Genomic DNA, 72,089 nt, shown 5'->3' with positions numbered 1-72,089 from the left:
TTTCTCCCCAGACCTCCGCTGAAAATGGGCTTCATCCCAGTCAGACTCTCCCAATGAACAAATGTTAAATAAAACAAAATAAAATAAAATGATAAGATCTTTATGAAAATAATACAAAAGAGATTTGAAACTACAATGGAAAATATTTTGAAAGCTATATAGCATATACGGTATACAGGGGAAGGGTTGTCAAGAATTATTAATCATATATAGAGAAACTGTGGATGATAATATGAACAGCAAAGAGGCACAAATCATAACAGGAGGCCTTAATATGGTGTTTGATGCAATTGGACATGAAATTTTATGGGTAATAATGAAAGAATATAATATAAGTAAGAAAGTTAGGAAATTATATGCACATAGTAATAACAGAGTAAAATACTTGTAAATGGCTGGTTAAGCCAATAGGTACAAACAAAGAGTGGTGTAAGACAGGGCTGTCCAATCAGCTGTACACTCTTCGCATTAGTAATGAACGTGATAGAATACGAAATAAATTACAAAATGAAGGAGGTGTGTATATAATACCTGAAGAGTTAAGAATTCCAGTTCTGTTGACATATGCAGATGACATAATATTTGCAAAAAAAGTTGGATAAAAGAAGTAATAATTTGCATAAATGAGTGTCTATATATGATAGGAATGGCTTTAAATAAAGAGAAAAGTAAAGGTTTAGGTGATATAGCACAGATTGGGGTTTATATTTTACAATGAATGACATTTCTGCATTAGGTATAACATTTGGGAATAAAGCTGTAAGTAGAATTCAATGGGAAAAACAATATCATTCAGAAAAAAAAGTTTATTTGATAAATGCACTACTGATGGGAAAAATAACATACTTAACAAAGTGTATTTATGTTACAAACTGTATTCGAAAAGGAATTATTGCAGCAAAATGTTTTCATTTATATGGGGTCCTAGATTAAACCAAGTAAAAAGAGAAGTTTTGTCTGTAAATAAAGAAGAAGAAGGTTTAGGGGTAATTAACCCAGTGCTTCATTAAATTTGTAGAAAGTGTTAAAGTGGATAAATGAAAAAGCTGAGAGATTTTTATTTATTTATTTATTTTAACATTTGTTGATTGGGAAAGTCCAACTAGGACAGAGCCTATTTTCAGTGGAGCCCCGAGGAGAAATGTTCCAGAAATGTGGGAGGAAACCAGAGTACCTGGAGGAAACTCATGCAAATGCAGGAAGGACACATGCCGAGAATCAAAGTGAATAACCTGTGAGGCGACAACGTTAACCGATGCACCATTGCACTGCCCAAGATTAGTAGTAAAACTGTGTAAATATAAGATCAATGTTGGGATATGGTAAAAAGAGAAAAAGAGTGTATAAATGAAGACCTGATATGTTACCAAGAAAATATTTTTATGGAAATTAAAAATTGTTGATATAGAAAAAGATAGAAAAGTATGTAATGTGAATGAAATGATTAAACATTATTATGCAAAACCATGAAAAAATCTAACAGATAAAAAAAATAATAATAAACAGCAAATCACACCAACTGGGTCTCGAGTCAGAGGAATAAGTGTATAATCCAACAGGAACAAAGTTAATAAAGTTTGTCCACATGAATCAGCAGATTAAAAATAACTGCTTTATGAGTAAAAGTAAGTACTTTTGCGTTCTGGTCTGAAAGCTTTCTCAGACGTTAATAACATCACTTTAAACAAGTACTACTAATACAGAGGGTAGTCATTAAAGACAACTTATAGAATGTCTAGCTTAATTACGACATCATCATCATTCTATGAACCCCCCCCCCATCAAGTTGTTAACAATGCTGCGAGTAGAAACTGAAGACTACTAAATGCCAAAGTCATCATGTTCAATGTCATAACATTCAAAACAGAAAAAAACTCAAATGACTTGCAAAAAATATATATCATTTACAGTCTATGCTAAAAATGCACTCATACATAACTATATCCACTTATAACAAAACATCAAATTCTAAAATGAATAGTAACTACTCCAAACCATACATACTGTGTAAAACATAAGCAAGATAATATCTCAAGTTCTTGGTCAAAGCCAAGTAAAAATAGTGCTTCTCTGGGAGCTGTATAACAAATTCAGTAATACCTCATATTATATAAGCAGTAAACAAAGACTGGTGACATAGAATGCTCTGTAAGTCCTGGCTTTCTAAACAGATATTGCTTAAGTAGCTTCAAATTTCTTCATGCTAGTGCACTTTAATGGCTCAGTTTTCAGCTGAACAACAAACCTTAATCATGTTTCATTTCATAAACAAAGAACACAACATTTTGAAATCAAAATATTCATTGAGACACTTCATAATTAAATCAACTTTAAAAACAGCTTCTTTAGCTATGTTAGAAATCTGGGTGGAAACTCCCAGATATGCTCAGAGTTAGTCCAAAATGACACAAAATACACTGAACCCACTGACATTGCCAACATTCTGGCAGACAGGTTCAGTGCAAATTTCTCCTCCCCTCCCCCCCAAAAGGAGAAATAACTATCCCAGCAGAGTGTAGCCTCCCTAACATCTCAGATACCCAGATGAGATCCGCCCTCTCTAAAGCTAAAAACACAGCATCAATGGGACCGGAAGGTGTCCCAGGCTGTGTGCTACATGAACTCCAAGAGGAATTAAACCCACACATAAGGCTGCTGTTTAATCTTAGCCTTACCACAGGATACGTACCCAAAGAGTGGCGTACGGCAACAGTGGTCCCACTTCACAAAGGCGGTGCTTCTACGGACCCTGGAAATTACTGCCCCATAAGCTTGACGAGCCTGGTCTGCAAAGCTATGGAGAGGATCATTATGGAACTCATAAACAAAGACATTGGGGACCTACAGACATTGGATCCTACCCAATTTGGCTTTGTCAAGGGCAGATCCTGCCTTTTGAACTTGGTCGACTTTTTTGAAACAGTCACTAAGGCCATTGATGAGGGTAAGGCAGTTCACACAGCCTACCTTGACCTTGCAAAGGCCTTTGACACAATACCCCACTCGGGCATCATAGACAAACTCACCAGCTTAGATGTAAACCCATATGTCACAAGATGGGTTGCAAACTGGCTCAAGGACAGAACCCACAGGGTCAGAGTTGCTGGAGCTATGTCAGACTCTAAGCCAGTCACAAGCGGTGTCCCACAGGGCTCAGTCCTGGGACCCTCTTGTTCGGCATTTATTTTTCCGAGGTACAGGCAAACATAGGAGGATTGTGGCTGACAAAGTTCGCAGATGACTGCAAACTGGGTGCCATAATTGATACTCCAGCGGACACAAACATCCTTCAGAGAGGCCTCATAGAAACGGATAATTGGTGCCAGAGCCATGGCCTTAAGCTGAACGCCAAAAAATGTATAGTCATACCCTTTGGGAAAAACAAGGTACCGACAAATTACCCCATAGGCGGTAATCCATTAAGTACGGAAGAGGTAATCAGGGACCTAGGGACCCAGGTTGACAGTAACCTCTCATTTGACACTCACATTGCCAAAGTGGTTAGGAAGACCTTCTATATTGCCCACCTTATCATGAAGGGTTTCACATCTAGATCAAGAGAGGTCATTGTGCCCCTGTACTCTTCTCTTATCAGGCCAATTATTGAGTACAATGCCCCATTTGGGATGTATCTCACCCGACACCTGCAGCAGTTGGAAAGACCCCAAAAGTTCCTCACCAAGAGGATAAAGGGTCTTAAACATATGTCATATGCTGCCCGACTGAAAAACTCCAGCTCTATTCAGTCGCATACCGCCTACTCAGAGGTGATCTGTGCCTGACGTACAAGGCCATGTCCAATCCTGAATTAATGGACATGCTCCACCTCAGAAAATCCAAATCCATCAGAGCCACGAGAACAAGTGACTTAAACCTTAACACAGAAATAAATAGAACGTGCTGGAGGGACAGATTCATAACCCAGAGGCTCCCTACACTCTGGAACAGAATCCCAGTCCATGTTAGGCAGAGCCCCTCACTGACTCTATTCAAGAGAAATCTCGACGAGTGGATGGGAGATCGTAGGTTTACCCCGGGGGTCATCTCTGTGTCACTACTAGACAGAGGCATAGTAAACTAAACCCTAAAAGGGTAGTATTCTCATCCTAAGGGGTGGTGTAAGCCACATACACTCTGGCTAGGCTTATAAATGCCCTAGGGCAGATAGCCTAGTATGAACCTATGAACCTATGAACCTATTAAATAAGCTCTAACTTCAAAGATGTTCAACAATGCAGTGTTAGCCACTTATTTCAATAAATGACTCATTCTACATATGACATAGAAATTCATAATAATAGCACATATTAACATCTACCTTAGTAGGCCCTGGTGTTGTCACTGATAAGAATCAAGCAGTAAAGAAGGAGCTCCACTGGTATTTGAACCTGCATTTGTAGTTTTCAAGCTCCCTCTAGTGGGAAATTACTACATTCAAGCTTAAAAATTGTATGTTTTCAATAAATCAAGGAATTGTCTAGTCTCTGCTTGGTATGCAATGTTGTTGTACAACATATCATTAAGTCTTTTTATATAAAAATGTATCATAGATGCAGTCAGTATCTGCTTAAAATCAAAATAAACAGATATTTTAGCCATAGCTCTCAACCTTTCATGTCCAAAATGAGGAACACTAGTCCTCATAATGTGGAACAAATGTGCAAAATGTGGAACACATACTAATGGGTTACTAACAACTTCAACTAGGAAGGTCATAGGATGGTTAAAATATGCTGGATTTACTTATAAAGAAGATCTTTTAATGAATTAATATGATTAATTTCTATTTACAATGGATTTCACTTAAAAAATTCCTAACATTGAATGTGTGACAGAGTCTTTCAAAGTGGAACTTTGAGGAACTTGAACTTTTTAAGACCCCAAATGAGGTACGTTCCTCATAATGAGGTACAGCTGAGTGGTGTGATTTTAACTATTTCACGTACAAGGTCTATAAATAAGTGGAGAATAAGAATACAGTCTGCAATATAATTCAGAACAACTAAAACTTAAGCTAAAATAAGTAATGTGGTCATGTATGCTATGCATCTCAAAAAATAAGATAAATGAAAAATGAGATAAATAAAAATAAAATGAAATAATAATGCAGCTATAGAGCATCCTAAGTCTCCATGTAACCATCTAGCATATAAAAGTGTGTCCTGCCATTGCTGTACTATAGATCTCTATTATATAAGAGGCCTGTTCTTCAAAAAAGGTTTCAAGGAAACTGTGTCATTGAGACCATAACCTTTGTCGGGTTGTAACCTAATTATTCATTTCTGTTCCTGTGCTTCTGTAGCATTTCTGATATCCCCCTTCCTCAAATCATTCGATATAGAAGCCTAACACTAAAAATTTAAACCAATGTGTAGGTCCTGCTTGTTGGACATGTTTCGCTGTAGCCAAAGTGACATCTCCCTTGTATATATAGGTTCATAGGTTCATAGATTAGTACTAGGCTAACTGTCCTTGCGAGCCATTTTAAGCCTAGTCAATTATCCCCTGTGAGATTCAAACCCTGTACCTTGTGTTTGTAAGGCAAACACCTTAACCATTAGGCCACCCTCCCTATGCTCTCTAACTTGTTCCCTTAAAGTCCTGTTTGTTTTCCCCACATAAAATCTTGTGCATGTGGCACAACTGGCTAAATATACCAAGTCTCTGGATAAACAATCTGCTATCATATTCATGGTAAACACCTGTGCTGTGGATGGATGTACAAATACGTTGGTATTGGCCATGTAATTACAGTAGTACCACAGCTATAAGTGCCACTCTTTGCACTTTCAGTTCTAGTAAATGTGGAGGGAGTTTTATGACACACTAGTTGTTTAATCGGCTTACTGTTTCTGTATATGATATGTGGATGTATTCCTGCTATCCGTGATAACTTCTCATCAGCTGAAAGTATATGCCGATGTTTTTGGATAATTTGTTCAATATCCTTTACATCTGATGTAAACGTCAATGTGAGTTTACAATGTTTTTCTCCGTGGAAGCCTTTCATGTTATTCAAAATGTGTTCTTTCTTACTAGAGAAATACGGCCTTTTGCGCTACTTATCTTTTCTTTCTTTAATTAGATCAATTTCTTTCTCATATTTAGATACCCTATAGCCTCTGTCAGACAAATCACGTAAAAACGTATCTGTATGTAAATTAAATAATTCTTCGTCTTTAGTCAGTCTAGATATGCCAAACAACTTCCCTTTTACTATGTTCTGAAATATGTTGGGAGGATGCATGCTAGTTCTATGCAAGATACTAGTTTCTTCCAGCAAGGTTTACAATACATTCGGGTATTCATACTCCCTTCTAATTTACTAATAGTCACATCTAAAATGTCTATTTTTTCTCCTGAGGACATCATAGTAAACTTAAAAAAAAAAAACAGTGGTTGTATTAATATATTCAAGAAACACATGTAGGCTGTTCAAATCTCCTGTCCGTAACATAAACACATCATCCACAAAACGTTTGTAAAATCCTATGCAATTCCTGAATCTAGCACATTCCAATACATATGTTGTTTCCCAGTGTGCCATGACTAAATTAGCATAGAAATTTGCAGAGGAAGTGCCTATGGTCACTCCTGTATTCTGTAAATAATAAGTGTTGTCATATAAAAATACACTGTTCTCCAAAATCAGTTCTATGAAGAAACATTAAATTAATCAAACCTGTAGAAAACCTAGAATGCTTATTAAGGTATTCCTTAATAAAATGAATCCCTAGCTGATCTGGAATGCAGGTGAACAGTGAATTGACATCTAAGGTTACTAAAATGTCATGTGTGGATATGTTATGGGACTCATAATATTCATGTAGCTGTTGTAAAACATCACGTGTATCTTTCAACATGCTGCTGGTGTTGTCAACAACTGGTCTCAACATGTTTTCTACGTATATATATATATATTCCTTCAGTCACCCAACCTAGACCTGACACTATTGGTCTCGGTGGATTTGTGAGGGACTTGTGTATCTTAGGTAACCCTACCCTCTATATTAGTAGTACTTGTTTAAACTGATGTTATTAAAGTCTGAGGAAGTGTTCGGCCAGAACAGGAAAGCACTTACTTTTATTAATAAAGCAATTATTTTTAAGCCGCTGAGTCGTGTGGAGGAATTTTATTAACTTTGTTCCTGTTAGATAAAAAATAAGGCTATAAAATAAGATGCAAATGGTGTAATCAGAAATTAGAATATCAAGATTTTTGTGGAGACTGATAATGGATAAATTGCCAGTAAAAGGAAATATACCATACAAGAAGAAAAGTGATAGAATATGTTTGCATTGTGAAGAAAAAGAAACTACAGAACATGTTTTTTGAAATGTAAAAAAGTAAAAAAAAAGTTATGGGGAAAACTATGTAAAGAAGATTTTTGAAGATACAACAGAAGTGGATAAAATAATCATGGATATGATTACATATGGAAATTATAAGACTAGAATTAAAAATGTGTTAAAAGAATAATAAGTTATTTTATGTTATACGGAATGAAAGAATAATGAAATTATGTTTAATGGTAAATTAATTTTAGCAAAAATTTAAGTAAAACTGGATGGTGGTTATGGAAAAAGGAGTGGGAGTCTAATAAGAATGAAAATTTAGCATGATTGTAAAGGAAATTATGAATATGTATACACAGATTTGTATATTTATATATTTGTACATATGTAAATATTTTGTAAATAAGAGTTATTTTAGTATATAAATAAAGGACCTCTACTCTTCCTGATAGGTGCTGTGAGATCTTTTACATCCACCTGAGCTACCACCAGCTCATGTAAATGGGCCTTGGTTTGACATCTCATCTGAAGGACAGCACACTCAGGAGTGCAGCACCTCAATTATGCTGCACTGAAATATCAGCATTCTATAAACCTGGTGGGAGAATAGAACCTACAACCTTCTGCATCCAAAGTGAATGTGCTCTCTTTTGTACCACTGGCATGGCCTAGAGTCTGTAACATGCAAGTAAGCATTAAGAAGACAACATCTGTCTCAAAATTGAAATAAATTATAAATAAAATAAAAATTAACAAGCTGATTTTTAATTTCTTGGAGAGATAAATATGTTTCTGAGGTTAAATTTCTTCAATAACCATAGAATTTGTGTACAGTAATTTGTAGCTGAGATAAGTACTTCAACTTGAAATAGTATTTCTGAACACTGCTGCTGTATTTTCAAATTATTTTACTGCATTTTTCTGCATTTCATCACTGTGAAGTGCATTTGCTTTTCCTTGGTCTAGGTACTTCTAGTGTGCTTTGAAATTGCCTTAAAATGTATGCCTTCATTGCTGGATTGCTTGCCTTAGAATCACCTTGTAATTACTTTTTGTTGCTAGTGGACTCATTTGTTTCTGGTACCTTTTCACTTTTGTCTAATTAAAGTGTGTTTTTACATTGAGAAGAATGGGACTGCAGCTCTACTGGCAGTAGAAAGGTAGCCTGTTCTGTTTGAGTTGGGATACATACAGGGAGGCTTAAAGTGAGATAATTTCATTGGCCAGAGGGCTTTTTAATTGGTTTTACTTTTGTTTGAGTCTACAAATTCCACTGCTTGTCACACAGTGGCATTTAGCAGTGCCTTGTATGGACGCAGGTACTTAGAAACAAAACTTTGCCTATAAAACTTCCCTTGAAACTTTAACCAGTACTGACATGTGCAAAGAACAACTTGTTTGCATGCTAATGAGCACTGCCACATGACTTCAGTCATAGTCATACATATCCAAGTTAATCTGCTGTTCCATTCCTTAGTAGTTCACCTAAAAAAGACTTGACACCATGGATGGGCACTATCCCAATTTCTCAATCAGCAGGTTGGTAGATGTGGGCATCCTAAGACAGCATAGGAATTACTTTATGTTCACTGACAACCAACTACTCTTTAACAAAACTGATACAGTATGTGAGAGATGTAATTAAACAATGTCACTAAAGGCAAGGCTCTCACACAAAAGCACTCAAAATAACAGTTAGGTTGTCTGTAATGTAAGTATTACACCCACCACATGTAGTACTGACCCATCACATAGACCAACATGTGCTGAAACCCAAAGACCTTCTAGACTTTTGTCCTACAAAATGAATCCTCTGCAACCCCAAAAATCACACCACCAAACTAATAGCAAGTACAACACGTACCACCACACCCCTTGGAGCCTCAGCTACAGAGCCCATAAGGCAAGCCATCACAGTATCCAATATTTTAATGATAGGGGACTCCATAATACATACAGATAGCCTGCTCACTAGCCTGAATAAGGAGAAAATCTTGGTCCATTGTCTGTCAGGGACCATGATCCATCAAATCACCCATGCACTCAAGTCATTAGACCACAAGTACCAGTATGACTCAGTCATACTCCATGTGGGTGTAAATGACCTATTCCTGGACATTCTGAACACAAACACCTTGGACCAGATAGGGTGTAAACCTACTCAATATGGTACACACAAACATGGGAGAAAGCTGTAATCCCCTTAGTGTAGTGTCCTCTCTGGTATGGTCAGATCACAAAGTTGTCTCTTTAATAGTAAAAATCAGTTCTGTGACCCTGGTAACCCTGTATCATTTAGAAGCTATTCTAAGACAAACTACCTAGTACCAAGTGATAACCTGTCAAACTTTCAAGCCCCCCTCAAAACTCTGAGAACACACCTACCTTTTCAGAATCAATCACAGAAACTCTGCACAATCGTGTTGATAAATGCATACAGACAGCTGTGCCTGCCAGAAATAAGCACAGAACTAACTCAAAAAAAGAAAAATATCATGGTGGAATCCAAACATAAACAGGTTGTACAACAAAAGAAAAAAAGTTGTAGCCAAGATTAGGAACTGCTATGCCCAGCATGATAAAAACACTCATTTTAAACAAACAATTAAGAGGGAATATTAAGTCTACTACAGCCAGATGTAAGGTAAAGATGGCTTTTCAGGTGAAGGACAACCACAAGGCTTTCTTTAGCTATGTCTAAAACTTCAAAGGCAGCACACAGCAGTGTGCAGAACTGATTGTAAATGGAGCTACCAACATGGAGCTGGAAGACATAGCAAATCTGCTGGCCAAAAAATTCAAGTCTATGTCAGTTGGTCAAAGGACCAAACTGTCAAAACCCATATGGTTGAGACCATATGGTCAGAAGTTTGGTTCATCAAACCATTCTGACTGAGATTGCTGTACAGTAGTGATTGGGGAAATCTGCCATTTTCCTCACTGTGGTGCGAGATCGGAGTGGATATAAATAAGCAGGGAGTGTGAGGTGCAGGGGGGCTTACCCCCCTGCAAAAACATTGCTTGTGTTGTTAGCAGGTGTGTGGATTTATTTCAGTTTTTTGATTAACTGCATTGTCTACCATATGAGTTTCAACAACATAGAGCAGATACATTTAGCTCCAATTTTACTCCCTCTCTACCCCCTAGCCAATCCCCCCAGGAAATACCATCAAACAAATCCCCCAACTATTATCAGGGAGAAGGTCCTAGATGTGCTATCTAAGGTCAAAATACTGTATCAATGGGCCCTGATAACATGCCAGGATGCCTCCTAAATAACCAGAAACATGACCTATCAAAACCACTGGAGTCACTATTTATAGGATCATAGGAGATTACTAGGCTATTGGCCCTGAGGCCCTTATAAGCCTAGCCAATGTTTAGACAAGTCATCACCCAAAGCCCCTGGCCAGCAGAGACACAGGTGGAATCCCAGGGGTGTATTTTCAGTTTCCCATACAGTTATCCAGGTTGCTCTTAAAAAGGGGTAAAGAGGTACTCTGCTTGATGTGGAGAGGGAGTCTATTCCACAGATGGGGGAGTCACTGGGACACAAATCTGTCCCGCCAACAAGTCCTATTGATATCACAGACCAGGTTGAGGTTGCATGTGTGGGTTACTCAAGAGGAGCTTGACTTGCAAATACGCAGCAGTCCTATCAAGGCTGGGTCTGAGATTGCTTTATATGCCAGAGGTCACCCCTGAGGAGTCTGTATGAAACTGAGTAGGGGGACAGGACTTTTAGCCTTTCTGTGTAGGGTAGATGTTTGAGGCCCTGGATTCTCCTGGTGAGGAACTTCTGTGGTCTTTCCAGCTGCTGCATGTGCTTTGTGAAGTACATGCCGAAAGGGGCGTTGTACTCAATAATTGGTCTTATAAGGGAAGAATACAGGGATGTTATGACCTCTTTGACCCTGAATGAGATACCCTTACTTATGAGGTGGGCCATGTAGAAAGTTTTCCTTACAATGGAAGAAACATGGTGATCAAAGGTCAGGTTGTTATCAACCTGGGTGCCCAAATCTCTCACTACTGATTGTGTACTTAGGACATTGTTATTAATGTGATAATATGTGGGGATGTCATCCTCCCCAAAGGGGATGATGATGCATTTTTTGGCATTCAGCTTGAGGCCATGTTTCTGGCACCAGTCATTTGTTGGGTGAGACCCTCTTGGTGGACGTCCACATCACTTGGGGAATTTATGACTGTGCCCACCTTGCAGTCATTTGCAAACTTGGTCAGCCATAGTTCACTGGTTTTGGCCTGCACCTGAGAGAAGTATATCCCGAATAACAGAGGCCCCAAGACCAATCCCTGGGGTACGCCGCTCGTTATGGGTTAACTGCTTGAGGTGGCTTCTCCTATTTTGATTAGGTGGGTTCTATCAGTGAGCCAGTTTGCTACCCATCTGGTAACATATGAATTGATGCCTAGTTGAGAGAGTTTATCAACTATGCCCGAGTGGGGAATACTGTCGAAGACTTTGACCAGGTCAAGGTAGGCAGTGTGCACCGTCTTCCTCTCATCCATTTCTTTGGTGACTGTCTCAAAGAAGTAGACCAGATTTAACAGACATGACCTCCCCTTGACAAAGCCAAACTGTGTGTGGTCGAGTGTTTGGAGGTTGCCAATGTCCCTGTTAATAAGGTCCATGATAATCTGTTCCATGGCCTTGCAGATCAGGCTGGTTAGGCTGATGGGTCTTTAATTTCCCAGATTGGTGGACGCTCTACCTTTGTGTAAAGGGGTGACAGTGGCTGTCCTCCACTTGGCTGGGACAAAGCCAGTACTCAGGCTTTGGTTGAATAGGGTGCCTAATGGTGCTGCAAGATCATGCCTGAGTTCATGCAGCCAGGGATGTTATTGGGTCCCATGGAGGCTGTATTTTATTTGCCTTTGAGAGGGCAGTGATGACTTATTCCCTAGAGATAAGGGGTGGGGGGGTGCAGGTACTGGGGATGTCCTGATTTACTGATGAGGGACAGAGGAAAGAAGTTTTTGCTGAATCTGTCAGCCAGTAGATTGGCTATATCTACAGCATTTGTGTATGTGGTGTCCTTAACCACCAATTCTGAACAGGTCTGGATGATTACTTTGAGATTTTGGACATATGTGAAGAAGGCCTTATGATTGTCTCTAGTAGATGTGGCCAATTTGGACTCAAAGTTGGCTTTAGAGGATTTCACTAGTGCTCTTATTTGCTTGTTCAGGGTAAGGAGAGATGGCTTACAATTGGGCACCTGCTCCTTCTTGGTCCTGGAGAGTAATTTTTTCCTTTTGTTATATAGTTTATTTGCAGATGTCCACCAGACAGGTTTACTCTTCCTTGCAGAGGATGATTTTGTCCTGTTGGGTATTCCTGATTCAATGCATCCATGTAAATGCTCATATAGTACTTTGGTGTAGATTTGGACATTAGTGCCAGTTCCTACAGTGGGGGTGGGGCTGTGAAGCTGTTTATACCATCCATCAGGAGGTTGTAATCAGCTTTGGAGAAGTTTGTTTGTTTTACCCCAGCTAGAGTGGGGGTCAGGGGAGATGGTGACTTCGAAAGTGACGGCTTTATAGTCGGATCTTACTAGGGAGGATGATACTGTACAGGTGCTGCAGTGGTTACTCATGTTAATACCAAGTCCAAGATATTATCACCTCTTGTGGAGGTATCAACTACCTGTTTCAAGGCATTTACATTGATAAAATTGAGGAATCTCTGGGCATTTTGTTCTGGCATGAGTAGTTTTTCCAATCTATGGTTGGGTAATTAAAGTCACCCAGGATTAGGGGGGAATTTTGATAGATATGAAGAGGTCCAGATAGGTGGAGTGGGCATCTTGAGTGAAATTTGGCGGCCTGTAGCTAGCTATAATTTCAATAAGGGTCTTGTCAATGGTTAACAGCACCTACTGTGTCTCCTGTGCGTCATACTGTTTGACCAGCCTGGAGGTGTGTGTGTCTTTAATATATATTTAAACTCCACCTCCTTTGGCTTTGCTGCCCACAGTTTGGGGTCTGAATGTGTGCTAGGATGAGTAACCAGGTAAGACTGGGGTGCTGTCCACAGCTTTGAACCATGTTTCTGTGACTGCACAAAGGACAATAATAGTCTTCAAGCACTGGATCCAACCAATTTTGGTTTCATCAAGGGCAGATCATGCCTATTCAACCTAGTGGACTTTTTAAAAAGTTATAAGCAAAAACAGCACACATGGAGCCGGGGAACAGCTGATGCAAGTAGAGATAGTTGAATAATGTCACTAGGTAGATTTAAAGCATAAAGATTTATTCCACACACAGGTCCATGCTATATGCACAAGCTTTCATCCCTGCTCAGTCAGAAACGTCTTCAAAGTGATTTAATTAATAAAATCCACTTCATTTAAATACTTAAATGGCATATAATCAATCCTAAAACACCCCCCTATTTACATAACGAATACAATATAACAAAATGAATGAATATACTATATCTCATATATAAATACATTATAATAACTAAATAATTTAAAACATCCTATTTAATATTAAATATAAAACATATACTTCTACATGACATTCATCTTTCCAGAGCTTTTAATTTTAAAAAACATGCAAGTGAGAAACTATCATTCAGTCCAGGCCATTGTAGGGAGTTTATCCTTAATTGCCATAGGGCTTCTTGTTTTTCTAATACTAATGCCCATGGTCCACCCCTTATATCTGGTGTAATTACCTCCAGTATTCCAAATGTAAAAGTATGGTCAGGATAATCCATATTATGCCTAGCTAAGGTATTTGTTTTCTTTTTATTCCTTATATCTCTTACATGTTCATAAATTCTGCTTTTTAGTTTCTGCTTTGTTTTACTTATATAAAAACAGGGACATTTTGTGCAAACTGCACAATACACTACTTTCTCCATCATACATGTACATCTACTGGTAATGTTCACTATAGTGTTATTAATATTAAGTGAACTACCCTCATGAATATAAAACAATATTTACATGCACCACCTTTTTTCATGTATCCATTTTGTGGATTTGCCTGTGTGTATTCTAAAAAGTTTTTGATAGTTCTACCCTTTTTATATACGATGGTAGGAGATTCACCCACTATATATCTGGTATCTCTGTTATTAGTCAATACCACCCAATTTTTAAACAAGATGTCAGCAACGTTCTTAATACTTTTATTAAAAATTGTAATAAATGCACTGTTAAATTTCCTGTCATCAGATATCTCAAAATTTTGATCTGTTTCTTGAACCTGGGGATGCCTGTCAGAACTATTAACAACCTCCCTATCATTCCAACTTATTTCTTCTTCTTGTTTTTGGTATAGTAAAGGCTTAAAGTGTCCCCTCTCCCTTTTATTTACCACTTCTAGCATCACCGTTTATTAATGAATTAGTAACCATACACTCGCAAACAACAAATGTAAACGCTCAGTAACCTGGGTCAATGAAGGCTGTCTTCCACATAAATCCACCACTACCAAAGAGCTTCCACCAACTGTTTTTTTATTATATAAAAAAAAAACACAGATTTAGCGCTTTCATCTCCAAACCTGGAGACCTCATCAGAATCAATTCCAAAAGCACATTTCCTGTTCTTATATACTCAAGACAATTGATTCACAAATTAAAAAATTGAAAAATTAACTAATTAATCAATAAAACAATAAAACAATAAAACAATGAACAATGAAGTGGCTGGCAGTTTAAAACAATCAGTGGATATCTTTAGACAGGGTAAAAGCATTTCAAACTCATACATAGTTGTTGCAACACATATTTGGGTGTTATGTATTTTATATACACATACATAAAATAGTTAAATATATCATGAGAAAAATATATATATATGTTATATATATATATATGTAAAAATAGTATTGAATAAATGTCATTTCAAATCAATATAGTGGTATATTGATTAAATAAATAAATAAATATATAAATAACATAATATATAATCCTAAAATAGTTTAGTATTAAAATAATTTGTTAAAATAGTCAGTGGGGTGGTTCAATTGGTTTAAGTATGTTTCTTGGGGTCGTTGGCTAATAATTTGAGGGCTGGTGTTATGGAGATGTGGTCATTAAAGCCCTTACCACTACAGGCATCTAGCCTGAGTTGCCATATCATCTCCCTATATAACAATTTTGTCTCCCAGTCACCCCCTCTATCCAAGTGATCAACAACCTCGACCACCCAAAATTTAAAATCAGCCTTCTCACATATAAGGGAGTGTCTATATAAGGCATTATTTTCGTTTTTACGATTGATGTCTCTCAAATGTTCGTATATCCTTTTTCTTAAATGTCGTTCTGTTTTACCGATATAGAACCCCCCACAAAATTTACAATAAACCAAATGTACCAAACCTTTAGTGTAACAGCTATAGTATTTATTAGCTTTCAATGTAATATTAACACTGGGTAGTTTTATGTTTTTCACCGGCTATAAATGGACACTGGGCACATCTCCCACATCTAAAAGTACCAACTCTCTTAGAGACTGGTTCATTTTGAATTGTTTTCTTCTTTCTTTCTAAAATATTTTTTATATTGTACCCTCTCCTATAACTATAGGTTAATTTATTTTCAAAAATGGTGGTCCTAATAGCCAGTGTTTTAAACAAATTCAATGTTTCATTAATACATTTGTGTAACCACCCTATATTCTGATAATATGTAAGGGTTAGATATGGAAACCCATTATTATCCAATGCTTTTTCAATTCTTTCCATATTTCTATCATTTGTCTGATTTAATAATGGTACATATTTATTACCCCATTCTTTTATTACATATTCCTTAATGGGTTGTGTAATTTCCACAGGGTAGTCTCTGTCATGAAACATTTTTTGTACTTTATCAATTTCATCAAGAAAAACTTCTCTATCTGAAGTTCTACGAGCCACTCTAATCATCTGTCCCTTTATTATATTTCTCTTAAGATGCTCAGGGTGATCACTGTTAAAGTGCAAATAAGTGTTTGAAAAATTCTCTTTCCTATAAATAGTAGATTTATAGATGTTGGTATAATCTTTGTATAACAAAATATCTAAATAATGAACTTTCTGTGAATTAATATGGTAAGTAAATTTTAGAAAATTTGTACTTCCATTAATATGGGAAATAAATTCTTGTATTACTTCATCTGGGCCTTCCCATAAAATAAATATGTCGTCCAGAAACCGGTAATAACCTTTGATATACCCAAAGAATTCAGTTCCAAATACATGTAGTTTTTCCCAATATAGCATTACTATATTTGCATACAGGGCATGCTGCCCCATAGCTACCTTCCATTTGATGGTAGTAATCTCCTGAAATAAATAAAGTTGTTCTTAAGTACCAATTCCATGAATTCTAGCACTAGCTTAAACTCACTTGATGTCAATGTATTCATTTCAATGAGCATATTTTCAAACCAATCCATCCCGTATCGTGGTATTACTGAAAATAAATCTTTAACATCAATTGTAATAAATTTTATATCCACACTGTATGGATCGTTGCTAATCTTTTGCAAAAATCCCAAGAATCTACCAAAATATGAGGGTATTTTTTGTGATACATTTTGAGTTTAGTGTCTATATAAATAGCTAGTGGTTGAGTTTTGGAACCTTGTGATGAGACTATAGGTCTCATGGGAGGATTTTGAATTTTTATGGGTTTTGGTATACCAAAAATAGCAGGAATAACCGGTTTCTTGACCTTCAAAACATTCCACAAGTCCATATCTAATAGCCCCTGAAGAAAATTGTCCTCTATAATGTAGTCTATTTTACAGTATGCAATATTGATTTCATTTTTAGACACCATATTATAACACTTGTCATTATTTAATATTTCCAACATTCTTTTTTCGTAGTCCCAATTATCCATAAAAACCACACCACCTCCCTTATCTGGTTTCATTACCCGGATATCTCGGTTGTTACCAAGCTCCTTCAATAACATATTTTCTTCATCTGTAAGATTACTACTATACTTGTAAGCATTTAGTAGGTATTCACTTCTAATCTTTTTGATGAGCATATTTTCAAAACTACAAATATCTTGGTGAAGTGGAGGGTTGTAAAGACTACGTCTACTTAATTCTTTAGACTCAAAATGTTTATCCTGACCAAACATCTGCCTAAAGTTAAGTTTCCTAGTAAAAGTTTTATATCCAATAATATACCATCTATACTAGGTTTTGCGGTACAAATGTAAACCCTTTTGTAAACAGTTTAAAATACCCTGCATTAATATTCAAATCAGTATAATTAAATATAAAAAAATCTCTAAGTGAATGCATAGTCAAAGGCTTATATATAGGAGTTGTATCTCCAACTTCCCCTATATTGGCTTGTTCTATCTGTATGTCATTCGTTGTTGGTAACTGTAATTGTTGGTCCTCGCAGCCTGAGCATATGATGGCTGTTGTACTCGTTTCTTTATTCTCTCGGACCTCCTTGGTCCATCCCCACCTAAAGGGGCCCTTTCCCCACTGTTGAATTCATCATCACATGCATCAAAATCCTGTTCAAATACATTCACTTCATGCTCATTATTAAAATCTATGTTGTTACCTCTCTGGTTGTTTATCAACTGGGAATTTTTAGAATTTGGTTTCCCATAATCACTAAAATTACCTTTCACAGCTGTTCTGCCAAAATTGTATGCAACACCAAATCTATATTCATTAATGTCCCTGTCTAACTTGGATAACTTCCTGTTGTAACTTCGTAAAATGATTTGATCAACATCCTGTAAGGATCTAAAATATATGTTCTTGTATTGTTGTACAGAAAATAACAAATCATCATTGATTTCTCTATACAATTTATCAATGTCTTTCTTATCTACTTCCATTCGTTTTTCATTATGTTTAATCAATACTTTAAGCATAGCCAAACCACATTCATTGAAAATGTTACAAATATCTTTAAAAAAATCAGCGTCAGTAACACCATTGATGTTATTCGGAAACTTATTAATCCTTAAGCCTTTAGGTACAATTTTATCCTCTAGGCATTTATGAAAATACCAGTTCTCCAAAGATAAAGTTTTGTACCTGGTTAGAAGATTTTTGAACACTTTACATTTGTCCTTGTATCCCAAACTGTCGTTGTTCTCCGCCTGACACCTTTTATTTGAAAACGAAGAATTCAACCACATACTGAAGTCCAAATTGTGGTATGAATGAAAGTTGTCATTGGCGTTATCCCGCCCAGGTAATTCTCTCTCTCTGAGGTTATACACCCCTGCAGTGGCTGCCCGTTGACTCGGTTGTATCTCCGACTCTTCCACCTCCATTCTCCTGCTAGAAGGACGTCTTTCAGTTTCGGTTCCCCTGGTTTCGGCTCCCCTGGTTAGTTCCGTTTCCGTTTCCGTTCTCAGCGACGGACTGCTCTGAGCACACGGAATACTTTCCCCAGAACCAGGTATTGGGGAAGTATCCGTTTGTGTGTGATTTTGGATCAATTTGATCAATTCTGCCAATAAATTACTACTGTCCATTGTAGTAAAGGTAGTACAAACCTTTGGTTGAAAGAAAAAATGTAGACAAACGAACTGGTAGCTGGTGTAATTCCACAAATAACCGGAGACTCCTCGAAACCAAGTTACTGACAATGAATGACCAGTAACCATACACTCGCAAACAACAAATGTAAACGCTCAGTAACCTGGGTCAATGAAGGCTGTCTTCCACATAAATCCACCACTACCAAAGAGCTTCCACCAACTGTTCTTTTATTATACACAAAAAAACACAGATTTAGCGCTTTCATCTCCAAACCTGGAGACCTCATCAGAATCAATTCCAAAAGCACATTTCCTGTTCTTATATACTCAAGACAATTGATTCACAAATTAAAAAAATGAAAAATTAACTAATTAATCAATAAAACAATAAAACAATAAAACAATGAACAATGAAGTGGCTGGCAGTTTAAAACAATCAGTGGATATCTTTAGACAGGGTAAAAACATTTCAAACTCATACATAGGTGTTGCAACACATATTTGGGTGTTATGTATTTTATATACACATACATAAAATAGTTAAATATATCATTAGAAAAAAATATATATATGTTATATATATATATATATGTAAAAATAGTATTGAATAAATGTCATTTCAAATCAATATAGTGGTATATTGATTAAATAAATAAATAAATATATAAATAACATAATATATAATCCTAAAATAGTTTAGTATTAAAATAATTTGTTAAAATAGTCAGTGGGGTGGTTCAATTGGTTTAAGTATGTTTCTTGGGGTCGTTGGCTAATAATATACCTAAAGGCTTAAGGATTAATAAGTTTCCGAATAACATCAATGGTGTTACTGACGCTGATTTTTTTAAAGATATTTGTAACATTTTCAATGAATGTGGTTTGGCTATGCTTAAAGTATTGATTAAACATAATGAAAAACAAATGGAAGTAGATAAGAAAGACATTGATAAATTGTATAGAGAAATCAATGATGATTTGTTATTTTCTGTACAACAATACAAGAACATATATTTTAGATCCTTACAGGATGTTGATCAAATCATTTTACGAAGTTACAACAGGAAGTTATCCAAGTTAGACAGGGACATTAATGAATATAGATTTGGTGTTGCATACAATTTTGGCAGAACAGCTGTGAAAGGTAATTTTAGTGATTATGGGAAACCAAATTCTAAAAATTCCCAGTTGATAAACAACAAGAGAGGTAACAACATAGATTTTAATAATGAGCATGAAGTGAATGTATTTGAACAGGATTTTGATGCATGTGATGATGAATTCAACAGTGGGGAAAGGGCCCCTTTAGGTGGGGACGGACCAAGGAGGTCCGAGAGAATAAAGAAACGAGTACAACAGCCGTCATATGCTCAGGCTGCGAGGACCAACAATTACAGTTACCAACAACGAATGACATACAGATAGAACAAGCCAATATAGGGGAAGTTGGAGATACAACTCCTATATATAAGCCTTTGACTATGCATTCACTTAGAGATTTTTTTATATTTAATTATACTGATTTGAATATTAATGCAGGGTATTTTAAACTGTTTACAAAAGGGTTTACATTTGTACCGGCAAAAAAAACCTAGTATAGATGGTATATTAATGGATATAAAACTTTTTACTAGGAAACTTAACTTTAGGCAGATGTTTGGTCAGGATAAACATTTTGAGTCTAAAGAATTAAGTAGACGTAGTCTTTACAACCCTCCACTTCACCAAGATATTTGTAGTTTTGAAAATATGCTCATCAAAAAGATTAGAAGTGAATACCTACTAAATGCTTACAAGTATAGTAGTAATCTTACAGATGAAGAAAATATGTTATTGAAGGAGCTTGGTAACAACCGAGATATCCGGGTAATGAAACCAGATAAGGGAGGTGGTGTGGTTTTTATGGATAATTGGGACTACGAAAAAAGAATGTTGGAAATATTAAATAATGACAAGTGTTATAATATGGTGTCTAAAAATGAAATCAATATTGCATACTGTAAAATAGACTACATTATAGAGGACAATTTTCTTCAGGGGCTATTAGATATGGACTTGTGGAATTTTTTGAAGGTCAAGAAACTGGTTATTCCTGCTATTTTTGGTATACCAAAAACCCATAAAAATATTCAAAATCCTCCCATGAGACCTATAGTCTCATCACAAGGTTCCAAAACTCAACCACTAGCTATTTATATAGACACTAAACTCAAAATGTATTACAAAAAATACCCTCATATTTTGGTAGATTCTTGGGATTTTTGCAAGATTAGCAACGATCCATACAGTGTGGATATAAAATTTATTACAATTGATGTTAAAGATTTATTTTCAGTAATACCACATACGGGATGGATTGGTTTGAAAATATGCTCATTGAAATGAATACATTGACATCAAGTGAGTTTAAGCTAGTGCTAGAATGCATGGAATTGGTACTTAAGAACAACTTTATTTATTTCAGGGGAGATTACTACCATCAAATGGAAGGGGTAGCTATGGGGGCAGCATGTGCCCCCGTGTATGCAAATATAGTAATGCTATATTGGGAAAAACTACATGTATTTGGAACTGAATTCTTTGGGTATATCAAAGGTTATTACCGGTTTCTGGACGACATATTTATTTTATGGGAAGGCCCAGATGAAGTAATAAAAGAATTTATTTCCCATATTAATGGAAGCACACATTTTCTAAAATTTACTTACCATATTAATTCACAGAAAGTTCATTATTTAGATATTTTGTTATACAAAGATTATGATACCAACATCTATAAATCTACTATTTATAGGAAAGAGAATTTTTCAAACACTTATTTGCACTTTAACAGTGATCACCCTGAGCATCTTAAGAGAAATATAATAAAGGGACAGATGATTAGGGTGGCTCGTATGACTTCAGATAGAGAAATTTTTCTTGATGAAATTGATAAAGTACAAAAAATGTTTCATGACAGAGACTACCCTGTGGAAATTACACAACCCATTAAGGAATATGTAATAAAAAAATGGGGTAATAAATATGTACCATTATTAAATCAGACAAATGATAGAAATATGGAAAGAATTGAAAAAGCACTGGATAATAATGGGTTTCCATATCTAACCCTTACATATTATCAGAATATAGGGTGGTTACACAAATGTATTAATGAAACATGGAATTTGTTTAAAACACTGGCTATTAGGACCACCATTTTTGAAAATAAATTAACCTATAGTTATAGGAGAGGGTACAATATAAAAAATATTTTAGAAAGAAAGAAGAAAACAATTCAAAATGAACCAGTCTCTAAGAGAGTTGGTACTTTTAGATGTGGGAGATGTGCCCAGTGTCCATTTATAGCCGGTGAAAAACATATAAAACTACCCAGTGTTAATATTACATTGAAAGCTAATAAATACTATAGTTGCTACACTAAAGGTTTGGTATATTTGGTTTATTGTAAATTTTGTGGGGGGTTCTATATCGGTAAAACAGAACGACATTTAAGAAAAAGGATATACGAACATTTGAGAGACATCAATCGTAAAAACGAAAATAATGCCTTATACAGACACTCCCTTATATGTGAGAAGGCTGATTTTAAATTTTGGGTGGTCGAGGTTGTTGATCACTTGGATAGAGGGGGTGACTGGGAGACAAAATTGTTATATAGGGAGATGATATGGCAACTCAGGCTAGATGCCTGTAGTGGTAAGGGCTTTAATGACCACATCTCCATAACACCAGCCCTCAAATTATTAGCCAACGACCCCAAGAAACATACTTAAACCAATTGAACCACCCCACTGACTATTTTAACAAATTATTTTAATACTAAACTATTTTAGGATTATATATTATGTTATTTATATATTTATTTATTTATTTAATCAATATACCACTATATTGATTTGAAATGACATTTATTCAATACTATTTTTACATATATATATATAACATATATATATTTTTTTCTCATGATATATTTAACTATTTTATGTATGTGTATATAAAATACATAACACCCAAATATGTGTTGCAACAACTATGTATGAGTTTGAAATGCTTTTACCCTGTCTAAAGATATCCACTGATTGTTTTAAACTGCCAGCCATTTCATTGTTCATTGTTTTATTGTTTTATTGTTTTATTGATTAATTAGTTAATTTTTCAATTTTTTAATTTGTGAATCAATTGTCTTGAGTATATAAGAACAGGAAATGTGCTTTTGGAATTGATTCTGATGAGGTCTCCAGGTTTGGAGATGAAAGCGCTAAATCTGTGTTTTTTTGTGTATAATAAAAGAACAGTTGGTGGAAGCTCTTTGGTAGTGGTGGATTTATGTGGAAGACAGCGTTCATTGACCCAGGTTACTGAGCATTTATATTAATGAATTAGGGTATCCCCTCTTCAGGAACATATCTTTGAGATGGTCACACTCATCCACGAAACTTTCAAATTTGGATACCATCCATGCAGCCCTTACACATTGGCCTTTTATCGCGCCTTTCTTTTCTTTAAATGGGTGGGAGCTACTAAAATGTAAAATGCTGTTTGAGTATGTTGGTTTTCGGGACAGGGGACACTTTAATGCTTTACTATACCAAAAACAACAAGAAGAAATAAGATGGAATGATAGGGAGGCTGTTAATAGTTCTGACAGGCAACTCCAGGTTCAAGAAACAGGTCAAAATTTTGAGATATCTGATGACAGGAAATTTAACAGTGCATTTATTATAATTTTTAATAAAAGTATTAAGAACGTTGCTGACATCTTGTTTAAAAATTGGGTGGTATTGACTAATAACAGAGATACCAGATATATAGTGGGTGAATCTCCTACCATCGTATATAAAAAGGGTAGAACTATCAAAAACATTTTAGAATACACACAGGCGAATCCACAAAATGGATACATGAAAAAAGGTGGTGCATGTAAATATTGTTTTATATTCATGAGGGTAGTTCACTTAATATTAATAACACTACAGTGAAAGTTACCAGTAGATGTACATGTATGATAGAGAAAGTAGTGTATGGCGCAGTTTGCACAAAATGTCCCTGTTTTTATATAGGTAAAACAAAGCGGAAACTAAAAAGCAGAATTTATGAACATGTAAGAGATATAAGGAATAAAAAGGAAAGAAATGCTTTGGCTAGGCATAATATGGATTATCCTGGCCATACTTTTACATTTGGAATACTGGAGGTAATTATACCAGATATAAGGGGTGGATCATGGGCATTAGAATTAGAAAAACAAGAAGCCCTATGGCAATTAAGGATGAACTCCATACAATGGCTTGGATTGAATGACAGTTTCTCACTTGCATGTTTTTTTTAAATTAAAAGCTCTGGAAAGATTAATTTTATATAGAAGTATTTGATATGTTTTTTATTTAATATTAAATAGGATGTTGTAGATTATTTAGTTATTGTATTGTACTTATATATGAGATATAGTATATTTATTCATTCATTTAGATATATTGTATTAGTTATGTAAATAAGGGGGGGGTGTTTTAGGATTGATTATATGCCATTTAAGTATTTAAATGAAGTGTATTTTATTAATTAAATCACTTTGAAGAAGTTCCTGACATTATTCAACTTTCTCTACTTGCATCAGCTGTTCTCTAGCTCCGTGTGTGCCATTTTTGCTTATAAGTTTGTATTTGCGGTCTTTTTTAAAAAGTTCACCAAGGCAATGAATGAGGGCCAAATGGTGCATACTGCCTACCCTGACCTGGTTATGCCTTTTTATACAATACCAACTCTGGCATTATAAACAAACTCCTGCATATAGGCATAAACCCCTGTGCTACATGTAGGATAGCCAGCTGGAATTAAGATAGGACCCAGAAAGATAGTATAGAGTAGACCACCTCCACAAAAGAGGCCGGTCACTAGTGGGGTCCCTCAGGGCTATGTACTGAGTCCGCTTCTTTTTGGCATTTGCTTCTTGGAGGTCAAGGCCAATGTCAAGGGCCACTGGCTGACAAGTTTACAGATGACTGCAAACTCAGAGCAGTCATAGAATTACCCCAAGACACTAACATCCTATAGGAAAGATTAACTCAAATAAATAATTGGTGCCAGTGCCACAGCTTAAAACTCAGTGCCAATACATGTATAAGAGTACCCCTTGGGAAGTCACCCTAGGAAATTACATCATCAATTATACACCCCTAAGAGTAGAACCATTAGTCAGGGATTTGGGTATGTATGTATGTAGCTAGTAATCTGGCTTAAACAGTATGTCCTTGTAGATCACCTTAAAACCCTAACTCTATACTCTATTCCTTACACACTGTTGAGAGATGATCTATGCCTGGTATATAAGGCATCATTGGATCCCACTCTCATGGACCTGTTGCATATCCCCAAAATGAATAGCATCAGAATTACTGGATCTAAAGATTTAAACTTAGCTTGCAATATAAATAGGACACATTGTAGGGACAGGTATGTGTCTCAGGAAATTCCCCTTCTCTGGAATAGGCTTACACTCTGCAAAAATTCACTTGCAAAAATTATCCTCAGCAAACTCAAAAGCAATCAGCAGAAATAGCATCTAACACTGCACATGCAGCCACACCCAGTGAAGCCTCAACTACCAAGCCCATAATGCAAGCCAATACACTACCAAGGACTCTAATCACAGGGTACTCCTTTGTAGGACAAACTGATTCCCCACTCACTAGGCTGAGCAATGAGAAAATAATGGTCGTTTGCCATGCAGAAGCCAGGATCTGCCAAATTACACATGCACCCAAATCATTACACCACAGGTACCTGTATGACTCAGTCACAGTCCATATAGGTATAAATGGCCTGAAATGTACTTTCCTAAACAACATGAAGAAAGACATTATGGAGCTGTCAATCTATGTTTCACAGGCTGGAATATACCTAGAATTCAGCAGCATTCTACCTTCACGAAGCATAATGCCACAATATGAACAGAAGAGGACTGACTTTAATAGGCTTAGTTTTTGGTGACATTTAAAAGGGAGACAATATTTGCCAGCGTGGGAGGACATGGTTAACAAACCACTTTGGTTTGCCAAGATGGTCTGCACCTGTCCCGTCTAGGTGTTTGAATATTGGCTAAACCATTGTCCTCTCACACAGAGCCTTTTTTACACAATGCCAAATAGCCAAACCTTCAAACATAGCAAAATTCTACCCAAGGAAATCTAAAGGTGTTACTACTTAATGCCAGGAGTCTAAACAAGAAGGTCTACTCCCTCCAAGCTCTCCTCAACTTAGAGTGAGGGCATCTGTGCAGTTACCAAGGTATGGTTTCATGCTGCAGAGAGTACTCTGGCAGTGAAAGGTTTAGTGCCTTCCACACATTAGACCAGCAACTTCAAAGTCAAGGACTAAAGGTGATGTCTCAGTCTACATCCATAACAAGAATACATGTTGGTTGGCTAAACAATATGACACACCGGAGTTCCTCCACATCCAGATTACCAATAGGCAAAGTCCCATACCATAGCCTAGCAAACTGTAGGTCACCCTGTATTCCTCATGAAAGTCATAGCTCATACGTGTACCTATTGGAGACACTCACCATTCAACCAAACACCATACGTATGGGGGACTCTGATTATCCCTATATAAATTGGGAATCTTACATGACCCCAAATTTGCAGATATATAGATTCCTAGACTTTGTAAACACAAACACCCTGGACCAGACAGTGAATATACATACTAGAGGTACAAACATAATAAACCTGGTATTCACAAATATGGGAAAATGCTGCAATCCCCATCTATGTTGTGTCCTGTCTGGTAAGGGCAGACCACAAAGCAGTCTCTTTCAAAATAAGAATAAATTCTGTAACCCCAGCAAACCCTGTAAAAGTTAGAAACTATTCCAAGGCAAATTACCTTTTATTAAGTGATAACCTAACAGAATTTCAAGCCCCTCCAAACCCTGATAGTACAGCAACCTATGAAGATTATTCATAGAAACTCTGTACAGCCATGTCAATGACTGCATAGTGGTTGCTGTACTTGCTAGAAGTAAGTCCAAAACTAACTCAAAAAATGAACCACCCTGGTGGAATCCAAAACTAAATAACAAAAGAAAAAAAAGTCATATCTAAAATTAGGAAGTGTAACACAAAAAAAAAAAAAAAAAAAAGATAACTCTCATCAGAATGGATAGAGAACTAAGGTTCATAGGTTCATAGGTAGGTACTTGGCTATTGGCCCGGGGGCCTACGTAAGCCTAGCCAGCAAGTTACCATAGCTTATGCCACCCAAGAAAGTTATTTTCCTGTGTCACTGTCCAGCAGAGCCACAGAAGTGATCCCCGGGGTGTATTTCCTATTTCCCATCCACTTATTAAGATTTTTCTTGAAGATTGCTAATGAAGAACTTTGCTTGACATAGATGGGTAGCTTGTTCCAGAGTATAGGAAGTCTCTGGGACAGAAATCTATCCCTCCAGTGTGTCCTGTTTATTGTGGTGACAAGGTTTAGCTCATTAAGTCCAATAAAGCAAATTTTAAAGTAGATAGTGTCCCAGGCCAAAGACAATCATAAGGCCTTCTTTAGTGAAGTCCAAAACGTCAAAGGCAGTACACAACAGTGTGACAAACTGTTGGCAAATGGAGCCATGTTCATGGAAATAGGAGGTACAACAAATCTTCTGGATGACACATTCAACTCCAGTCTTAACCCCTACTCACCCCTATCTGCCCCTCTGGAAATTCCAAGATAATCCATTCAGCTATTAGTACAGACCAGGTATTATATGCGTTTTTTAAGGCCATGAATGTAGTTAAGTCATGCCCTGCTAATAACCCAGGATGCCCCCTAAACAGCCTGAAAATATGACCTGTTATGGCCACTGGTCTCACTATTCATCCATTGCCTCTGCACAGGCTTCATGTAACACAAATGCAAGACAACAATGGACATCCCTCTGCACAAGGGCAGGCCATCAATGGATCCAGGGAACTAAAGACCCATTAGTCTGGCTAGTCCCATATGCAAAATCATGGAAAGAGTTATCATGAAAGTGATTAACAATGACATAGAAAACCTTCAGACACTGGACTCAAGCCAGTTTGGTTTTCCTTACTGAACCTGGTAAAGTTCTTTGAGAAGGTCAGCAAGGCAATGGATGAGGGCAAAATGGTCCGCACTGCCCACCTTACACTAGCTATGGCATTTGGTACCATACACTACCTCAGCATTGTAAACAAACTCACAGAAGTAGGCATAAATCCCTACCTAGCTCACTGGATAGCCAGCTGGCTCACGGACAGGACCCATGTTTTAGGACTTCCAAGATAGCTGCACAGTGATCAACAGCTTAATTTCAACTCTCCCAGTATAAAAAAGGAACTGAGAAACAACAGCTAGTGATATTGTCAGTTTGAGTAAAACTCAGTTATTTCCTTGTAAATACCCTGCCTTGATGCAAGCAAAGAAGACATTTAGAGAACTTGAAGGAAAAACAGCAGAAAAAATGAAAAGAAAACACTGTCTCGAAAGACTCCTGTAGCTATTCAGCAAAAAGCAGTGCGAGCTCCAAGTTGTTATGAGAGGCTGAGAGACGGCTTCCAGTAATTTAGAGAGGAAAACATGTCAAATGTTCTCAGAGCTGATTAAAATAAATAAAACATTGAAGGAGTATATTAACTCAAATAGAAAAAGGCTGGAGAAAATAGAAGAAGCTTTAAACAGCTATTCGGATGAGCTGATAAAACTGCAAAAATCAGAGGTTGAAATGGACAAAAGGCTGGCTGTGAATTAGACTGCTCAAGAAGAGATGTTTTAAAAAATGGCAGAATTGGAGGACAGAGCACATAGGGAAAACCTGAGATTTTCTGCTGCACCAGAGAAACTGGAAGAAACAGACTGCATTCATTTTATGTAAACATAAATAAGTAGCTGGACTGGTATTCCACAGCAGGATTTGTTAATTGATGCCCTACATGGACCGACTCAAAGCCCTGTCACTATACTCGATTTCCTACAGACAGCTAAGAGGTGACCTCGGTCTGGCATATAAGGCATCCTCTGACCCATTACTGATGGATTTATTACACATCAGCACCCCACAAGTCAAATGACATCAGAAATACTCTGTCTAGGGATCTAAACCTCTTCTAAAACATCAACAGAACACTTTAGAGGGACAGGTATATCTCACAGAGGATAACGCTGCTGTGGAACAGACTCCCCATACACATAAAACAAAGTCTGTTCCTGTCCATATTCAAGTGCAATTTAGATCTATGGATGGGAAACAGAACATTTACCACAGGTCTGCCCTCTGTAGTACTAAGGGACAGATGCAGTTTTTATCAGTGGGGTAATATACAATTATCAACCATGGGATGGGTAATATACAATTATCAACCATGGGATGGGTAATATACAATTATCAACCATGGGATGGGTAATATACAATTATCAACCATGGGATGGGTAATATACAATTATCAACCATGGGATGGGTAATATACAATTATCAACCATGGGATGGGTAATATACAATTATTAACCATGGGATGAGTAATATACAATTATCAACCATGGGATGGGTAATATACAATTATCAACCATGGGATGGGTAATATACAATTATTAACCATGGGATGAGTAATATACAATTATCAACCATGGGATGGGTAATATACAATTATCAACCATGGGATGGGTAATATACAATTATCAACCATGGGATGGGTAATATACAATTATCAACCATGGGATGGGTAATATACAATTATTAACCATGGGATGGGTAATATACAATTATCAACCATGGGATGGGTAATATACAATTATCGACCATGGGATCGGTAAGGCTAAAATATAACCAAATGGAATAGGTTAGTTCAAGCACAAAAAGGGCAATTAGCTAGGCTTAAAATGGCAAGAAAGGGCAGCTAGCCTGGTAGTAGGATCATAGAAGGTTACTAGGGTAGCAGCCCTAGAGCTAGAGGCTTTACAAGCCTAGCCATGTTAATCCCAAGTATCCCCATTTGTTCTTTTTGGGTAGTTCATAGAATGAATTTAGGAACAGAGTGGGTCTGTGATCAACACTGTTGACCCCTGTCCATAAGGGACATGGATGCCACCCCAGGGATGAATTTGTGGACTCCCATCCAATTATCTTGGTTGCGTTTGAATAGGGTCATTGAGGAGCTCTGTTTTACGTTAATAGCAAGTCTATTCCAGAGAAGCAGCAATCTCTGGGAGACATATCTATCTCTCCAGCATGTTTTGTTAATGTCACAAGCTAGGTTGAGATTCCTAGAGCGAGTGACTCTTGTGCCATTTGACTTGCAGATGTACAGAATTTTCATTCGAGTAAGGTTGGAAATCCAAAAACTGAAGTAAAAGTCCCCTTACCAAAGGTCGTTCTGCTAAAACAAAAACACTTTAAATGAAAAAATAGCAGCAATCACCACTCAGATTCTTTGTTTTAACACAAATAAAAATAATAAAAAAATAGCAGCAAAGTATACAAACTGATGAGCGCTTTCAGGTTGTGCCATTCTTCAGATAAAATACATACATTCATTCAAACAATTATTTTAAAATGAATGGCAACCAATCAAGTCCTAGTACTGAACCCACCTTTTCTTAAGTCAGGGTTTTAAAGGAACCACCTCATTTAAACCAGGATACTTATGTACTGTTAATTCCACTATCCATCTAGTCTCTTCCAATTCCATGTCATTAATTATATCACCTCCTCTGTATCCCTTATTTACATTCCAAATAGCTTTAAACTTAAAGTAATGTCCCTCATTACGAGAAATGTGCCTGTATAGGGCATTATGTTCTGTTTGTGTTCTTATTGCTGACAGATGATTTTGTATCCTGATCTTAAACTTACAATTCATTTTGCCCACATAATAACAAGCACACATCTGACACGTAGCAGGATATACCAGGTTACTGGTGTTACAATTTGCTCTTGCCCCAAAATGGTATTCCCTACCTGTAACCGGATGCATAAAAATAGCATTTTTATCTATACTATTACATATACTACAAATCCCAGAAGGTTTGGTCCCCCTATTAATTATTATTTGCTTGTTAACTTTCTTTCCTTCATGGCCTAAAATATCCTTTAAGTTCTTGTTCCTCCTAAACCCAAACGATGGTTGGTCTGCCAATATCCTTCTCATTTTATCATCTGTCAATAGGATTTTCCAGTTTCGTCTTATTATTTCACATATCCCATGAATGTTGCTACTGTAGGTGACCATAAGTCTAAGTGTCCTATCACTTCTGTCATTGGTCAAAGAATTGCTGCCCCCCCCCCCGTTTGAGCCAAGGTTGCATGTCTATACCTCTACGACCCCACTGGCACTGTACAATATTCATAACTCTATTGCCATTATACCCTCTTGCTTCAAAATACCCTGTCATTTGGTCACCTCTTCCACATATTTCAAGTCTTCGGTGCATAACCTGGAAATCCTACCCATTTGTCCCATAACAATATTATCGAATGTAAATCTGAGATGCATACTATCCTGAGTGAGTATACTATTCTTCCAACAGTCTTTCCTATATAAAGTGCTTTTAAATGCCACCTCATCCTGCATAAGCCTCACATACAAAAAATCTATTGCATTCTCTGAAAAATTAACAGAGAATCTAAGAAAAGTTGTAGTGGATTCCAGGTATGTCACAAAACAAGTCAATTCTCTTTCACTTCCTTCCCACAACAAAACAAGATCATCTACAAAGCGCCTATACTTTGTCCATCCATGGGTTAAGTACCCCCAAAACATAACATCTCTCCCAGAAAGACATAACCAAATTTGCATAGGTATTAGGACAGGGGGTGCCCATGGCTACCCCCTGTGTTTGTCTATACAAATTACCTACACACTCAAAAACATTATATTCCAACACCAAAGTCAACAATCTGTTTATTAATTCTAATTTCTTCATATCCACTATTTGCAATTTGTCTAATAAATGTTTAACCGCAGAAACAGAGCAAATTTATCTCAGCAATCAGGAAATGTTGAGAGACAGGTGTGAGATTCAATATGGTGTCACCAGTTGTCATCAGAGTATTTTTACTGGAAGATCAAAGTCATTTTTTGATGCAGAAAAGGTTAAGGGAGAATACAAAAGTTTTTCCAAGGGGTGAGCCATCAAACAGCAGGGGACTGCTTCTCATTCTTCAGATCGTAAGGGTCATAGAGAGACTTTGCCAATGAAACCTTTTTCAACATAACAGAGGAAAATGCTTGAGAAAGAGAGAAAAACATACAGGAGTTGACTAGAAGAATCAGGAGTACATTGGACTTGAACTAAAATCTGGGCTTAGAAGATGGAGATGTACAGAAAGAAGACCAGCAACACTGAAATTAGTGAATAAATGTAAGACTATAAAACAACAATTACATTTGTGAAACATGGCTTTACAAGAAAAAGTGCCTGAGAAAGACTGGATTTTTGTTGAGTTTTTAAATTTGTTAGGGGAATGACAAGTGTATGCCCCACTTCATATCATTAATGTTTGCAAGGACAATAAAAGGGAAAAAAGAGTGTGAAACACTGAAAAGTAACTGTAAGTAAAACAATTCTTGTTCATAACAGTATATGTATAAAACATTTTATGCTATAAATTGCATGTGATATAGTAAAGTATTTTAGTGATTGTGGTATGTGATAAAGATACTGAAGTAAATAGATGAGACTTTTTTCTTTTCTCTTTTTAGTTTTGGGAAATGTAGGCATTACGATGTAAAAAGAGAAGAAAGGCTGAACAAAAACACATCAAATCAATAGGTTGTAATCTTGGGCTGTTGGGGTGGGAGTGAGGGATGGGCTATAAAAGTGTACTGATTATAATATATCCATCCATACATCTCCACACCTTTTCCCATTTTTACATATGAGGTTGGGGTTTCACTTCAACAGTGACAATCATCTAGAGCAAAGGTATACACCGCCGGGTGGCTAGCCCTGCCACGAGCTGATTATAATATATGTAGAACTGAAATGTTTTCTTTTACTTTCACATAGGTAAATGTCTGGATTAATGCCCTTGGCTTGATCTATTGACAGGTCTTTATGTGAATCCGAGTGGGTTTTAAAAATGAGAGACCACAATGTAATAACAAGCTTTCTTTAAGCAAATAAATGCTCAGTGCCAGTTGAGAAATCTGGAACTGTGGGAAGCTCTACATTTTGATCTTATGTTTCCATGGAGACGTGCTAAGTAAAGATTGAGGTAAATGAAATCTAAACAGGATCCAAGAAGTAAAAAAAAACTCTGTAATTTAATCACCAGTTTAGCACTTTCATCCTGCTATAAAAAACCTTTGTTAAACCACGAGTATAAGTACACAATCCAGTAAACACTTTCCCACACCATTTATTTATTTATTATTTATTTATTTGGCATTTGTTTACCGGGAAGTCCAACTGGGTCATGAGGTGCCCATTTTCATTGAAGGCCCGGGAAGAAACGTTCCAGATACATATGGTTAACAGAATGAAAACTAGACAGACATAATAAAGTCATAACATTCAAGCACAAATATGAAAAAACATATTAGCTTGTCATAATGAGATGTTAGACATAATAAACTCATAACATTCAAGCACAAAATTTGAAAAACTACACATTATTCTGTCAGAATAAAAACTCAACAGACATAATTGCCTCTTTGGCCTTCTTCAAAAGGAACATTGACGATTGGATGGGAGATAGGAAATTCACCTTGGGGATCACGTCAGTCATCCTGCTAGACAGGGCTCCAGGGAAGTAAATATTGTGGGAAGAAATATCTAGGGAATTGTTATGGCTAGGCTTGTATAGGCCATAGGGATGATAGCCTAGTACCAACCTATGAACCTATGCACCTATATAATAAAGTCATAGTGTTCAAGTATAAATTATATGGATAGCCTGATAATACAAAAATGCAGCATTATTTACATAATAGATTATTAATATTCTGGAGATCATTAAATATGGTAACATATTATATTGGTGAAGGAATCGGATAGTATGAGTAAAGTAGGGTGTGATAGAGGGGTAGCAGGAATAGATGTGGAAATCTTATGAGTTTAACCTCAAACAAGTATGTGTAGAGGAGGGTAGGGTAAGTTAGTAGTGGGGAGAGACAGAGTAGAGGTAGAAAAAAGGTATAAGAGTACCTCAGCTTGGGCTCATTCAGGAGCAACTCCAAGCTATGTTGAAGTATTCTTTTAAAGAGGGTTTGAAGGAACACAGGTTAGTAGCAGTTTTGATAATTAAAGGAAGGGAGTTCCATAGTTTTGCCACAGAGCAGGTGGCTTAGGCTTGGGGTTTTGTTAGGTTTATAAGTTGCAAGGAAATGTGTGTCTTCAAATCTGAGATGTTTATTTGTTTATTTGGGATATAAACATTGATTAATGGGCTAAGAGCAGGAAAAGCTAATGGGTTGTGTATGATTTTGTATACAGTAGTAAGTTGTACATATTGGAGGTGGAGGGGGAGTTCAAGCATATTAGGGAATGTAGGGCTTTACACTGATGAGTTAGAGGGCTTGCTTTTACGACACATTTCGCAATTTTATGATTCTTATACAAATGCCTTCTAATTCTATTATTTTTTGAAACATCTCTTCCTGAGCAGTCTCATATTCAAATAGCCTTTTCTCCATTTCAGCTTTTGATTTTTCCAGTTTTATCACCTCGTTTGAATATCTATTTAAAGCTTCTTCAATTTTTCCAGCCTTTTGTTGTTTCTGTTGATATACTCCATCAGCATTTTGTTTATTTTAACCAGGTCTGTGTGCAGTTGTCTTATATATTCTTATATTTAAACGTGGTGCATGACGTGTCTTATATATTCTTGGAAGTCATGTCTGGAGGCTGCATTGCTTTTTGCTGAACAGCTGCAAAACTTTCCTCGGTCAGTGTTTCTCCCTCACCTTTTGTAGGTGACTTTTTCCGGATCATCAGTATTTCTTTTGTCCTGGTATCCAGGCAGTACACTTACTATCCAGCTCCTGAAATTTACCCATAAACACAAAAGTCCACTGCTCTTCTCTGCTGAGTTTCTGTTTTCACACTGGGAGAGCTAGAATTAAACTGTTACTCAATGTGCAGCCATCTTGAAAGTCCAGGGAGGGGCATTTTGTGGTTATGAACACACATGACTATGTTTGTAAGATGTTTGAAATGTTATTTAGTGATTCATATGAAGTGGTAGATTCTCTTCTTGTAGAAATGGTTTTGAATGATTATATTATATGTAGTGAATTTGAATTTTTGTCAGTAACTCACCCTAGAACCTCAAGTATTTTTAGCATCTCAAAGATCCATAAAAACTTAGTGGATCCACCTTTATGTCCCATTGTGGATGCAAAGTCTAGTAAGACTTTTATTATAGCTAAATTTCTCAACCACGAGTTGAAAGATGTTATTAAAAACATATTGTACACATATAAAGATTCTTGGGACTTTTTAACTAGGATTTCCAATTCTTTTTCATGAGAACCTGGTGTTCATTATTATTGATGTAAAAGGTCTCTGTTCTGTTATTCCTCATGAAATGGGGTTAGCTTAGTTTTATGAATATTTATCCTTAAACACTAGAACTGAGCAAAGTCGTACTAAAACACTACATTGCTTAATGAGTATGGCACTGGAAATTAACTTTATTTACTTTGAAGGGCAGATATTTTAGCAACAAACAGGCGTGAACATGGGTGCTGCTTGCACCCTTGATTTTGCCAATATTATTTTGGCAAATTGGAAAAACAATTTTAAAAAAGATTCAATAAATTCCATGCAGGCTTCGCACAAAGCCTACATGGAATTGACATGTGTGCATGGTGATGTGTGGTAAGCAGCAGCGCTCACTGCGTATTCACGTCATGCACCATGTTTAAATATAAATAAGGAAGGTTACATAGCCAGCGACACTGAAACTATGTAAGCAAACATGTCTAGCACTCCTGTCTAAATCAGAGCACAGAAGGTCTGCAGTTTTATATGGAATGCCACAATGATCACCACGGTTTCACAGATAGGTCTCAATCTCTTAGCGCAAGACATCTAGATAAAGGTCAACATAAAGGGGGGGGGGAATGACGTTTGCCCTATAGAAATGTGCTAGAATAACCAGAGGTTTGTGTTAAGATACATGTTCTGAAGCATTTGAAATCTGCAACTCAAATACATGGAATTAGTGAGTCACATCAGTCCTAAGATCATTCCAGTGATATGGCAGAGAATCGCAAATTTGATAAGGAACACATCTGGACATTCTGTGAAAATCTGTACAGTTGAGAGGTATGAATGTTAAGCATATGGTCCAGACACAGTATAGGACAGTGTATCTACAGTGCAGAGTATTGTATCGTCTACTCAGAGGCGATCTCTGCTTAACATACAAGGCCATGTCAAACCCTGAGCTGTTGGACATGCTCCACTTAAAGAAATCCCAATCCCTCAGAGCCACACGCTCCAGGGATCTAAACTTTGTCGGCACAATGAACAAAACATGCTGGAGGGATAGGTTCCTGACCCAGAGACTCCCCAGACTCTAGAATAGACTGCCCATACATGTCAAGCAGAGCGCCTCCTTGGCCCTCTTCAAAAGGAACCTTGATGATTGGATGGGAGAAAGGAAATTCACCCCGGGGATCATGTCAGTCGCCCTGCTAGACAGGGGTCCAGAGAAGTAAATATTGTGGGAAGAAATATCCAGAGAATTGTTATGGCTAGGCTTGTATAGGTTCTAGGGTTGATAGCCTAGTACCAACATATGAACCTATCCCATTCCTAGCATTCTGTACTGAAGTTGTGTAAATGATCTGTAAGGGTACATGGATTCCCATGTAAAATAAACACTCGGGAAGTGTGTGTATTGAATGTGGACACACACACACACACACACACACACATGAAGAGTATAAATGAACACAGGGAAAGAGGACAGGTAAAACAACCTAATGTACATCAGATGAGGGAATGTCAATGGAAAACAGTTGTAGCAGTAACACCAATCACATATCAATATGGTTCAGTAGGGAATGCACAGTGAACATGTGTATAAAGTGACTGTCACACAAGGTGACATAACAATGGGGTGGATGTTTGTGTGAGATAAGCATCCTTACACGAATAATGCACAGGACATCTATCAGGGATCTGACATAAAATTGGGTCGGGTGCATATAGTGAAACTATGTGAAATGATTTGCCTGAATATGACTGTAATGTCAACAAAGGTCTCCAGCAAGTGGGACACAGGTAAAGGCTCATGGACAACACTGAAAGAAGCAAACACAATCAAGGACAATATCAGAATAATATCACCAGTAATCCCATGCCTCTGACATAAGATGTGATTTAGAGTGATCAGAGATAATTCTGCACAAACACACTTGTACAACTATTATGATACATCCACACTATATGAGGGTAATCGTGCACACTGTCCTGGCATTGTAGCATCTGCTAGAGGTGTTAGGAGGGACACTGCTATACCGGTATGTGGCATTATGAGCAATACCACTAGCTGACTGGTGTGCATGACATATATATATATATATATATATATATATATAGAGAGAGAGAGAGAGAGAGAGCACAATCCACACTGCAACAAATCTTATCCATGACATTAATGTTGTCAAACACCTATGTATGTACTGTGTGCATTTCCAGAACAGGTAGTACACATGCATCTGGTGTAACAACTTTATGGGGGCTCCGCACCATCAGACATTAATGTTTATGCCACAAAAAGAATACCGAGGTATGTGTGACAGCTCACTTTGACAAAGGCGGTACACTTCAGTTACACATCACTGGGAGACGTGTAGTGAGGTACATGAAGAAGGGTGCATTGTACTCAGTTACTGCTGTGATGAAGGCTGTGAGCTATGCAGGTATTATGGCCTGTGATGTGGATGTCTTCACATACTCAGTAGTTGTGTCACATACAAGGGAGTAGTCAGCACTGTGGCCACATGCTGGTGGATGTTCCACTAACTATCTACCCCAAGACACAGGTAACATACCTAGTGGTCTGATTATAGGGTGTGATGTTCACATTATACTTGGGTTGTGTGTTTGTTTTCTTGATGTAACAAATCTCCCATATTTGTTTGTCATTGCAGGTGTTGTCATGGCTGTGGCACCAATCTTTGGTGTGTGTTGATACTGTCTGTATTATACTAATATCACAGCTGGACTCAATGATTGCTCACAGCCTGTAGTCCTTCAGGCAGCTGTTTGGACACAGGATGTGTATGTCATCTGTGATGTCCATCACTTAAATAATAGACAGGAAAAGCCCTAGCAGACAGCCCTGATGTATGGACCTGATCACTGGACCTGAGATATAGGTCACTTCACACATTTCAACATAGTTAGATGCCACGTATGTGATCCTCTGATCTACCCACTTGGTGATATATCTGTTTACGGCCACATCTGACAGTGTTGATTGAATACCTCAGTGTGGATTTGTGTCAAATGCCTTGGCCTGGTTAAGCTCAACAAGGTGATACTGTTGTCATCATGCATTTATTTTTATTTTATTTTACATTTGTTAACCGGGCTAGTCCAGCTGGATACATGTCCATTTCAGTACTAAATAAACATATTAAAGATAAAACTAGTATATTTTTAAAATATACAGAATTAAACTAAAGTAAAATGAAACATAAAAATGACTAAGGTATGATAGAGGAAACATACAAATTGAAACTACTGCAGTTAAGTATGGCATAAAGCTACATTTCTAGCATGGACAGAGATTAAGTTAATGTTACATACACAGTTGCAATATAAGGAAGGTTAAAGAATAAGTTGAGCAGTCAAGCTAGGAAAGGAGGTTAATTTGCTAGAGAGTAAGGTAAGAAGAACTGGGTTTAGAGGAAAAGATAGTATGGGAATAAAGGAAAGGAAAAGAAAAGCATAGCCAGTGGTTTGAAAGGAATAGTTTTAGGTTAGTTTTGAATAGTGGGAGAGATGTAAGGGAAGTAAGGTCATTTGGTAGTTGGTTCCATATTTTACCCACTGAGTTGGAAAATAAGGTGTCACCTGCTAAGTTTTTAGATGATGTAGTATGAATCAATATTTTGTTGGATGTGGTGAAGGGCTTTGTGGACAATAGTAAGTTGGTTAAATGTTATTAGTTGAGGTAGTTCCAGCCAGCCTAGTTTTTTTAGGTTTAGACAGTGCTGAGTCCTATATGGAGAGTTTATAGGCTGTGGATAGTTTGTTGAGATTATATTTGGAGAGATTAGTATAAATGGGGGAAGCATATAATAGGGTAGATATTAAGTGTGTTCTAGCTATAGTAGTTCTTGCTTCAGGAGTTAGGAAAGATTTGATTCTGTAGAGAGAACCTAGTTTTCTGTTAGTAGATTTGATTGTAGCGTTTATGTGGTTATCAAATTTTAGTTGATTGTCAATTGTAATACCTAAGAGTTTGGTGGTAGGTTCTGGACTGATAAGGGTACCATTATTGGATGTAAGTATGAAGTTAAGGGAGTGAGACAAATGAGTGGGTGTAAAAAGCAGGAGTTTGGTTTTCTTAGGGTTGAGGAGGAGACAATGGTTAGAGAACCAATGCTCAATAGTTGTGAAGGTCTTTTGTGTAATAGAATGAAGTTCAGATTGAGTTGAGGCAGAGCAGATAATGGTGGTGTCATCTGCATATTGAATGCAAGTAGATAAAGGGGTGGCTAGATGGAGGTCGTTAATAAAAATGGAGAACAGAAGCTAGAACCCCTGTGGAACCCCCCCTATAGAGGGGGGAGGAGGTCAGAGATGGTTATGCAGAGAGCACGGCCTGTTTCGGTTATCAAGGTAGGATGCACCAGTTTATATTTATGGGAGGAAAGAGAGAGAGAGAGAGAAATGATAGAGGAGAAGTTGATGATTGACCATGTCAAATGCTTTGGACAGGTCCAACAAAGAATGCTGAAGAGAGATTATTTTTATTTGCGGTTGATGTTGATAGAGTCATGAAGGATAGTAAAGGCTGTGGAAGTACTATGGAATGGCTGAAAGCCATGTTGACAGTTAGCTAGGAGGTTATGGTGTAATAAGTGATTTAGTAGCTGCTTGTGGATACATTTCTCCATTATTTTGCAAGAGGGATAGTAATGCTATAGGGCAGAAGTTGGAGTATTCCAAGGAGTCACCACCTTTAAAGAGAGGGATAATATGTGAGATTTTCCAGATAGATGGAACTACACCTTCTTCTATGGTCCTATTAATAAGAATGGAAATGGCAATGGCTTTTGCACCTAGTTGGAGGTATTCAGGTGGGAGGTTGTCAGCTGAGGGGTGGAAGGTTTTAGTTACAGAAGAAAGGAGGAGATATAAGAGGGGGGTATAGGTTTGAGGTGGAATGGGGAGGTATCAGGGCATTGTTGGTTTGCTAGTTTAAGTATAGTTGAAGTGAAGAAAGTGTTAAAGGCATTGGCAGTTTGTAATGGGCAGTCAGGGTAGAGCCTAGTGGATTTGGTGTGGCCACTTTGCCAGGGGACATTAGCATATTAATTGTAGAAGTTCTTTTTGTCTTGCAGGATAGCTTTTTATCAGTTGTGTTTTATTTTGCCCAGGTTTTATTTCTGCTAAGGATTAGTTTCCTAGTATTGTTTGAGAGCCATTGGGCTGATTTAGATTTGATTCTCATGATGTTCTAGTATAGCTAGAAAAGTATTATTGAAGTAACTAACAGCATCATCTATAGGACTTAAGAGGTGACCAGTTAATTTTCATAAGTTCATTTATGTTCTGACTAAGCTAGGGATGGTAAGATTAGTCTTATGCCTGATAATGTATGTTACATTTGATGTGGTCTATTTGTAAGTATCCAGTCAAGTAAGCTTTCCTTATTATTAAGTTTGTTTATCCTGAAGATGGAAGGATTGGTTTGTTTGCATAAATTCCAGTCAATGTTAAAGTCTCCTAAGATAATTGTTTCCTGAAGGAGATTTAGAGAAAGCCAATTTAATAGGTCTTCTAATATAGTGGGGTTTTTCCCTGGGGGAAGATATGTGCAGACAATATTAATGCCTTTGATGACCTCTTTGAGGAGGCTCTGCTTGTAAAGTTTCATCTCCCAAGTCCCTGTCTACACTTATCAAGAGTATCAGAACTTGTCAGAGATTTGGGACGCATGGCTAGGCTTAAAAAGGCCCTTGTGGTCATTAACCTAGTAAACACCTATGAACCTATCAGATGTAACAGACATGATGTAGCATTAACAACTCACACAGGTCAGTTGCACACCACCGGGATATTACTAGTGTCCATTTAGAAAATGTCTTTGATGACACATTGGTCTACCTCACAGCTGAGAAGAGTCAGGATGTATATATACATGCATGCATCAGGTGCTGTCCCCACAAATCAGATGGATACATGTTGATGTACACCCTTCTACAGGAACATAGCTCCTGTGGAGGGTAAAATGAACTGTGTATTCAACTGTATCAGGAAGGTGTCTGTACTGAGTCACACTTTAATTTCTCTAAATCATTTGGGTTTCTAATACCATGATGGGAATGGACCCCATTCCTAAGCCAAAGTACGATTAAAGATCATTAAATTAGAATTGTTTCACTCTTTGATGTCAGCCAAAAGTGCTCTTCACAGAACCCGCAATTTGCCCACTAATGACTCTTTCTGCAATTCGTACGAGAGTTACATGTACAAGTAGCATATCTAAACATTGATTGTAAACTATTTTTTATAAGACCTATTGCTCCTACTACTATTTTAACTATTTGGGTATCTTTCTTCCACATTGTTCTCATTTCTGCTTCCAAATCCTTATATTTTATGACTTTGTTACACAAGACACTGTAGTCAGTGGGTGTGGCGATTTCAATGATCAATATTAATTTTGTCTTCTTTTCTTGGACCACGATATCGGGTTACTAGCATCTGTCTTTTGAACTGTTGGTAATGAATGATCTTATGTGATGTAAACTTCATCATTTACTATGATGCTTTGTGGCTCATGTTTCCAGTGTTTTTCAGCCACTTCAGTACCATAACATTTGCACAATCCCCAGTGCAGCAGTCTCGCCACATTGTTATGCCTTTCAGTATACAGTCCTTCTGCAATTAGTATGTCGCAACCAGCAACAAGGTGTGCAACTGTTTCCAATTCTGTTTTGCAAAATCTACATTTGTCTGTTTCTCCCACATGTTCAATGGACTTTGTAAACCAACGTGTATGTAGCCCACTGTCTTGTGCCACCAATATTAACCTTTCATCTTTTGGTTTAAATTCACCACTCCTTAACTATTCTTGCATTCATTCCTGATCAACATTAGGTTCTTCCAGGAGTCTTCTATACTTGGAACTACATTTATGCATTTTCCACATTTCTTGCCTTCTCATCTGGCCCTTTACCTTATATTCTTTTTTTTTTGTTTTTTGGCACATTCAGTTGCTACCTGGTTTTATCCACTTGTGGTTTGATTTCCATTCTAGCTTGACATCAATATGCTTCTGCTAGATTAAGCAGGGAAGTCATCTTAGATTTATTCTCCTCATGTTTCAAAACTTTCACTACATTTGTGTCTTGTGAGGTCAGCGGATATGTGTGGAGTCCCCCAATTGCAGATCTATACATGTAATCAGTTTCAAGGAAACCCATCCCTCCTACGGAACAGGAATATATAATCTTGGTATGGACTGATTTTATAAACCACTTGGTGAGCATGAAGCATCCTTCTTGTTTTCCTATCTAATCTATCCAACACATTTTGGAGCTTATCAGTCATTCCAAAACTGTAAGTTAGAACAGGAAGAGCAAATTGGTTTATAGCTTGGATTTTGTTCCTAGATGTCAGCGCTGTTTTCAGGATTAATTTACTGCAAGTTTTCTAAAGTACTCCTTACTAAGTTTTATTCACATTTGTTCATGTTTCATTGTTGATCCTTTATCAAGTCCCAAATATTTAAACTGTTTTCCTGTGGAAGGCTCCAAATTATCTTCATATGGTGCCGGACTAATTGCTTCCTGTTCCACTGGTTTCCTCTTAATTTGGATTGGAATGCTCTATCCTGTTGTGGTGCTTTCTGAATTAAATTTTCTACACTAAATCCTTCATTTTGCAGGTACACCATGACCTCAGTTCCTATTTCTTTAACTTCTCCATTACTAATCTCCTTTTCTACTTTTCCTCTTTGTCTTCTTATTTTTTTTGTATTGTAAAGTTTTCCATGTCTGGATTCCTTTGCCTGTATTTCTCTTCAAATATCTTTAGTGTTGCCTTTTTGTATTGGTTAGTTTTCTTTCCTCCTTTGCATAGATATTACACCATATTAAATCTCTTTCTTTCCCATGTCCATATTTCTTCTTCAGATGTCTCCTGATCTTCCTGCTTCTCCTTACTTTGGGGACTCGCTCCATCATGTTGTGATGTAACCTGTGTTAGACCTTCTACACCAAATCCTTCACTTCGCAGGCACTCCATAACTTTGTCTATTTTTTAACTTCTACTTTATTAATCTTCTTTTCTACATTCCATCTTTGTGATATTTTTTATTGTGAAATTTTCCATATCCAGATGCCTTTGCCTGCATTTCTCTTCAAATATTTTTGGGGCTACCTTCTTTATATTGATTAATTTGGCTTTCTCCTTTGCATAAATATTGCACCATATCAAATCTTTCTTTCCTATGTCCATATATTTTTATACTTTTCAAATATCTCTTGGTTTTGTTGTTTATATTTTTGCACTTCCTCAGATGCTTCTTTTTCCAAACAGATCAAAGTTTCTCAATCCATATACTGTTCTTCACAAATCTGTTGTATTAATGAATGCAAATTTTCATTTGTAGCTTCTGACAGTTTTTCTTGTGTAAGTATATTTCTTTCCTCTAATTTCTCTCTTAATCGTTTTGTATATCTTGTGTCTGGAAGTTCTGGGCTTTTTGCATAATAATAACAATACATAATTTCTGTAACTGACTCAAGCACCCAGAAGCACAAACCAGACCAAAAGTTCACCCAGCAATTTAATTGAAAATACGTGCAGCAAAGTCTTAAAATACCACCAAACAGTTGTTGTAGTGGTACATAAAATCAGTAAAGTAAAACCATCCATTGCATAAATATCCAATGCAGAAATTAAGGTAAGCTCTTTCGTCTGATCTAGTCACAGACTTTTTCAAAACCATAGAAAAGCATTGCATCATGGTATAAATAGTAGCTTAATCAAAATCAATTATTTAAAATCAATTAACATTTAAAGAAACAGGTTAAAACGGAGACATGAGAATTACACGTGCTGGTATATTTGCAAAGAAGTGTGTGTTTTATGTATGTACTTTGCTTTCTAGATAAATTGTTTTTCAAACCTTACAAAATACCTTTATAACTTAAGTGCCCTTTGTTTCAGTACAGGCACCAAAGATAAGTGGTCATTGATACCTGGTGGTTGGGTGGCATTTAGTCACAACTGCCATATCAAGTCCCTTCTCGCTAATTCATTACATCAATCTCCTCCCCTCTCATTGTATCTGACCACTTCTAAAATGCCAAACTTGTATCCTGTAAAGTTGTCACATTTCAGTGCATGTCTGTGCAAAGGATTGTTGTGGTTATAAGTTTCCATAGCATATGAGTGTTCGTACATCCTTTTTCTCAGGGGTCTTTTAGTTTTGTCTATGTAAAACATATTACACCCCTGACAAACTCTGACATAAACCAAACCCTTGGTTTGACAGTTCCCCCCATGCCAAGTAAATTCTCTGCAGTGGGTCAATATCAATATTTCTGTATTTTCCAAAATAAGTGGACACTGGTTACATCTACCACATTTCTTTGTTCCTCTTCTTTGTTGCAGGATACTGATAAGTAAGAGGTGGCCTCTTTGAATGAGATTAACATTTCCCATAGAAGGGTACAGTTTGGAGGACAGTTTTTACAGGGGGTGATTTATGAAGAGTTGTTTAACTTCTTACAGAATAAACATCCTTACATCCCCACTGTCTTTTGCATACCTAAAGTACATAAAAATGTGTTGCACCCCCCTTACAGACTATAGTAGCAGCACACAACAGTTCCACTTATTCGGTAGGGGTGTTTGTTGACCAGCTTCTCAAGGACACATTGTCCAGAATAGATTATATACTATCCGACTCCTGGGACTTTTTGTACCAGATACAAAATGAATTTTTTGAAGAAACTATGGGATTCTCAACTATTGATGTAGTTGATTTGTTTGGGTCCATTCCTCATGACACTGGACTTGAATTATTCCAAGAGGCTTTGTTAGACTATAGTGACTTGAATGCCAGCATGATTAATCTAGTTATGGAATTAATGGAATTAGTCCTTAACAATAACTATTTTGTTTTTGAGGAGGAATATTATCGGCAGTCAAAAGGGGTTGCCATGGGGACGAGTTGTGCCCCGATGTATGCAAACCTGGTTATGACAATGTGGAAAAAACGTTTATCTTTGTATCTGATTTTGCAAATAACTGGTTATTGTACTTGCGATACCTTGATGACGGTTTTATTTTGTGGAAGGCACAATTTGTAATAGCTGACAACTTTGCTGACTACATCAATAATATATGTGATTATTTTAAATTTACACACACTTATGATTCCACTACTATTAATTACTTAGATGTTAACATTACTAGGGACGCAAATACGAACGCATTCATATCCAAGGTTTATCGCAAACCGACATACTCAAATAGTATTTTAAGTTACAAAAGTCGTCACCCCTTTTACGTCAAGAAGAATCTTGTGAGTCACTGTAAGAAGAATCTTGTGAGAGGTCAAATGATTGGGGGGCTCATATGTCTTCAACCCTGGATTGTTTAAAGAGGGAACTAGGTCAGTTAATTCAAATGTTTACTGACAGAGGGTACCTGGAGGATTGGGTTTGTGAACTGGGTATGGACATTCTGAGTGGGTGGGGTACTAGATATACCCCTTTGTTGGGGGTCCCCCAGCCTCGAAAGAAGCAACCTTTCTCTGGGGTTAGTTCCACTCACTCATATTCCATGGTTACCTATTATGGTTCCTTCACTCAAAAGATTAGGGACATTCTCAATAAAAACTGGGTTATTTTGGTGGGTAAGAAAGACCTGATTTAGTCCCTTGGTAAAGGAACAATCATTTTCATATAAGTTAGGACACAATATGAAACATCTCCTGGAACATCCCCTTTTAAATATGAAGGAAAGAAGGGGAACAAAGAAATGTGGTAGGTGTAACCAGTGTCCACTTATTTTGGAAAATACAGAAATATTGATAGGTGACCCACCACAGAGGATTTACTTGGCAGGGAGGACTGTCAAACCAAGGGTTAGGTTTATGTCAGTGTTTGTCAGGGGTGTAATATGTTTTACGTAGGCAAAACTGAAAGACCCCTGAGAAAAAGGATTTACAAACATTCATATGCTATGGAAACTCATAACCACAACAATGCTCTGCACAGACATGCACTGAAATGTAACAACTTTACAGGATAACAAGTTTGGTATTTTAGACGTGGTCAGATACAATGAGAGGGGAGGAGATTGGTGTAATGAATTAGCAAGAAGGGAATTGATGTGGCAGTTGTCACTAAATGCCACCCAACCACCAGGTATCAATGACCACTTATCTTTGGTGCCTGTACTGAAACAAAGGGCATTTAAGTTATAAAGGTATTTTGTAAGGTTTGAAAAATAATTTATCTAGAATCATTTGTCTGTGGTAGCCCTTTCTGTAATATGTTAACATAGTTGGAGAACTCTATATGACCACATCCAGTTGACAGTTATCTGCAAACTTGGTAAGCCGCAGGCCATCTACCTTTGTCTGGACTTCAGAGAAATAGGTTCCAAACAGTTGAGGACCCATCACAGATCCTTGTGGTATTCCATTAGTAAGTGATCTAGTGGTGGAGGTGCAGCCACCATCTTTGACAGTGTGTGTTCTGTTGGTGAGCCAGTTGGCTATTCATCTAGTAATGTATGGGTTAATCCCCAGATGGGAGATTTTCTCTGATATCTGAATGAAGAAGAGTGTCAAAGGCCTTGGATAACTCAGCATAGGCAGTATGTCCTGTTATCCTTCATTCAGGTCTTTGGGGTCAGTATCAAAGAACTTCACTAGGTATAATAAGCAAGCTCTACCCTTGACAAAGCTGAAATTGGTCAGGTCAAGTGTGTTGAAGGTCACCTATATCCCTGTGGATAAGGTCCATTTGGATTCCTTCCCTAGCCTTGCAGATAAGGGGTTTTAGGCTTATGGGTCAACAGTTCTAGTTTTGCATGTTACCAAATTGATGTGCATTGCATATCACACAACATTTGATATTAATTTCTATAGTGTACATGATATATGTGTGAAAAAGTAATGCAACACCAGGATTGCAGTGCTTGGGGGGAGGCAACACATGGCTGTGTTGTAAATATCTGACATATTGTTAGATAGGGTCTTTAGTTCACTATGTTTCCACATGTAATTTCATGTCATAAGCAGGGAATGGACAGTAAACAGCAGTAATACATGATAATTACATTTCCATAGAGTGATGACCAGTGGATTTGCGCAACAGTTGGCGAAGGGTTTACTCATGCGAGATACACATTTTCAATTCTTTCCATGTTTGAGCGTAATTAAGCAGTGCACAAATATTAGCCGCATAGCAAAACGTCTGAGAGTTAGTACTGAGTCTATGAAACACAGCTGCTGCTTAACTGATTCTGTGGTAGCAAGTGTAAATGCATTGACAATTTATTTTTGAGCCCAGATGATACTGGGTTTGAATCCAGGTGTATTTAATACTTTTTAAGACTTTTAAATAAACAGTGATAATGCGATATCATGAATTCTTTATAGTACATGTGTTGCTGTGTGTTGGTATAGTACAGCGAGGTTAAGCAGCATTGTGCATGGATAACTGCAGCATTGTACCACCTCTCACTGTTGCAGCACATTGGTGCATGATGTGAAACTCCATGCAAACATAGAGCCCAAAAAGTGAAGGGATCCATTGCTTTTTCTGCTACTTAAGTCCATTGTGTGGGATTCTATTTTTTGACCAGATTGAAGGTGTTAAAAAGGGGTAGATAGGAATGTAGTGCAATGGGGAGCAAGCAGGGAAAAGAACAAGGGGAAAGCAATACAGGAATATGCAAGAGGGAGGTAAGAAAGAACCATAGCTATCCATTTCTTAAACAGTGTAAATGGAAAATATGTGCAGAATATTAACTGAATTTGGACTGTCACCTCCACAAGGAGGGGTGACAACAGCACAATGTTGTATTGCCAATTGGACCAAATGAAGAATGTCAAGAGGACATGTGTGCAAAATGGAGAGCTATGTATAGGGTGATTTGTTTTGTGGGACAGTTGCCCATTTTTTTAAAATTCAGTAAGATAGGACTGCTGGGTAAGGGAAGTAGGTATGTCTGGATCAGGTAAGTTGGGTTGGTGAGGAAGCAAATGTAAACATACAAAACAAACAAGACAAGAAACAGGAACAATGATGGACACAAAAGGTTGTGGGACACCATGATTGGGGTGAGGGAAGGGACAATACAGACTCATGGACATCAAGCTTGGAGACAGTGAGAATCAAGTCCTCATCCACTGGACTGTCATCACTGTCCTCTTACTCTGCGGTGGCTGGAGTGCTTGACATCTCCTCCTTCTACAGACCATGTGAGACAGCAGCCTCTCCATCCAGCATAGGCATACACCAATTGTGCAGGACCCTAAGCACCATCCCTGGCAACTCTCTGCAGGTGATGAATTCACCACCTCTGCCACTTCTCCTAGAGGGTACCACTGCACCAGCTTCCAGGGCAGTACTACCTGAGTGTACAGGTAGTTCAAAGGCAGCAGAGGCAATGCTGCTGAGTTGGCTCCCAGACATGCTGGGCATCAGTACTGAAGCTGGGGGAAGAATCACCATGTGTGTCCTGGAAAGCTCTCTGGGATTTTAGAAACCACATTTTTCCTCCTTTCTGACCGTTTGGGTAAGGTCTGATAGGTAGGAAAAAACGGACTCCAATGGCAGAGAGAGTCTTTCCTTCTTGTTCACACCTGGTTAGTGTGTCTTTGACTTTTGGCCTGAACAAATATGAACCATTGAAAGAGGTGTTCACAAAAGAAGATTTAAAGTGTTCCACAAAGTCACACAAGCACATCCAGGAATGTCTCCTTACGAAAATTCCTGAACCCGCTGCCCTGCTCACTCCATCTGCTGCATAAGAAATTAACCTCATGGAGGAGTTGACCACTGAGGTTAAGGTGGAGAGCTGAGAGGAAACTTTGTCTGATACCCCTTCAGCTACTGAACCTTGGAGGGTATCTCCTAGCTCTTTCAGGAGATCTCTCAAGCCTAGTAAAGTGACTAAGATAATTCAGTGATCTGAGCACAAAAGTCGCTGAAGAAAAGATGCACTTTCCATATCTGTTCATTGTATGAGACTCTGTTCGGCAGATGGACAGAATAGGACGTCTCTGACAGTTCCTTTTTGGTGGCTGCACCACCACCATAGCATCTACTGGGACTCCCTTGGTAAGAAATTCCTTGTCTGAAGGTGAGGTGATGAATCTGTTTGGCCTCTGATGAACAGGTCCCACTGAGTCTGGAGACTCCCACGCCTTTCGACAAACTAACTGTATCAGCTCGTTGAAGGGAGGAGACACTCAAGTGGTAGAAGGGTGAGACCCAAAAGCCTTCAGGTATTCAGACTCCTCCTCAGAAGGGTTGATGGGCTTCCTTCCACCTCTCTGTTTCAGTACTTCCACAACGTCTGTGAAGGAGACATCCTCAGAGGGTGACTGTGGGGACGCTTTCAATCATCAAGGTCTGTATCTGAAATGATGGACTCCTCTGGGGAGTCTAAATGTTTCCTCTTACATAGCCTCTTCCAAGGGACCTCTTCAGAAGCGTATTCTGGAGAGGTTTCGGAAAAGAGGGGGTTACCCGATGGGGCATCCTGTGGGCTAGGGTCTCCACATTTCTGTGGATGCAGTGATACTGAGACAGACACTGGTGCCTTTGGGGGAGGAATGTTTCAACCCGAGAGTGGACCTATCTGTGGAGACAGCACTCTCTTCATCATCATCTCAAAAGCCCCCCAGCCCCCTGGTCCGAGGAGACTCCTGGCTCCAAAGAATCAGAGGGAATCCCTGGAACCAAGGGGATTGGCTCCAAAGTTGAGGTAGGAGCCAGCTCACCCAAGCCAATGCCCAGAGAGGCAAGTTTGGATCTGACAACTGTCCGATCTGACTCCTCTCCCCAGACCCAACTAGAGAGCATCAGCTCCTAGAGTCCTCAAGTTTAGATGGAATTGAGGACATCGGAGCAATAGTCAGAACCAAAAATTCTGTGATAGGTCTCAGTTCCAAAGGTTCCACTACAATCAGACCTAGGCATTCTGGCTCCGAGATCCGGGATTGGATTGGAGGAGGAATCAATGGTGAAAGGGTAGGCTTGGTCAGTTCTGAAGCCCTCTGGGTTGGATCCGACAAGAGTCTGGCGAGAGACGGTGTCCTCAATAGCCAGTGCACCACATGATCCACATCATCATCGGACAGGTTCCTGGCGGATCGAGTGGAGGAAGCAGGAGATCCAGAAGACTGCAATAAAGGAGACCTTAAAGTGGGAGATACCATTTCCAATTCAGGGGACTGGCTCTGCAAATGAAACTCCAATGGCACTGACATAGAAGGAGCCGAGGTAGAGGGCTTCTCTAGCCCAACAGCCTTAGGGTCCAAAGAAGAAACTTTAGATAACTTTCTTGATGGCTCTGACTGAGCACTTGAGGATGAGGAGCTTTTTCCTGACTTGTCTGATTTCGAAGAAGGGGTTTGGCTCGACTTTGAAGGACCCTGACCTTCTTCAATTGCTTCTGAAAAAGGGGTCCTCAACAAGCCCCTCAGAATGAGCTTTTTCTTTCTCTCTAGTAACACCATGTGACTAAAGGAGTGACAGATTGCACAGGACTCCTGAAGGTGAACCGCTCTGAGGCAGTAGACACAAATGGTATGTCCATCAGTGCATTTTACATATTTTTTAAACACAGAGGGTTTAGCTTCCTTAGAATCTTTAAAAGACATGACTAAACAGCAACAATAACAGGAAAAACAGCTAACACATATAGAGAAAAACAGAGAAAACTATAACTATATAAAATCCACTACTACTACTACTTTTAAACAACTCTTTTTTTTTTTAACAAGTACAACAGCAATCAGCCAAAACACACAGAAAAGGCCCTCTAACTAAAAAGGGCAAAGGCAGCTCTGTAACTTAAACAAGCTAGCCTTGAGAATTTAAAGAGAAAAACAAAGGGAAAAGCCCTCTAATTTAAATGAACTAGCCTATACATAAGGGAAGAAAAGCCCTCTAACTAAAATGGGCTTTCTAGATTTAATGCCGGGATAGGGGAAGAAAGGCCTAACAGAAAATATGATGGTCAACAGCAAAAACAACAGAAGAAAAGGCAGAACACAGACAATTCACTTAGTAACAATTAGCTAGAATAAAATAGATTGAAAAAAGTCTAAGAATTTTTAGAATAAAAAGGAGAAAAATATACTTAGCCAGAGCCAGTAGGAAGAGCACCTGATCTTGTTTAGCAGCAAATGAGACCTGGGGACCTCTCGTAGTGCATCATGGGATAGGATTTTAGCCATGTGGAAGACCTCGAGCTTTATATATAGCCGAGTCGGAACTGGGGATCGGTTCCGAACCCAACCTGCTAAGAATGAAAGCGAGGTAAGACAACATCACATCTGATATTTCCTACCAATTCCAGTTATCGCATTTACTGATAGCATGCAAGCCTGAGCAATGATGCCAACCACATTTGTATTGTGTTAAGTGCAGAGTAGCAGTGCCAAGCAGGGAGGAATTAAATAATTGAAACTGGAAGGTTAATCTGACACTTGGTCTTAGTCTGAGGGGTGTCTACTGATGTAGCCTGGAAATTTGTATTTGAAATTGGAAGGTAATTTTTAGATTAGTTAAGTTTGCAGACCTGCACTGGGGGCATAAAAGTAATGACCTGATATTTTTGTCTTTAGACACTGAGGAAAATTACTTTTACAGTGTGGGATTCAAACCTAGCCATAAGGGACAAAACATTTTCTTTCATAGCACTGATTGTCCATCTTTGCACAGAAGAAGTCTGCTCAGACATACTTAGGAATCATACATAAATACAGGTGATTTAGCTGTTACATGCATGTGTGTGATCTGACAAGGTTATTGGGTATAGATCCAGTTGTGTATATGTCTTAGTTAATTGTGAAGGCCATGCAAGTCCAGATAGCAGAATTATACTTATAGAAATATAGTAGACAGTACACTGTCACTCATACTTCTGAAAATACAGTACTGGTGTCTCATCCCTCATACATATAATTCATATCAGCTCCACTATCTAAAATGTTATAAGTGACAGTGAGTATAATGGAAGTAGAACAACAGTAGATATGTCTGGAATATCCTGTATTAGAACCCAGAACCATGTGTATGGCAGTCCTACAGTTACACCTGTTGCCACAAGAATGTTGAAATAACATTTGCCTATTTTTCAGTTCATTGCTAAATGGGAAAACAAATTTGTCAAAAGAGGAAAAAATGTTGTATAGCCAATTGGACCAAATGAAGAATGTCAAGAGGACATGTGTGCAAAATGGAGAGCTATGTATAGGGTGATTTGTTTTGTGGGACAGTTGCCCATTTTTTTAAAATTCAGTAAGATAGGACTACTGAGTAAGGGAAGTAGGTATGTCTGGGTCAGGTAAGTTGGGTTGGTGAGGAAGCAAATGTAAACATACAAAACAAACAAGACAAGAAACAGGAACAATGATGGACACAAAAGGTTGTGGGACACCATGATTGGGGTGAGGGAGGGGACAATGCAGACTCATGGACATCAAGCTTGGAGACAGTGAGAATCAAGTCCTCATCCACTGGACTGTCATCACTGTCCTCTTATTCTGCGGTGGCTGGAGTGCTTGACATCTCCTCCTTCTACAGACCATGTGAGACAGCAGCCTCTCCATCCAGCATAGGCATACACCAATTGTGCAGGACCCTAAGCACCATCCCTGGCAACTCTCTGCAGGTGATGAAATCACCACCTCTGCCACTTCTCCTAGAGGGTACCACTGCACCAGCTTCCAGGGCAGTACTACCTGAGTGTACAGATAGTTCAAAGGCAGCAGAGGCAGTGCTGCTGGGTTGGCTCACAGACATGCTGGGCATCAGTACTGAAGCTGGGGGAAGAATCACAATGTGTGTCCTGGAAAGCTTTCTGGGATTTTTGAAACCACATTTTTCCTCCTTTCTGACCCTTTGGGTAAGGTCTGGTAGGTAGGAAAAAACGGACTCCAATGGCAGAGAGAGTCTTTCCTTCTTGTTCTCACCTGGTTAGTGTGTCTTTGACTTTTGGCCTGAACAAATATGAACCATTGAAAGAGGTGTTCACAAAAGAAGATTTAAAGTGTTCCACAAAGTCACACAAGCGCATCCAGGAATGTCTCCTTAGGAAAATTCCTGAACCCGCTGCCCTGCTCACTCCATCTGCTGCATAAGAAATGAGCCTCATGGAGGAGTTGACCACTGAGGTTAAGGTGGAGAGCTGAGAGGAAACTTTGTCTGATACCCCTTCAGCTACTGAACCTTGGAGGGTATCTCCTAGCTCTTTCAGGAGATCTCTCAAGCCTAGTAAAGTGACTAAGATAATTCAGTGATCTGAGCACAAAAGTCGCTGAAGAAAAGATGCACTTTCCATATCTGTTCATTGTATGAGACTCTGTTCGGCAGATGGACAGAATAGGACGTCTCTGACAGTACCTTTTTGGTGGCTGCACCACCACCATAGCATCTACTGGGACTCCCTTGGTAAGAAATTCCTTGTCTGAAGGTGAGGTGATGAATCTGTTTGGCCTCTGATGAACAGGTCCCACTGAGTCTGGAGACTCCCACGCCTTTCGACAAACTAACTGTATCAGCTCGTTGAAGGGAGGAGACACTCAAGTGGTAGAAGGGTGAAACCCAAAAGCCTTCAGGTATACAGACTCCTCCTCAGAAGGGTTGATGGGCTTCCTGCCACCTCTCTGTTTCAGTACTTCCACAATGTCTGTGAAGGAGACATCCTCAGAGGGTGACTATGGGGACGCTTCCGAATCATCAATGTCTGTATCTGAAATGATGGACTCCTCTGGGGAGTCTAAATGTTTCCTCTTACATAGCCTCTTCCAAGGGACCTCTTCAGAAGCGTATTCTGGAGAGGTTTCGGAAAAGAGGGGGTTACCCGATGGGGCATCCTGTGGGCTAGGGTCTCCACATTTCTGTGGATGCAGTGATACTGAGACAGACACTGGTGCCTTTGGGGGAGGAATGTCTCAACCCAAGAGTGGACCTGTCTGTGGAGACAGCACTCTCTTCATCATCTCAAAAGCCCCCCAGCCCCCTGGTTCGAGGAGACTCCCGGCTCCGAAGAATCAGAGAGAATCCCTGGAACCAAGGGGATTGGCTCCAAAGTTGAGGTAGGAGCCAGCTCACCCAAGCCAATGCCCAGAGAGGCAAGTTTGGATCTGACAACTGTCCGATCTGACTCCTCTCCCCAGACCCAGCTAGAGAGCATCAGCTCCTAGAGTCCTCAAGTTCAGATGGAACTGAGGACATCAGAGCAATAGTCAGAACCAAAAATTCTGTGATAGGTCTCAGTTCCAAAGGTTCCACTACAATCAGATCTGGGCATTCTGGCTCCGAGATCCAGGATTGGATTGGAGGAGGAATCAATGGTGAAAGGGTAGGCTTGGTCAGTTCTGAAGCCCTCTGGGTTGGATCCGACAAGAGTCTGGTGAGTGACGGTGTCCTCAATAGCCAGTGCACCACATGATCCACATCATCATCGGACAGGTTCCTGGCGGATCGAGTGGAGGAAGCAGGAGATCCAGAATACTGCAATAAAGGAGACCTTAAAGTGGGAGATACCATTTCCAATTCAGGGGACTGGCTCTGCAAATGAAACTCCAATGGCACTGACAAAGAAGGAGCCGAGGTAGAGGGCTTCTCTAGCCCGACAGCCTTAGGGTCCAAAGAAGAAACTTTAGATAACTTTCTTGATGGCTCTGACTGAGCACTTGAGGATGAGGAGCTTTTTTCTGACTTGTCTGATTTCGAAGAAGGGGTTTGGCTCGACTTTGAAGGACCCTGACCTTCTTCAATTGCTTCTGAAAAAGGGGTCCTCAACAAGCCCCTCAGAATGAGCTTTTTCTTTTTCTCTAGTAACACCGTGTGACTAAAGGAGTGACAGATTGCACAGGACTCCTGAAGGTGAACCGCTCCGAGGCAGTAGACACAAATGGTATGTCCATCAGTTAGTGCATTTTACATATTTTTTAAACACAGAGGGTTTAGCTTCCTTAGATTCTTTAAAATACATGACTAAACAGCAACAATAACAGGAAAAACAGCTAACACATATAGGGGAAAACAGAGAAAACTATAACTATATAAAATCCACTACTACTACTACTTTTAAACAACTCTTTTTTTTAACAACAAGTACAACAGCGATCAGCCAAAACACACGGAAAAGGCCCTCTAACTAAAAAGGGCAAAGGCAGCTCTGTAACTTAAACAAGCTAGCGTTGAGAATTTAAAGAGAAAAACAAAGGGAAAAGCCCTCTAATTTAAATGAACTAGCCTATACATAAGGGAAGAAAAGCCCTCTAACTAAAATGGGCTTTCTAGATTTAATGTCGGGATAGGGGAAGAAAGGCCTAACAGAAAAAATGATGGCCAACAGCAAAAACAACAGAAGAAAAGGCAGAACACAGACAATTCACCTAGTAACAATTAGCTGGAATAAAACAGATTGAAAAAAGTCTAAGAATTTTTAGAATAAAAAGGAGAAAAATATACTTAGCCAGAGCCAGTAGGAAGAGCACCTGATCTTGTTTAGCAGCAAATGAGACCTGGGGACCTCTCTTAGTGCATCATGGGATAGGATTTTAGCCATGTGGAAGACCTCAAGCTTTATATATAGCTGAGTCGGAACTGGGGATCGGTTCCGAACCCAACCTGCTAAGAATGAAAGCGAGGTAGGACAACATCACATCTGATATTTCCTACCAATTCCAGTTATCGCATTTACTGATAGCATGCAAGCCTGAGCAATGATGCCAACCACATTTGTATGGTGTTAAGTGCAGAGTAGCAGTGCCAAGCAGGGAGGAATTAAATAATTGAAACTGGAAGGTTAATCTGACACTTGTTCTTAGTCTGAGGGGTGTCTACTGATGTAGCCTGGAAATTTATATTAGAAATTGGAAGGTAATTTTTAGATTAGTTAAGTTTGCAGACATGCACTGGGGGCATAAATGTAATGACTTGATATTTTTTGTGTTTAGACACTGAGGAAAATTACTTTTACAGTGTGGGATTCAAACCTAGCCATAAGGGACAAAACATTTTCTTTCATAGCATTGATTGTCCATCTTTGCCACAGATGAAGTCTGCTCAGACATACTTAGGAATCATACATAAATACAGGTGATTTAGCTGTTACATGCATGTGTGTGATCTGACAAGGTTATTGGGTATAGATCCAGTTGTGTATATGTCTTAGTTAATTGTGAAGGCCATGCAAGTCCAGATAGCAGAATTATACTTATAGAAATATAGTAGACGGTATACTGTCACTCATCCTTCTGAAAATATAGTACTGGTGTCTCATCTCTCATACATATAATTCATATCAGCTCCACTATCTAAAATGTTATAAGTGACAGTGAGTATAATGGAAGCGGAACAACAGTAGAAATGTCTGGAATATCCTGTATTAGAACCCAGAACCATGTGTATGGCAGTCCTATACTTACACCTGTTGCCACAAGAATGTTGAAATAACATTTGTCTATTTTTCAGTTCATTGCTATAAACTGCACTTTCACAACAGTAAAAAAAGGTTGCACGGCCTGTACTAGAACCCAGGATCATCTGTACTTCAGCCCTACACTTACACCTGCTGCCACAGGAATAGTTACATGACATTTCCTAATTTCCTAATCATTCTTAAGGTCTCTGTGTTAACTGCCACACAAAGCTGCTTAGCGGACTTGCGCGTTGCCCAACAGAATTAATAGAATGTATCCATTTTCGATTATTGGCTGTCTGAGTCCTGTCTGCACAGTGCTGCTAAGTGCACTTGCATGATCAAATACAGAAATTGCAACAATGTATTGTTTTTGACCTTTGTAATTTTACAGATGCCCTGTCTGTAGGTGTTCTGCAGGTGTTCTGTCTGCTTTCTGGGTGGCCCACCATTCCAGTTTGTGCACTGCCTCACGTCACACAAATAAGATAAACACAGCCAAACGTGACTTTCATTTTCCTCCAGTTCCTATGATTGCTCTAAGCTGCACGTTGCACAAATACTGTGCCCAAAAAAAGGGGGAGCAAGCAGTCTATGACATACACACTAGAAAATGTTGGCACACATGAGATATTTCTGCATAAGTCTGGATTTGAACTTTCACTCCAATGAACACAGGAAAGGTGCCTTATCCGTCTTTCCACACAAGCAACTTTACAGCAAGGAACTGAAATCATTCTGCATACAACCAACTGCAACATCATCTACAGTAATATGAAACCATACAACTGTTTTTTGTACATTTATTATTTTTGGATGTAGTGCACTAAGTGATCACACAACTAGTTATGACTATTGCTTGCTAATATACAGCTCTGTCTTACCGCTCTGTGTTTATTGGTTATTCTTCTCTTATCTCACCAGAAATCTAAGACATGCAGTCTGTAAGCCATTCTCTATCATTGTCCTTAAAATGTGTGAGAATATTAAATGGCAACAATATCATATGCAGTTGCCAACAAATGAAGGAGAGGTTGGATGTTAATGAACAGAATCTGTGAATTGTGTGCTGCTTATTTACATTTCTAACCTTACATCTAACACTTTGTAAGTCTAACCTGACACACCCACTGGATGTAGGGCAGTCTGCAGTTCTGTTGTGTTTTCCTTCTCCCAACCAGTAATCATTCAGTTACAATCCATTAAAAACAAACACTGAGAGAGTGCCTACATCATTTGCATCGGATACATGGAGCCAAATATTTGGGATTCAGCAATTTTAATGAGTTCACACCTGATTTGCATCTTTACCGTGCTGAAGGCCCTGAATCTGCACCATAAAACGATGCCCATGTAGCTAGGGAAAGTGAAGGTGAGAGACTTTGTTTATGTGGAGAACACAGAAAAGAGGTTATTGCCTTGGGATATATCTGCACAGAGGATTAATGAACTTGAGAAGGTATGCTTGCATTTTGTCAGCTACATACTGCATATGCTGGAATGTAATTGAGAAAAATCTGTAGAAAGGGCTTTTACACATTTATCTGTATGTATTAGTTAGAAGTGTACTGATGCTATGGGCATGTTTTTAGGGCATTTCACAGGTATACATGATTGGCAATACCTTAAAATGGAATGTTCTGAGTTAAATCTGTGTATATGTTTCAGGGACAGTTCTTTTGACAGCACTTTTAGCATTTTAAAGATGTTTTGTTGGCAAAATGTATCATTTGCCTGTTCTTTTGTTGGGGGGGGGAGACTAAGTTGCATTTGTGTTATGGCACAACCAAGGACATGTTACTATTGTTACTCTCCATGTTACTATTCTTAATCTCCATGTTACTATTCTTACTCTCCATGTTACTATTGTTACTCTCCTTTTTTTGCATCCAGCCTGTTTGTATTTCAAATTTCTAGACTGTTTATGTTTCTAAAGTGGGTAATTCTGAGATGCTACCTTTTCTGTTTTATCTAGGAACAGTTATTTTGTAGTTACGTGATACTTACATGTATTATCCTTCTATCATCTTTTAGGACCCCTAGGATTATGTCACCCAATCCTCAAAAAACATCCTTCACTCACCTTGAGAATCAGGTCATTGTTGATGCTTTTAGGCAACATGGTGCCTTTTTGTTTGAGAGGGGACATGGAGATATGTTAGTCAGAATGCAGATTTGGCAGCAGATTTTAGTAGATGTTAATGCCATGGATGGCCAAAGCAGGACATATGAGCAGGTGCACCATAGGGCTAATGACATGATCTCATCTGCACGGAGGAGAGCAACTGCAGTGCGCCATGATCGGATGGGTACTGGGGGGACTGCTACAGAGCCACCATTAACCCCAAATGAATAGTTCATGTCAGGAATCCAGACAGCTCCCAGGAAAGCGCAGAGCAGCATGTCCTTGACATTGGTGCTAATGTTTCAGGGACAGCAAGTAAGTCCCAAGAAGAGATTCCAGGTTGACTTATATACCTCAATTGTTAAATACTGTTGTATAGTAAAACAATTTAAATCAATACTTTAGTTCTGTTCCACAAGATTTTTTTTTTCGGGGGGGGGGGGTTGAAGATTGATATAGTTAACAACACATTCTGAGTGATTACACATGGGCTTGGGTTGGACTTGCCATCCAAGTTCTTGTTTAAAGCATAGTTAATGGACATATAAAGGGGGCAAAAGTATTTCTCCTGTGTTACTGTTAATTGTGATGATGTTGTCCTTACTTTTTACTTAACTTCTTCAAGGACCATCAGGCATGCAGAGGATACCATCATCTGCACATGGTAAGCCAAACATTTTATGACAGTACTGATTTGCAATTTAAAGAAATATTTTAGCATGTGATGTTGATATCAGGACTGCTGTGTGTATTGTTGTACTGCCTAATAATGGCAGCACTATTATATTGTTAGCATATACTGGAGTATAGTAGTTTAGGTATTCATTTTACCTGTTTGTTGCTTATTATCACAGGTAATCTTGACAGTGGAAGTGTGGGACTTTTACCACCTGATATCAGAGTATCAGCAAACTCTGATGATGATGATGGTGGCCAAATAGAGGCACAGTCAGGGAGGTGCAGAGGTTGAATCTGACACTGAGGTTAACATACAGCCATCCCCTGAAATTCCATTGGACACACCCAGTAGGTCTATGCCTACCCATTCCAGTGAGCCCACAGGTATTGGACAGGTGGTGGGCAAGACAGTTGATCAGGGAAGTGTGTTTACTGCAGCTTCAGTGCCTGTTGAATCTGGGCATAGGCAAAGTGTGGGTGAGGTGCCAAGCACGAGGGTTGTTAGGGGTACTCAGAAGAGGCCTACTGTCCATCCTTCACCTGATACAGGTGTCTCTTCCCGTGCTACTCACCATATGTTTAAGGCCATCATGGAGGCACAGGCATGTTCCCATACATGCTCCAAATAAATGCTTAGGATTGTAGATATGGCACAGGCTGATTTGCATGACTGCCTCCATCGTTTTCCTGATTCAATGGATTGGATGAATGACACATCAGAACAAGCATGGAGGGTGGGGGACTGCATCCTCATGGGCATAGGTCAGCCACATAATTTTCTGTTAGCCAACGTGACCATGCCCAATCATGCTTCCCATTGTGGCAGTACTTCCACTGCTCTAGCAGTGGGTGAGCTGCTCACACCTAGATGTGGCAGGCCATGGGGTTGTAGTCCTGTGCATACTCATGAGGGGAGCTCATCCAGCAGACATCAGTCACATTCAGGTAGCAGCGCACTGACCATGGTCGTGGATTTGCCAGTGCAACTCCTGGCAGAGCCAGTTCCCATGGTCGGGGATGACAAAATGATGAACTGACACCTCTACCATGCACTTCTCATACCTGTCCAACATACCAAGATGTAGATCCAGCACACAGCTTGGCTGTGTTCATGCAGGTAGCATAACAATTTCACCTGGAGGATCCCTACAGACACACACAACAGTTCATTTTTTAGCAGTGCAGCTTAAACGTCATTTTGCCAGGGTTGCCAGCACACATGTTCAAGATGATTCCCTTGGCATTACACATGACTTAACAGTTAACAGAGTGGAAGCCCTTTCTATTAATGCAGAGCCTTCCCTGTTCCCTAAGTGGTACTCAGTACAGACCTCTTGCATATTTCTCATCCTATCCCCAGGAGTACAAGGAAATTATATGTGGTCACTAGCATGTTGGAGCATTTAAGAATTGATGGAGGATCCTGGATGCTGATGCATGTGATACCCCAGCATGTCCCCTGTTGGTCTCTCAAAGGTACCTGTAGCTAAGATTCTAAGGGCTACACATACCTTTGTTTCCACTGGGATGGGTTTCCTGGCTCTGAGTTTAGGATGCGATAGATTGTAGAATTTCTGTAGTGTGCCTCTATCCACCCTGTAGCACTCTACAATTTCCACATTATGTGGATTGTGATGAGTTACCTGGGTCTGAAAACTCTTCTCCTTGTTGGCTGTGGTCTATTACCAACAGCAGCAGCATAGACTTCAGCCTGTTGCACACACACACATGAATTAAAGCAACAGCAGCTCCTAACATTGTTTTTGTGCAGACTCCTTTGCATGGCTGTATTCTAATAGGTTTTGGAATTCACAGGAAAAAACAGCACTAAGTCTACACAGTTGCTTTATACCTTGTTGAATAGCTCCTCCATCTTGGATTTGCTGATTAGCATACAATTCAGCTGCTTATGCTGTAATTTGTATGCCACAGTGTTTACCTTGTTTGCGTCGCTCTGTGCATCTCTACACATCGTGTAGAGCCACTTACTGAATCCAAAAACGTGTAAATGGACTTGTAGGCTTTATTGAATCTGGCTGTTTGTGTTTTCTGCATCCCACAAAAATTGTTGGGCATTGTATGGCCAGTATTTAGATGATATTATATTGTTCTGATCTGATAGTATTGTAAAATTAGAAGATTTTTTTTCAATATTTCAATTCTACAACTGATTTTTTAAGCTTCACTATGAACTGGTCTTATGATCAGATTAATTACTTAGATGTTACTATTTATAGACACAGGGAATTGTGTAGTCTTGAGTCCAACATTAGTAGGAAACCGACATGCACGAATTCCCTGTTGCAGTTTAGTAGTTGCCACACTACACACCAGAAGAGATCTTTAGTTAATTTCAACTAGAAAGACTTCACAAATGATCTCACACAATGATATTTTCAAAGAGGAATGTTGGAAATTGATTAAAATGTTGAAATTGGGATGTTACCCCAGTAGTTTCACTAGTCCAATTTTGAATGAGGTTAAAATAAAGAGAGAGAAGAGGGAATTTTTCAGCCGCTATTGGGGGGAAGAAAACTACATAACATACAGACATTGGACGTAGTGATAGAGAGTATATTTTACTGGCAATGTAGATTTTGAAGAAATTAAAATGGTTATTAACAAGAATTGGTTTAGTTTTTCAGCCAATAAGGACTATTTTGAGGGGCTGGGACTACAACTGAAATGTATTTATAGGAAGGATATCGGTATCAAACCTTTAGAAAACACAAAACCTAAAGTGAAATCAGGGGTATGAATAAATGTGGACACTGTAATTTATGTATTTATTGATTTAACATTTGTTTACTGGGAAAGTCTGACTGGGTCAGGAACCCATTTTCAGCGGAGGCCTGGGGAGAGAAGCTCCAAATGATACATGAAAGTTAAGACAATAGACAATTTACATGAATAAGATTAAAAAAAACAAGTATTAAAGCACAGATTAATAATAATTGAATACTAAAAAAGTACAGAGAGGTAGATGCAATAATAAATACAAAATAAGTACAAAGAGGTAGATAAAACAATAAAACCTGTACTAAATTAAAGAAAAGTGGTAGATTGGAAACAGAACCTTTTTTTTATATACATCAGGCAGGAATAAGGTAAAGAATGAGGATCTGAATGTTAGATACAAGTAGATGCTTAGAAGGATGGGAAAGTTAAGGGTGAAGAAATATGGAAAGTCTGTTAGTCTGATATGCTAGTGGTTAGTAGATGCAATTCCTGTTTTATGGATAGAAAGGAAAGCCCCTAGAGACTGAATGGAGTTCACCTGTTAGGGAAAGAGTAGAGGCAGGTCTGATGACATAGAAAATTATTTTTTTAGGGTGTGTTTGAAGTTGTTAAAGCTCTCAATGGTAGTAATGTCTGTTGGCAGGGAGTTCCACAGCTTGGCAGTGGCGTGTGAGTACAGGCACTGTCCATTTCTTTTATTTGGAATGTAGAAGGTTAGGAGTTTGTTTTCAGATTGGAGGCCTCTTGTAGGTATGTAGGATTTTAGGACAGATTTGGGTTGGACAGCTGTCAGGTGTATATATAATTTTATGTGCAGAAGACAGCTGTACTAGGCTTAGTGTTGTGTGAGTTTGAGCCAATTTAGTTCTTTCAGAGCTAGGCAGTAGTGGGAATGGTAGGGGTAACCTGTGGTGAATTTGGCAATTTTATGGTAGCAGGATTGGAGCTTGTTTTTAAGAGAAGATTGTAAATTGGTGCATAAGGGGGCTGCATATATGAGTGAGGGAAGCAAATAGGTGCTGGTGATGCTTTTTCTGGTGGAGTGTTCCTAGTTTGATGTGCGTTTTTTTAATGCTATTGCAGATTTGGTGTTCGAAAGTTAGTTTATCTATTGTTACACCTAGAAGCTTAGCTGTGAGAATCAATGCTATTTTATTATGGAAGGGTCCACTTGTTTATTAAGGACTATGGCAAAGATCACTCTATATCATAAAATATTATTGTGTTAGTAAAAGTGTGGTATATGTAGCACAGTGCCAACAATGTCCTAGCATTTATGCTGGTAAAGCAAGCACTTATAGATATTTATACAACATAAAAAATAAAGACACACATAGTGTACTATATAAGCGTCTCAAGCTACAGGATAACCAAAAAAGATTAATTTTTTTGTTATTGACCATTTAGCCATAAACATTTGGGGTGGTCCTTTGAATAATGTTAATGAAAGAAATAAAATGGCAATTAGTCACTAACACCAGTGAAGGTTTGGGTTTGAATGATGTGGTGGCAATTACTAGTGTTTTTAAGCTTAAAGCTATTTATTATGTGTAATTTTCGTTGTTTTTTATAATGATTTAATTTAACTTTGTATGTAATTTGTATGAGTCTTTTTATGCTTGAAATTTTTTTGATGAAATAATTATTGTTCAACCAATAGGATAGTTCATTTTTTAAATGGTGTGGGAAATTGTTTACTGTGTTTAGTGTTTAGTGATTATGTACTTATACTAGTGGTTTAATAAATGCTTTTTACAGTTCTGATAAAGTCCATGTACCAGGATGAATGCTCCAAACTGGTGATTAAATTACAGATCTTTTTACCTCCTAGCTCCAGTTTGGATTTGTTTTTTCTGGTTTAGTCTGAAAGATGAAGGCAATGAATCTTTACTGAGACAAATGTAAAATTAAAAGGCACAAGGGCAAGCAGTCAAGTAAAAAAAATTTAAATTACTGAAAGTGAATAATAGATGGTAGCTTTTCTGGCAACTAAATACTTTAATGCATTTACTAGAACAGTGTATCATTTAGTTTTATTTTTAAGATAGCCAGTGAACATTTTCTTAAAGCTAAAAGTTAATGTTTTCTGAAAACATATATGTTGTTTTTCACATCTGGGAGGGGAATAAAAATAAGACAAGAACGGTCAGTAATTATTTGAATTAGGAGCACAGTCTGTTACAGGCATCTTAGCATGCATAACCTTAATTTTAGGTTAAGTTATGCCTATGTGTGCAGCTGTCAATTTGAGACAATTGTTCCTATCAGGAGGATTATTTTTTTTATTTTTTTTTTTTATTTATTTTACATTTGTTGACCGGGCTAGTCTAGCTGGATATATTTCCATTTTCAGTAGAGGCCCGGGGAGAAAAGCTCCACAAAAACATCACAATGAGACATAACAAAGAGACATATTGTTAATAAACACATTGAAATACTAATAAGAAAAAAGTATTAATATAAACAAATAGTAATAATAATAAAACCTAGTGATAAAGTTAACAAAAATTAAGGCACACCATCAAAAGTCAAGACTAGGGTTAAGCCAGTTTCAGAGCTTCTAAGTTAATTCAAATAGGCTGTGCCATAAGGCTCCTACTATAATAAAAAAGAACAAGTGGAAAGAGAAGAAGGAGAAAAGTGTATGATAAAGGGAGAGGGAAGAGACAGTGGTCTAGAAATAGGAGAAGAACATGAGAAATAAGACAAACAAGAGGAATATAAATAAATGAGACAGACAAGAGGATATGGGAAAGGTAAGAGAAATGGGTCAGAGCATAGAAGGAATACTAGGGAAAAGAAAGATGACTGCTAGGTTTTCAGCACAAGATAGGGTGAAAGGTTAGGAGAGGGGGGGAGATGTCAGTCAGGTGTATTACATGAGCAAAGCCAGTGCTTTTGGAAGTACAGTTTGATTAGTTGTTTGAAGAGAGGTAGGGATGTAATTAGAGTTATATCCCTAGGTAGCAAATTCCATATTTGGCCTACAGTATTAGTGAATAAAGAGTCACCAGCTAAGTTATGAGCTTTTATGGGTTTGGTCAAGAGTTTAGCAGAGGAGCGAAGGGAGGTAAGATTGTTATAAGGGAGTAAGAGCTGAGATAGAATAGGGGTGTTATCAGGTTGGTACAGAATTTTATGGGCAATAGTAAGTTGAGAGATTGTAAGATGATTTTTTAGTTCTAGCCAGCCTAGAAGTTTCAAATTAAGGCAGTGATGGGTTTTGAAGGGGTTACCAGTGGCGGGCAATGTTATTATAGCAAGTTGCAAGTTTGTTTAGGTTAGTTTTCTTGAGGTTAGTGAAGATAGGAGAGGCATAAAAGAGAGTGGATATGAGATGGGAGTGGGCAATAGTAGCTCTAGCAGGTGGGATAAGAAATGGTTTAATAAGGTATAGGGATCCAATCTTTCTGTTTACTGATTTGATGGTGTTGTTGATGTGTTGATCAAAAGAGAGATTATTATCAATGGTTACGCCAAGTAGTTTAGTTGTCAAGTCAAGAGAGATGACTGTGTTGTTGTTAGACAGGATGGTGAAATGTAGTGGGGAAGTACGAGTGGTGGGGGTGAAGAGGAGGAGTTTAGTTTTTTTAGCATTAAGGAGAAGGTATCGTCTAGTAAACCAAGTTTCTACTGTGTTGAAGATTTGTTGGGTTAGTGAGAGTAGGTTAGAAGAGGAGGATGCTGAACAGATAATAGTGGAGTCGTCAGCATATTGAACACAGATGGCTTGAGGAATAACAGAGTGGAGATCATTAATAAAAATGGAGAAGAGAAGTGGGCCAAGAATAGAGCCCTGAGGGACTCCAATAGAAATGGGGAGTAAGGAGGAGATGTGGTTGTCCCAAATAATGGCTTGTTGTCTGTTGCTGAGATATGAACTGAACCATTTTAAAGTAAGTTTATCAAATGAAAGGGATTCAAGAATAGTAATTAAAGCAGAGTGGTTAACCATGTCAAAAGCTTTTGAGAGGTCAATGAAAAGAGCAGAAGAGAGAAGGTTATTATTGCGATTGCTGTTGATAGTATCAACAAAGGAAAGGAGGGCAGTGGTGGTGCTATGGTGAGGTCTAAAACCATGTTGACAGTTAGCTATAATATTGTGTAGGGAGAGATACTGTACAAGTTGCTGATGAATACATTTCTCCATAATCTTTGCTAAAGGTGAGAGAAGTGCAATTGGTCTAAAGTTAGAGAAGTCAATAGAGTTACCGCCTTTGTGTAGAGGGATGATATGAGAGACTTTCCAGATGCCAGGGGTGGTTCCCTCTTGGATGGTCCTGTTTATAGGTATAGATATTGGGTATGCAATTTCTTTGGCTGCCTTTTGCAGAAAAAGGGAAGGGAGTTTATCGGCAGAGGGGGTGCAAGGTTTTAGTTTGGAGTTAAGTCTATAGATGAAAGAGGTAGAGATAGGTTGTAGAGAGAAGTTGTAAGAAGAATCTACTAGATTATTTGGAGGGTAGAAGTTATTAGTGTTCAGTTGACCAGCAAGAGATTGAATGGTTTCAATAAAGAAAGAGTTAAAAGCATTTGCAGTCTGGTGAGGGGTGTCTGGGTCAGCATTTAGTGGGGAGGGAGTTTTGGCAGTTCCTGGTGATAGGAGTCTATTGATTGAGGACCAAAATTACTTTGGTTTGTTAAAATGGGTTTCTTGTAGTTCACAGTAGAACTTTCTTTTGTCATTTATTTGACAATTTTATTTTTTTGTCATTTATTTATTTCTTTTTTTATTTGAAGGCATGCGTAGTTTTGTATTTCTTTTAAGTTAATAGGTTATGGGGGTGTTCAGGGGGTGGTTTTTTTTGTTTGAATGTTTTTATTAAAACAAAAAGTCTTCTAAAATGTGGCATAGGTTCAAATGGAGATGAGAATAACAACTGTATAAAAGATAAACTTGCCAAACATTACTAGGTGCATGTAACACAATAGCTGGAAATTGACATTTAAGAAAAGCTGTCATATATAATAGGAGGGAATAATAACTTCTTATCATAATGGCTACACTAAATATATTATTTTGGAATGTGAATGGTCTTGTAGATATCGACAAAAAAGGAAAGAATACTGAATTATATTAAGAAATGCAGAGTACAAATAGCAATGCTACAGGAGACACACTTTTAAAGAAATGAGCATGTGAATTTGGTAAAGAAAGGATTTCAGCAGATATATTCACCAGAGTATCAGGGAGAAAGGAAAAAGGGGAGTACTATATTAATTACAAAAGGAGTTCTGATAGTGATAGAAGAGGCAAAACTATAGTAATGGCAGATTTGTGGTAGTAAGGGGCTACTGGCAAGGGATGAGAACTATAATGGCACATATTTATATTCCACCTAAAAGTGCTATTATAGAGCTTAAGAAAATTTTGGAGAAATAATCAGCTTTCAGCAGGGAATGTTACTCATAGGTGGGAATAGAACTTGGTATGTAATAGTGAGGTTGTATCTGGGGGATCTAGAATGGAAAATATTACAAAAGAGGATGGATTTCTGAAGAAATTCTTGAAAATATTTGGTTTGGAAGATGTGAATTCAGCAGTAGGAACTCAAGAGAATTTATGTATTACTCCCTAAGGTTCAATAAGTGGGCTAGACTAGACAGAAATTATATTTCACAGCTACATGTGCACTAAATTGAAAGCTTCAGCACACATCCAATGACTATTTCAGATAATGCACCAATAACGGCTAAGATAAAACTGCAGGAAAATGGAATAAAATGAGACACTAGCACTTCCTCGCCTACCTGTTAAAAAGAGAGAATTTTAAGGAATGGGTATTATTTGAGAGTTATTAGGTAAGGCAGATTTTTTTTAAAGATGCTATAGCTAGTGAGGGGAATAAAACAAAAGTTGAGTTTATAAATAGTGTAGAAATAAAATAAAAAGATATTAAGAAGTAACAAGGGTTATTTAGAGGGGCTGACAAAGGTTAAATAAAGTATTGCAGAATAAAGGAGACCTCAAAGAACAAGAGGAGGTGCAAATGCAGAGCGCTACAGGGAAAGTAAGGGAGTATCTGAATAATATGCACGAGTTTAGAAAGATTGCTGCTAAGCAACTACTTTTTGATAATAACTACAGAGCACAAACATTTTTAGCACAACAGCTTAGGCAACAGAAAGTTGAAAGGGTTGTTGCTACACTTAAGAAGCCTATCACAACAAAAATAAGCACAGATCTTGTAGCAGTATAAGAGACATTTGGGAAATGTTATGAAAATTTTATAAAGCAGAGAAATGTGGAAATCAAGAAAAAGCAGAAGTACAAATATTTGTGGAAGATGTAGCTACACCAAGGTTAGAGATAGATAAGGCTCAACAATGAACAGGTAAGATAGGAGAAGATGAGATAAAAACAGTTTTGTATAATTAATCTGCAGGAAACCCTCAAAGGAAGAGATGGTATTCATTTGGAAGTTTGGAATCTAGGAGGGAAAGAGAGAGTGATAAAGATCTAGAAGGTTTTAACAGTATTTTAACAGGAGGAGAAGCACCAACATCCTTGAAGAAAGCAGTGGTAGCTCTAATACCTAAAGAGGTTAAAGATCCATCAGATCCAGCTTTATACAGGCCCATTTCAATTTAAAATCATTATTATAAACTGTTTATGTCTATTATAGCTAAAAGAATGGAAAATGCATTGACAAAATTGATAGATGTGGATTGATGTGGTTTTGTGGAGGGGAGGCAAACATTTGACAACATTAATAAAACATTGATGAAACACAGGGAAGCTGAATGTAAGAAAATACTGCAGTTGGTGGAGGGTCTTGATGCAGTACAAGTATTCAACACAGTAATCTGGGATTTTATGAGTAGGGCAATGGAAGCATTTGCATTCTGGGGAGTAGCTGTGCATCAGAGTTCAGCTCTGAGCCCACTGCTCTTCATACTAATGATGGACTACATTAGCAAATAGATTGGTGTGGACAGATTAACAAAGTTGCTGCATGCAGATGACATGACATTACAGACAGACACTGAGCAAGAACTTCAGCAAAGGGTAGGGGCATGGAATTCAAAACTGAAGGCACATGGGATAAAACTGACTGCAGATAAGACCGTTGTAATGGCAGCAAATGGAGGAAATTAGAAGAAGATGCAAAGTGAGACAGAAGGGAAAATAGTGGAGCAGGTTACCATCTTCAAGTATCTGGGAGGGGTGGATGAGGAGACGGGAAGTCTGAATGAGGATGTCAAAGCTAAAATCAGAGGTTCTGCAGCCAACTAGCACAGAGTGCCAGGGCAGTGTATGACAGAAAAATGCCAAAGAAGCTTAAAAGTAAGGTATACAAAACAGTGGTGTGACCAGTACTACTGTATGGTACAGAAACCTGGGCAGTGAAGGCAGAGCAGCCGAGGACGTTAGAGGTGATGGAGATGAAGTCCCTTATTCAGGTGGTAGAATGCATACTGTGGGACAGGCAAAGGAATAAGTAGCTCCAATTGCATAAAAGGTCAAAGAGATTAGAGTATGGCAGTTTGGCACATGTGTAGGAAAGCAGAAGACAATCTGGTGAGGAAGATTTGGAACAGACAGGAAGAAGCCAAGCACAAACAAGGGCATCCAGCAAAGGGTGGATGGATTGTGTGAGTGAAGACCTGCAACAGTCAAGCATGACTGTCAAATAAGGTAGGAGAGTGGCACTGAGAGATGGTGACATGTGACACAACAACCCGCTTCCATGTAGAAAAATGGGAAAAAAGGGGTTGATGATGATGAAGAGGATACAATATTAAGGATAATTAGGAGGATATATGAGGGATCAGAGGCAGAAATTGAGGTGGGAGAGTTCCCCTCTAGCAAAGAAAATAAGGGTATCTGAAATTCAAGGATATTATTAGTATGGTAGGCAAGAAAAGTTGGCTTTATTTGCAGACATTATTTTTTACCTGGTAAAACAAGAAAAGGACCTCTCACTGTTATGGATCATTCTGGCACAATTTCAAGTCTTTTGGGGATAAAACATTAATGAAGACAAAACAAAAGCTATAGCTGTAAACTATGTGCCCACACATTAATTGATTCAGCAATACTCATATTTATGGGGACATGATGAAATTAAACCTTTGTGAGTATGGGTTAAAAAGGATTCTGTTTTTGCAACTAAGGATATGTGGGAACAGACTAAACAAAATATAATATAAAGACAGAGAAATATGGGAGCCCTTGTTTATGGATATGGATAGCAAGGTACAAGCAATGAAAATCTTTTTTAGTCCTTTAGTTTTATATACAAGTCAGGTATATTTGTATCAACCAGAGGAGAAGTTGTTCACAGTAATTAATAAAGAGGTGAAAGATTTTCCCTGGGAGAGCAGGAGGGCAAAGTCAAGTGGGATAAGCCGTTCCTTCCAATACAACAAGAAGGTTTAGGATTACTTGATTTGAAGAGATATTTTAGAGCTATACAGTTAAGGCTCATATACATAACACAAGCAAAAAGCTATAATTCAAAGTGGGAATGGATGATGATAAAAGAGGGAGAAATTCAAGAATTAAGGAGACAGTGGAATTTTGGATGTAGATCTTTAAGGAAAATAACAATATCCATACAGAATATGGATATGAATAGAATAGAATAGATATGAATAAAATATGGATATAAATAGAGGACAAATTATTATCCCAGGGATAAAAATTTAAAGGGGATATTCCAGGGTGACTCTGTCACCGCTGCTACTCTGCCTTGCCCTTAACCCATTAAGTTGTCTACTTAACAACTTAGGCCATGGCTATAATTTGGCTCCTAGAAAACAGCAACGTATAAATACTTCTCATCTTCTCTTTGTCGATGATTTAAAACTGTATAGCTCATCAGATGAAGAACTGAAAGCACAACTGCAAGTTGTCAACATGTTTTCAGATGATATAAGAATGACATTTGGTCTTGATAAATGTGCAAAAGCAACCTTTAAAACAGGAAAACTGCAGCAACAAGAAAACATCAGTTTGGGACAAGAATGGGATATAAAAGAACTTGAGTAAGAGGGAGTATATAAATACTTGAGAACTGATGAAGGATTAAAAATAAAACAGGAACAAATGTGAATACAACTTAGTAAGGAATACTTTAGGAGACTAAAATTAATGCTGAAAACAGCATTGACATCTTGGAACAAAATCCAAGCTATAAAATAATTTGTTCTTCCTGTTCTAACTTACAGTTTTGCAGTGATTGACTGGCTCCAAAATGTGTTGGATAGATTAGATAGGAAAAAAGAAGGATGCTTCATGCTCAGCAAATGATTTATAAAAATCATTGCATACCAAAATTATACATTCCCCGTTCTGAAGGAGGGATGGGACTCCTTGAAATTGATTACATGTATAGACCTGCAATCGTGGGACTCCACACATATCTGCTGACCTCACAAGACCCAAATGTAGTGAAAGGTTTGAAACATGAGGAGAATAAATCTAAGATGACTTCTCTGCTTAATCTAGCAGAAGCATATCAGCGTCAAGCAGGAATGGAAATCAAACCAGAAGTACGTAGAAATCAGGCAGCAAATTAATGTGCTAAAAAACAAAAGAAAGAATATACAGTGAAGGACCAGATGAGAAGGCAAGAAATGTGGAAAACACATAAATATAGTTGCGAGTATAGAAAATGTCTGGAAGAACCTCATGTTGATCAGGAATGAATGCAGGAATGGTGAATTCAAACCAAGAGATGAAAGGCTAATACTGGCAGCCCAAGATACTGGGCTATGTACACTTTGGTTTACAAAGTCAATTGAACATATGGGAGAAACAGACAAATGTAGGTTTTGCAAAACCAAATTGGAATAATAATGTGGCAAGACTGTTGCACTCAGGATTGTGCAAACATTGTGGTACTGAAGTGGCTGAAAAACTCTAGAAACATGAGCCACAAAGCATCATAGAAAA

General features: G+C 38.1%; 1 protein-coding gene across 1 annotated transcript; it reads right to left on the bottom strand.

Moving 5' to 3' along the window:
- Window positions 1–50,065: 50,065 nt before the first annotated feature.
- Window positions 50,066–50,722, bottom strand: LOC122816409 (putative protein TPRXL). The gene has a single exon (XM_044089180.1). The coding sequence runs from the start codon at window positions 50,720–50,722 to the stop codon at window positions 50,066–50,068; it is 657 nt and encodes a 218-aa protein (XP_043945115.1).
- Between the last annotated feature and the right edge of the window lie 21,367 nt (window positions 50,723–72,089).

This window comes from Protopterus annectens, chromosome 1.part1, assembly GCF_019279795.1.
Source record: "Protopterus annectens isolate FY-2018-M chromosome 1.part1, PAN1.0, whole genome shotgun sequence".
NCBI lineage: Eukaryota > Metazoa > Chordata > Ceratodontiformes > Protopteridae > Protopterus > Protopterus annectens.
Note: the sequence above shows the minus strand (reverse complement) of the source record. Positions and strands in the feature narration are given on the sequence as shown.

What these genes read in the sequence shown, in the direction of transcription:
- LOC122816409 (XM_044089180.1), bottom strand. Translation starts at nt 50,722, where the DNA reads ATGGTGTTACTAGAGAGAAAGAAAAAGCTCATTCTGAGGGGCTTGTTG.